General features: G+C 41.7%; 5 protein-coding genes across 11 annotated transcripts in view; all 5 read right to left on the bottom strand.

Moving 5' to 3' along the window:
- Positions 1–1,985, bottom strand: part of LOC142931633 (uncharacterized) — a 27,892-nt gene extending 25,907 nt beyond the window's left edge. For 3 of the 4 annotated variants that reach the window (XM_076075632.1, XM_076075636.1, XM_076075634.1), the window contains exon 1: positions 1,454–1,985. In XM_076075632.1, coding sequence (XP_075931747.1) covers positions 1,454–1,646 — 193 coding nt within the window. In that variant the 5' untranslated portion in view covers positions 1,647–1,985. Of the gene's footprint in view, positions 1–366; positions 633–1,453 lie in introns of all 4 variants that reach the window. The other variant, XM_076075633.1, reaches the window with a different exon arrangement.
- A 2,796-nt stretch (positions 1,986–4,781) lies between these two features.
- Positions 4,782–22,168, bottom strand: LOC142931639 (uncharacterized). 3 transcript variants are annotated; one of them, XM_076075655.1, is made up of 6 exons: positions 21,648–22,168; positions 15,333–15,831; positions 15,052–15,284; positions 14,770–14,799; positions 7,149–7,243; positions 4,782–7,085 (listed from the first exon to the last, which is right to left on the bottom strand). In XM_076075655.1, the coding sequence occupies exons 1-6, from the start codon at positions 21,838–21,840 to the stop codon at positions 5,832–5,834; spliced, it is 2,304 nt and encodes a 767-aa protein (XP_075931770.1). In that variant the 5' UTR covers positions 21,841–22,168; the 3' UTR covers positions 4,782–5,831. The 3 variants fall into 3 exon arrangements, with proteins under 3 accessions (XP_075931770.1, XP_075931769.1, XP_075931768.1); XM_076075654.1 differs by lacking the exon at positions 7,149–7,243 and having other exon boundaries at positions 4,782–6,691; positions 14,605–15,831; XM_076075653.1 differs by lacking the exons at positions 14,770–14,799; positions 15,052–15,284; positions 15,333–15,831; positions 21,648–22,168 and adding an exon at positions 11,118–11,625 and having other exon boundaries at positions 4,782–7,243.
- A 5,297-nt stretch (positions 22,169–27,465) lies between these two features.
- LOC142931622 (uncharacterized) lies at positions 27,466–38,020 on the bottom strand. Its single transcript, XM_076075619.1, has 4 exons — positions 37,904–38,020; positions 33,932–35,309; positions 31,213–31,424; positions 27,466–28,777 (listed from the first exon to the last, which is right to left on the bottom strand). The coding sequence occupies exons 1-4, from the start codon at positions 37,938–37,940 to the stop codon at positions 27,693–27,695; spliced, it is 2,712 nt and encodes a 903-aa protein (XP_075931734.1). The 5' UTR covers positions 37,941–38,020; the 3' UTR covers positions 27,466–27,692.
- A 1,300-nt stretch (positions 38,021–39,320) lies between these two features.
- LOC142931642 (uncharacterized) lies at positions 39,321–42,552 on the bottom strand. 2 transcript variants are annotated; one of them, XR_012947395.1, is made up of 3 exons: positions 42,260–42,399; positions 41,575–41,866; positions 40,749–40,886 (listed from the first exon to the last, which is right to left on the bottom strand). XR_012947395.1 is itself a non-coding variant. In XM_076075664.1 (2 exons), the coding sequence occupies exons 1-2, from the start codon at positions 42,435–42,437 to the stop codon at positions 39,964–39,966; spliced, it is 1,101 nt and encodes a 366-aa protein (XP_075931779.1). In that variant the 5' UTR covers positions 42,438–42,552; the 3' UTR covers positions 39,321–39,963. The 2 variants fall into 2 exon arrangements, 1 of the variants encoding a protein (XP_075931779.1); XM_076075664.1 differs by lacking the exon at positions 41,575–41,866 and having other exon boundaries at positions 39,321–40,886; positions 42,260–42,552.
- A 780-nt stretch (positions 42,553–43,332) lies between these two features.
- On the bottom strand, positions 43,333–66,476 carry LOC142931621 (uncharacterized). Its single transcript, XM_076075618.1, has 8 exons — positions 65,798–66,476; positions 56,933–58,127; positions 55,845–55,931; positions 55,609–55,760; positions 55,320–55,494; positions 49,913–49,996; positions 48,166–48,311; positions 43,333–44,495 (listed from the first exon to the last, which is right to left on the bottom strand). Exons 1-8 carry the CDS (start codon positions 66,042–66,044, stop codon positions 43,591–43,593), a joined length of 2,991 nt encoding a protein of 996 aa, XP_075931733.1. The 5' UTR covers positions 66,045–66,476; the 3' UTR covers positions 43,333–43,590.
- Between the last annotated feature and the right edge of the window lie 4,461 nt (positions 66,477–70,937).

The following is a 70,937-nucleotide window of genomic DNA, read 5'->3' as shown; positions in this document are numbered from 1 at the left end:
TAATGTGGGGAGACATGTTGCACATTTTGTTGAACATATTCAGACCTCATTCAAACTAAAACAAACTGACATGTGTTTTACCTGGCGGTGATACTAAGTTTCTCTTTGCGGGAGTTGTTCTTGTTTCTATAACATTAGAGTAGGAGTCAGGTACAGCATGGGCCATTTTGTACACCCTATTTGGTCACTTACGGTAATTGAGTCACATGGTGTTGGGGATAGAAATGGGGATATATGCTGTTCCCTGGTTTAGTTTGATGAATGGAAGGAGAGGGGGTGAGAGATGGAGTCTTCTTTTTTGCTGACCTCCATTATTGATATTAATGATATTATCATTGTTTGACGCTGTTGATCACTGTCGATTACCTTTGTACACCAATGAGAAAGTATCTTGAACGTTTTTGTCTCTCCCGGCTGTAAGACCTGTATGACTCCTCTTCAGCCTGAAGACGGTCATGACCTTTGACCCTCTTGTCTTGGCCTCGAGCCTCTGATGGAGGGCCTCTTGGAGAACCTGTACATAAACTGCAGCATCATGCCTCCCGGGGTAAGGTCTACTAGGCTGGCCGATGTGGAACACCTGATGGGTGAGGTTCACCTCCCCCTGTCAGGGCAGTAGAATCCAGCCCAACCTACCAATTTCAAAGCAGCCGGAAAAAACGAATAAAGAATCGTAGCGCTAGTTAAAGGTAGGCAGCTGTTTGTTTGTAGCTCTGAAACATAACAGCAGACATATTTTTTTTATATGCCAGGCTACATAAAGTATATTCATGCACAATGATCTAGTAAATGATGCAAATCATGTTGGGGTGTGTGGGTGTGTGTGTTTGAGAGTGAGAGAGACTGTCTGTACATTTGTTGAAAGCCAGCAGTGGTTGTTATGATTAGAAATATAATATAAAAAATAGCGGACAGAGAGCGCGCTTTGGAAAATATGTCGCGTCAACCACCTGAAATATAACAATAACTGACTATAACTAACAATATCTGCGTGGTGAAGATGGGAAAACTCGCTCTCCTGCTAAATACAAGAAAGAGCCCGAGTGCTGCACGCCCTGCCCCTGACAAGCAGTTAAAGTCCAGTCACCACCGGATGACCGGTTTTGTCATAAAAATAAATGTTCCGATGTTTAGTTCAATGTACAGTTCAAATAATTGTTCAGTTGTTATATTGACTGCTGTCATCAAATGAAACAAATTAACACCATAATTCCTTTAAGTGTTTGTGTCGGTAGGATTAAACCAACAGCACCCAGTGGTTACAACGAGGATAGAAGTTGGTCCGAATAGATGTAGATTTTATTGGAATGTTCGCTAAAAAAACTGTCCGGACCAGGAAACAATTCCGTTAACTCTCTTATGTGATGTGAACATATTTTAGATTTCAACACGCTGCACGTTCTCATCTCATCTACTTTGTGTGTTAAAGATGCTGAGTGTTTAATGAACCAACCTGCTCTGTGTAACCGAAGCTGAGGGATGAAAACAGCGTCCAGTAGTTTCCGTTGTCGCTCGTTCTCCTCTTTTGAACGAGAGAGTTCCTCCTCGTACTCTGCTATCGTTCTTTCAAACACACCAAATATCTCTTCAGCAGCCGCAGTTAGTCGCTGGTTGACTAAACATCTCAGCATTTGGACTTTAGACATGTTTTCACAACCACACAAACTGCGTCACAAACACCGTTTGCTCTCATTAAACTCTGACTAGCGCTGTGTGGATCACTTCCGTTCCCGTCGGTCTGTTTCCAGCTAGCATGCTAAGCTAACTTCAATAGCTTTGTAGGCTACCGGGAGATGAGTCAGAGGAGAAACATCCAGAAAAAAAGGTGAAGAGCTAAAAGTCCATTCAGACATGTTTATCCAGACACACAGAGACTCTGATGGATCAGTACTGATGGAGCTAACTGAGACTTTATCAGCACAACAAAGAGACGCTGCTGCTGCTAACAACGTTAGGCGCCATGTTGTTCTCAGAAGAACATCCGGGTCCGCTGACACGTGATATATTACCTTCGAAATAAAAGCACTTAAACTAATACAAAATCGTAAATTATTATTTCAATCTTCAATTACCTTCCTTCTTTTCCATCAGTGGTGGGCCGTCGGGGCTGCAAGGCCTTCTCTGCAATCGAAAGGGACCTCTTGCTGGAACTGAAACGCACGGATGTACTGTACAACCGCCTCATTGAACTCTTTGTGAACAAAGACAGAAGGATGGATTTTGTATTTAAATAGAACAGCATTTGGTAAGTGAAACTGCTTTTGTTTTCTTTACATCTGCAGTGTGTTAATTTTGCCTATCGTGTCGTTTATGGATAGTGTTCCCTGATGTAAATAATATTTGAATGGCCCTTGCTCTTTAGCGTGAGTGTTGCTGGATTGTTTTGTCATGCCTTGTTTTAAATAAATGTGATTCTTTCTTGCGAGTTCGCTCTTGTCATTGTGTTAATTACATCGATTTTGACCATATGCATTGTCCGTTAATTACGAAACATACCGTCCTGCGTGGGTTTAGGGTCCGGATAATTTAATCTGTTTGGGCTGTTTTCTTTTACAAATAAGAACGATGGTCTGGAGAAATGGGGATTGTGTGGCGATTGCTTAGCCCTGTTTGAATCAGTAGGGAACAGCTGCCTAAACGCTGCGGGGAGAATGTAGTTTGTGCGTGTTGTTTTCCAAGCTAGTTATATCCTCGCAGAACATTCGCGGCTCAGTTGTTTTGTTTTGCTTCCGGGGTCAGACCCTGACCCGGAAACTAAACAGACAGACAGACCGACGAATCCACCGAAAAAGTTATATTTACCACAATTTAAGCTTCTGCATTTTCCAAATGCACCAGTATTATTGTTTGGATCGTAAGCCTCGTACCGAACGGTTTAAAACGAATACGTGATGTTACACCCCTAGAAACAAATAACCGTAGCTGTGGCGCCATCATGAGGTTATTAGGTGGTAAGACGGCAGTGAAGGCCCAGGTATAAAATGCACGGCCCGCCACTGTTTTCCATATGTAACAGTTGTGGGTAGGGCATGGAAAGAGACGACTCAAGTGATTGTTTAACATTTATTTGTTCCTGTAGAGCAGGGATTCCCAAGGTGTGGTGCGCGCACCCCTGGGGGTGCCTCTAGAGCTGCCTCTAGGGGGTGCGCTAGAGGAAAAATGTAATGGTGGTCTAATGGTGCAGTCCTGTCTCCTAAAAATTACGTTCCCCCAAAACTAAAATGCATTCTCAATTACGTTTGACCATAAACGTATTTTCTCACGGATTATGTTTGTGTTTGACGTATTACAAATACGTTTCTCATCAACATATCTTTGCCATACTCTAGTCTTTATTATTTTTCTGTGATCTGCCTCGCCTCTACTCCCGCCACCCACAAGTTGTTGGTGGCCTGTTCCGAGGGCTGACAGACCTGACGATGGGGTGCCTCACGGCGGGGGCGGCTGGAGACCTCGCGTCCGGCGCCAACGGGTGAGCGCCCGCCACTCGGAACTATAAAACCAAGGGGGACATTCTGGAGGTATTGTGGCCGGGTGATGTGCCTCGTTGCTGGGGAGGTATGAGCCGAGAGTGGCGGGGTGTTATGTAGGTATATTTTATTTATTTGTATCCATCTAACCCTAACCATAACCACTAGGAAGCCACGTCCCCACCCAAACCTAACCCTTAAGAGAGTCACGGTTACTCCCGGATTTTACACGCGGGCCTTTGTGGAGGTATTGTAGCCGTGTAATGTTCCTCGTTGCTCGGCCTGGATGAGCGCGTTTCTGCTGGAGACAGGCGGCGTGTTTTGGTAGTATTCTGACCGCGTAATAGGGAGAAGGAGAGGCGGTGGTGGAGAGGGAAAAAAAGGTTAAAGTGTTAAAATGTTGATTAGAAACGTATTTGTAATAAGTCAATGTAATAAGTCAAACACAAACGTAATCAGGGAGAAAATACGTTTTTGGTCAAACGTAATTGAGAATGCATTTTAGTTTTGGGGGAACGTAATTTTTAGGAGACAGCTTGTTGGTGCAGTGAGGTTCTGGCTAACAGCTGTCTGAAGCCCTCTTATTTACGTCGCCACCTGAACACCAAGCATGCCAGTGCAAGTCAAAAGCCCCTTACATTTTTTATATCGAAATTGGAGGAGTTACAAAACAGCCCAAAACAACTGCAGTCGTAGTTGAGTCTACAAAAAACGCACTGCGGGCTTCATATCTGGTCACAGAATAGCAAGAAAGGGGCTACCTCACACAATCGCCGAAGACGTGTGCTCGCCATCTGCCAAAGAGATGGTGGAATGTATGATGGAGAGAGAGAAGCAAAAAAGTTGGACGTGATCCCGGTGTCCAACAACACTGTCGCGCCGCATCGATGCTTTGTCCGAAGACATCCTGGCTACATTAGTCGGTCGCGTGAAGAAGAGTGAGTTTTACTCTCTGCAAGTAGACGAGTCTACAGATGTGGCCAATCTTGCCAATCTTCTGCTGTACGTCCGTTACCTTTTCGAAGGCACAGTGCAGGAAGATTTTTGTGTTTTTTATCTTGTAAACAAACGTCACGCGCGAGCAAACTGTTCTCTCATTGGTCCGATTTTTATGCGGCTATAAATAGGCTCTGTTGCTTTTTTTAAGGTGTGGGGGATTGGGGGTGCGTGAACCCGGTCAGGATGTAGAAGGGGGTGCGTGGCCTAAAAAATGTTTGGGAACTGCTGCTGTAGAAGATAAAATATCACCAATTATTTGCCTTCTGATCATTTCCTGCACCTCTGCTCCCTCAGCAATGTAAAACAGAACTGTGTGATTTCATTCCTTTTATTCAAATACACAAAGAAACAACAAAAACTTGATTTACATTAAAGTATGTACTTGGTTCAGGATGCACATTATTAGTCAAGGGCTACAAAAATAATCAAGGAAAACATCTAACCTAAATCATAACACATTTTCTCAAAACCATGAAAAACAATATACAAGAGGAACAGGGACACCTGGTGGTTAAAGTAAAAAGTGTGTGAGAAATTATGACAGACGAGAAATTATAATATTTAACAAATGAAAACACACTTGCAGAAAAGAATGTATCAAACATTAATTGCTTTCTGGTATTTTTCTGCAATTCTGCCTCTAAAAATGCAAAATAGCAGAATTTACAAAAGGAGATGTTTATATGTGTGTATGTGTGGGTCAGTTTGAAAAGAAGAAGAAGAAAGCACTCAAAACGAGGCAGATCCTCACCGCAGCAGTAAAGTACAGTAACTGTAATTTTATCACACAGAAACCCGACTGGAGAATTCAGGTTCATCAGCCGTGGCACTGGACCTTTGACTAATAAAGTACAGTTTACCGACTTTACTCATGTTGGCGGATTTAAACACAACAAAGCTCAGCAGCGTAGAACACAATTACAGCAGCAACAAGCAAAACAGTTATGTTACACAGCATTGAACGGGACTCGGTGGTCCGCAAAATACACAATAACACAGTAAATATAACAGTTAAACTTAAAAACAAAACAAACAAGTTTAAAAACACACTATTACTTATCTCTGACCAGACAATAGCCTCTTACTTGAGATCACTTGGTTGTGGTTGGTGAGATTCTTTGGATTTGTTCGGCGGAATTTTTCCTGCTTAGGACCGTGACCACGCTTTGTCAGCCTAGTGGGAAGCAGTCAGGATGAGTTGGTACCGCCGAGTCTGAGGCCATGTTTCTCTGACATAAATCAGTGGATAGTTTCCTCCAACTTGGAAGTGAGTCACTGCCCCAAGTGAGGGAGTTCAAGTATCTCAGGGTCTTGTTTACAAGTAAGGGAGTGGAATTAATGTCAACTTTATCAAAACCAGAACTAAAGGGGGTTCTCTGCTGTGTGACGTATCATGTGTCTCCGTAAAGATCCACTCTGTGAAAAAGATTTACTACAGACTGAGCAGCTGAAAGGTTTCTCTCCTGTGTGGATTCTCATGTGTTTCTTCAGACTTTCACCAACAGTGAAACCTCTACCACATTCTGAACAGCTGAAAGATTTCTCTCCTGTGTGAGTTACCATGTGTCTCTGCATACTTCCGCTGTGTTTAAAAGTTTTCTTACAAACTAAGCAGCTGAAAAGTTTCTCTCCTGTGTGTAATCTCATATGTTCCTGTAAACCTCCACTACGTGAAAAAGATTTACTACAGACTGAGCAGCTGAAAGGTTTCTCTCCTGTGTGGATTCTCATGTGGGTCTTCAGACTTCCACCGTCAGTGAAACATTTATCACACTCTGAGCAGCTGTAAGGTTTTTCTCCTGTGTGGATTCTCATGTGTTTCTGAAAAGCATAACTCTGTGCAAAAGATTTCCTGCAAACTGAGCAGCTGTAAGGTTTTTCTCCTGTGTGGATTCTCATGTGTTTCTGTAAAGTTTGTTTCTCTGCAAAAGATTTCCTGCAAACTGAGCAGCTGTAAGGTTTCTCTCCTGTGTGGCTTCTCATGTGTTTATGTAAATTTGAACGCTGGCTGAAAGATTTCTTACAAACTGAGCAGCTGAAAGGTTTCTCTCCTGTGTGGATTCTCATGTGTGTATGTAATTTTGAACCATTTCTAAAAGATTTCTTACAAACTGAGCAGCTGTAAGGTTTCTCCCCTGTGTGGATTCTCATGTGTATCTTCAGATTTCGACTCTTGCCAAATGTTTTTTCACATTCAGCGCAGCTTAATAGTTTCTCACCAGCACTACATCTTGAATCACTGACTGAAACTTCATCATTATTCACAGAGTTTAAACCTGACTGAGGTTCTCTGGTCTCCTTCCAATCACCACTGTATTCAGTCTCAGGTTCAGGTCCAGAAGAGTCTCCAGTCTTCTCATCAGTTTCTGGTTCTGGATGTCTATCTGGATCTGAGTTCCTGTCTGGTTCTGGTCCTCCACAGTCCTCTCCATCAGCTTCTGTTTCCATCTGTTCAGTTTGTCTTTGATGAAGCTGTGAGGACTGAGCTTCCTCTTCATCATCTTCACTCTTCACAGGAGTGAATGTGAACTTGATATCAGCCTCCTCCAGACCTTGAAGCTGCTCTCCCTCCTGAGTGGTCCAGAGGTCCTCCTGTTCCTCTTTAATGTGTGGGGGCTCTGGGTCCTCCTGGTCCTCTTTAACGTGTGGGGGCTCTGGGTCCTCCTGGTCCTCTTCAACGTGTGGGGGCTCTGGGTCCTCCTGGTCCAGACTGGAGCTCCACTCCCGCTGCTCAGGGGGAATCTCTTCTTTAACCACCAACAGCTGCTGGACGTCTGCAGTAAAACAGAAAACACATACAGACTTTACAGAATTTTTTTTTCTAAAATAGCTAATTAATTAAAATGCTCATTACCATCGACTATATCCAGATATCTAGTTCATTCTTTTGTACCTTGACCGGAGCATTTAGGTGTGGATGGTTATCTCAAAGCATATTTGAACACTTGGACCCCGTTGCTCTGGGTGCAACGGATCACATGACTTGGTTCCGTTTGTGTCACGGTTTTGATTCAGCAGAATAAATAGGACAATAAATATAACTTTTACAGATGCCCCGATCACATTTTATTGTCATGGATACCGATAGCCAATTAGCCGTATTGGACAAAACAGATCGGTATTGTTGTAGTTTTGTGATCCAAGGTTACAAGTTACAAGGTTATTTTTGTTGTCATTGTACAACAGGGTTGCACAACAAAATGCAGATCGTAGTCCAATTTTACTACATAACAAAAACAAATTGCTGAAATCTACAAATAACTGTGTACCAGCTGGTTGGTCTAATATGTACATCACATATTGATGACTCAGCGGACAAATTGCATCAAAACTACTTCAAAAAGGTATTTGTGTTGCACACAGTCACTAAACAGAGAACTGAAATAAATTTGCCATAAAAAATGATATGGAAATAAAATGCATGTTGTATTCTCATTGTGTCACTGAACACTTATTTTTTACTAAAATCCACTCGCCACAACTTAATTTTAACATAAAATACTGTATTCGTTTCTTATTGTGTCTCTGACCACTCTTAACATGTAGATGCCATAAACATCATATGAAATATAGTGCATTAAGTAAAGTTGTCTGTCACTATGGCTGGGTCGTTCCCACTCATGTCCCATTCCCCCAGGTTCACTTTTCAGTACCTCTGTGATGTCACTGCCTGTACGGCTCTCGTGCTGTGGTGTCTTGATGTGGTGTGACGTAGTCGTAACATTGGACTCGGTGGTCTAGTGTTTAACATCGTACGTCAGAGCTACTCTCTTTTGCAGGGGGGGAGAAATGTTTCGACACGTTTCTTCACCTCTTCGTAAATCCTGGGCACTACACTGCTACATCCATCATGTGATGGCATGATTTGGGATCACATAGCGCCGCTCTAGAGAATATGGCCACTTGATTGTGAGACGCCGTGTTGTGATTTTGGCCGGATCACGCGACAGGCCCGGCGGAGGTCACTGGCCTGAGCTTGGAAGGCAAAAGTCAGCAGCATCTAACATTACAGGAGCGGAGGAAGAGATTGTTTGACACAAAGGGATTTGAGGCAATTTAAAATCCGTTTAAAACAGGATTTTTTTAAAAATGTAAAGATTGTAGTTGCGGAAATGTTGACACAATATTGCTTAAAAAATATTCCGATCATACGATACATTGATATTTTTGTACAGCCCTATTTGTGTCTGGGTAGGTTTTCTCTTTTAACATACAACCAAATGAAAAATACAAACAATACTATAGAATAACAAAAATATTAAACGATGAAATGTGCTGCTTTAATGACACAAATCTGTACTGTCCTGTACCTGAGCAAACGGAAATATATCTAAATCCTAAAACGTTTACATGAATACACAAGTAATAATAAGATAATGGTATAATATATATAGCCTAATACCACTGTACTTTTAATGCCTTAAGTAGTAAATTTTCCGAATTAAACTTACATATTTTTAACTTTAAAGAGCAGTGTGTAGGATGTATTGGCATCTTAGTGGTGAGGTTGAAGATTGCAACCAACTGAATACCTTTCAAGGTGTGTCGGAGAACTACGGTGGCCTTCAGGTAAAGTAAAACCGCGAAAGGCTCTCTGTAGAGCCAGTGTTTGGTTTGTCCGTTCTGGGCCACTGTAGACTGCGGTCAAGTGAGCCGTCATCCTCGGAATCTCGGTCAAGCCAGCCGGCGCTTGAAATGTAATGCTCTTCTATTCGTGGTGCTACGGTACGGGTGCTTGGATAGCCAAAAAAGCCCGGAGATGGACCTATATTTAGGCAATAGTTTGTCCAATTTGATATAACAAGTCAAAAATGTCATTTTTTTTTTTTTACATTATATGAAATACAATTATAATAAAATCTGAAGTTACACTGCTGTACTGTTTTTTATTGAAAAAGGAGGTTCGAAAATTACAATATTATCAAATAATAATTTTAATCTGCAAAAATGTCATTCAATAGTTAGCTAAAATTTCCACTGGAGTCCTGTTCATGAGGACCCTCATCAGACATTTGTACTGTACTAATTAAGAGATATTTCAAAGTAAAAGTCATACATTTGTACCGAGAAAATATCTAATAACTGAATATTTGAGGTGCTATAAAAATATTTTTCTCTATAATTCCAGACAATGACTGATGCATATATGTTCAGGACATCTGTTAAAAGCTCATAATGTAATAATCAGTACATAATGTAACAATAATTGTTGTCTTTGTCTCCAATTGTTGAACTAAAAGTATGTGCTGTTTTTTTTATTTTTTTTATTCTAATTTCTGAATTAGAAAATGTTTGATGTTCATAATTACATAACTTAAACGTTCTAAAACCTTTCATTTGTAAAATAAAAGTTTGATTTTTTACTATGGTTGGAGTCATAGATGTCCTGATTTACTTTTTTAATGTACAAATGTTAGACGTTTACTTTGAAAAATCTATTAATTGTTACAGTACAAATGTTTTTTGTAGGGTTGTAGTCAAATTTGTCTTGGACACATCAGTCATTGTGTGGAATTATTGAGAAAATACATAGTACGTCAAATATTAAAAAAAATAGCTTTTTAAACATTCAAAAGTAGGACTTTTAATTTGGAAAAATCTCCAAATTGGTAGAGTAAAATTGCTTGATTTTCTCTATGGGATGAGTCAGAGATGTCCTGAACACATATGCATCAGTCATTATTTGGAATTATTGAGAAAAGTATTTTTTAGCACCCTAAAATATTCAGAAATTAGCTTTTTGAATTTACAAATGTAAGACATTTACATTGTAAAATATGTAAATTGGTACAGTACAAATGTCTGACTTTCAGTATGGTTGTAGTGAGAGATGTCCTGAATACATATGCATCAGTCATTGTCTGGAATTATTGAGAAAATAATTTTTATAACACTTCAAATATTCAGTTATTAGATATTTTCTTGGTACAAATGTATGACTTTTACTTTGAAATATCTTTTGATTTGTACAGTGAAAAAGTTTTATTTTAGGATTGGTAGAGTCAAAGATCACCTGAACACATATGTATCAGTCATTGTATGGAAATGTTGGGAAAAATATTTTTATAGCACCTTAAGAATTTCAGAAATTAGCTATTTGAAGGTACAATTTCAGTTCACAGTTTTAACTTCATAAAATATCTTAATTGGTATATTTAAGATGTTTGATTTTTGTTTGGATGGGGTCATAAGTGTCCTGAACACATACATATTAGTGAGTCAGATATTACTAATCAAAGAATAAAGACACTTCATCCACAATTTAGTTGTATTTTCCCTTTAACTCACGAGATGCAGGTAACATGTTTTATACTTGATGTGAATATTATTCATTTAATCTTATTTACACATAATATTGTATATACGCTTAGTTGCCATCTTATTTTGAAAACCGGATGTTGTATCACGTTAATATTTCCATCTTAGTTGACATCTTATTTTGAAATCCGGATGTTGTCTCACGTTAATCTTTCCGCTAACTTTGCAAAGTCCTTCGCTCCCGATCTCTGTCATTTGAATGCGTTTACCGTGAATTTCAGTACATAGACGCTGCTGAGTTGACCGCAGGAGGAGACTGGGACCCTAAAGTTGACCCACATTGGACTGATGTCAGTGTGAACAGTGTTTGAAGAGTGAGAGAGAACCAACCTGCTCTGTGTAACCGAAGCTGAGGGATGAAATCACCGTCCAGTAGTTTCCGTTGTCGCTCGTTCTCCTCTTTTGAACGAGAGAGTTCCTCCTCGTACTCTGCTATCGTTCTTTCAAACACACCAAATATCTCTTCAGCAGCCGCAGTTAGTCGCTGGTTGACTAAACATCTCAGCATTTGGACTTTAGACATGTTCTCACATCCACACAAACTGCGTCACAAACACCGTTTACTCTCATTAAACTCTGACTAGCGCTGTGTGGATCACTTCCGTCCCCGTCGGTCTGTTTCCAGCTAGCATGCTAAGGTAACTTCAATAGCTTTGTAGGCTACCGGGAGATGAGTCAGAGGAAAAACATCCAGAAAAAAAGGTGAAGAGCTAAAAGTCCATTCAGACATGTTTATCCAGACACACAGAGACTCTGATGGATCAGTACTGATGGAGCTAACTGAGACTTTATCAGCACAACAAAGAGACGCTGCTGCTGCTAACAACGTTAGGCGCCATGTTGTTCTCAGAAGAACATCCGGGTTCGCTGACACGTGGTATGTTACCTTCAAAATAAAAGTATTTAAACTAATACAAAATCGTAAATTATTATTTCAATCTTCAGTTACCTTCCTTCTTTTCCATATGTAACAGTTGTGGGTAGGGCATGGAAAGAGACGACTCAAGAGATTGTTTTCTAACATTTATTTGTTTCTGTAGAGCAGAGGTCTTCAACGTTTTTCAGGCCAAGGACCCCCAAACTGATAGAGAGATGGAGCAGGGACCCCCGACTATATATATTGTATAAAATTGTGTTTTATATTAAACTGGGCCTAGTGCCGTGTATAAACATACCTCTTTATTGTGCATTTCATAGTAAGCTATTCAAATAATACACAGGTTCATATATTCATGTTTTTATTTTAAACATGTGCAAGGTACAGTGAGTAGGGAGGCCGTGACACTGCCATTTATAAACATACCTTGTCAACTGATACCAATGCCAATATCAACAGTCTGTCAACTGCATGGTAATCATGCATACAAGCTATTCACACTGATGTTTTAAACATACATGTGGAAACGAAAAATGAGTGATGACCTATTAGTGCCACTGCCATGCAGAAACATACCTGTTATCATGCATACAATACTGAACTATTAAAATAGACATATTCATGTTTAGAGAAAAAAAATATATATTATTATTTTTTTAATTGTCTAATCAACCAAAAATTTCACGGACCCCCTGTTGAAGACCTCTGCTCTAAATGCTAAGGAAAGTGTTTCAATGCTTCCTTTCTAAGCTCCTTTTGCAGAGGAAACACTGCACCTTCCTTTTCGAAAGGAAAGGAGGTAATGCCGCCCTACAATTCCTTGCGGCGGCAACATTTAAAGTGACACAGCATGAAAACAAACGATATGTTTATCTTCATCACAGGTTCAACAATTATACAGTCATAAAGTAATGAGATGCATGTTGATGAATATGAATAGACAGTGACAATCCTTTTGTTTCATATGTATTTATTTACTTCAAACATGTAACAAATACCTTTAAAAAAAACAAGAATATGAAGTAAAATGAACAGTAAATAAAGCGAACTGTCAATGAACAAATAGTCATTCTCAATAACAAGAAGCATCAGTAAACAACTAAAGAAGCTCGGCCTATGATAGATTATTAAACAGTTAAAAACAAAACACGAGTAAATATAATATATAATATACAACCACAACTGCTTTAAACAGCCTGTTAACGAAGGAGCTTTTATAAAACCTGCATTCATCAGTAGAATATATTTATTTTGGTCATGTTTTAGTTGTCCTTTTTGTAGTCCTTTGTTGTAGTTTCTCCATGGCAGACCTTCGTCAGTGACATCCGCAGTTGCATCATAAGTTACTTTCCATCTTTTCAATATGTAACAGATGTGGGCATGGAAAGAGACGAGTCAAGGGTTTGTTTTACAGATTTTATTTGCTCTTGCAGAAGACTATATATATATATACACACACACACACATATACGTACAGTATATATATATATATATATATATATATATATATATATATATATATACATATATATACATACACACACACATTTATTTTTTCACTGCACCTCTGCTCCCTAAACAATGCAAAACGACACAATGTGATTTAATTATTTTTCTTAAAATACATACAGATACATTAACTTGACATGACAGTATGTACTCAGCTGGGGATGCCTATTAGTAGTCAAGCGCTATTAAAATTGACAGCAAAACATCTAACCTAAATCATAACAACAAATCTCAAAACCATGAAAAACAATATACAGGAGAGACAGGGACACCTGGTGGGCAAAACAAAAAGGTGCGTGAGGATGGGCGACTAAACGGAGACACGGGAAATGTTTTCAATTACAAATGTCATTTTCTACATACAAGTATATACATGATTTTTGCCTTGTGTTTTTTACCCATCCTGAGCATTATTAGGCGCAGTGGGAAACTGAGAAGCGACCAGGAAGCAACCTGGGGTTCAGTGTCTCTCTCAAAAACCGGGGTTCGATCCGCCAACCTCGAAGCGTTATTATTCATAAGTGACATTTTAAAGTGGAATTACATTGGGCGCACACTTGTGACAACCAACTTGAAAGGCCGATGAGCTTCTGGTGGAAGCTCGGCTATAAGATCACAAATGTTCGGAGCCGGTTTGTAAACAATGCGAATGAGAATATTTCAAACCTGATTTAAGATCAGCATCATCTTTCAAAATACGCCAGTTTTGCGTGACAATATCCTGAAATTCATCCCCAAAAAATGTCCTTTTCTTGTGGGACATTCACTTTGGCTGAAATTCTAGAATCTCTCTACAGCATTTTGGATCCAGGCTTTCTCATACTGTCTATCTCTAAATATATCAAACATGTCACCACAAAGTGTAAAGTACAACTCATCTGAGCTACAAGTGCGGCGTACTCGAGACTGTTTTTTGAGAGCAGTAGGAAGAAAACTTCTGCCATGTAATGTGTTCGTGTCTGTTGGTTTCTTCCTCAGATTGTCTTCTTCTTTAATAATCTGAATGTCAAGAAAATTAATTTGTGACTGATCATTATTAACCATAAATTTAATAGCAGCACCTACTCGACCTCGTTGTGAAAATAAGACTCACAATCCACCAACCGCGGCGCTCTCCAAGAGGCTAATCCTGCTGCAGATAGCGACTAAAAGCTATCAGCGTTTTCTTTCTCTCCCGCCCACCGAAATAGGGAGACGTAAGCTAAATAAACAGTGAATTTGAACAAAATAGTAGCCTTATGTATGAAGGTATATACTGTCGTGTTAGGCTGCATTGTGTTAAAAAAGTCCACAGTTCCAGAATCTGCACTAAGCAACTTTCTAGTCATCACATTAGATTGTTTCTCCCGTGTGGATTGTCATGTGGTGTGTCAGATTGACCTTTAGTAGAGAACCTTCATCGCAAACAGAACTAAAGGGAGTTCCCGCTCATGTGAGTTATCATGTGTGCCTTCAGACTTGACTTGCGTACAAATCTTTTATCACAAACCGAGCATTTGAAAGGTTTTTCTCCTGTGTGGATTCTCATGTGTGCCTGTAAACACCCTTTCTGTGCAAAAGCATTGTTACAGACCGAGCATTTGAAAGGTTTTTCACCTGTATGAATCCTCATGTGTCTCTTCAGGTCTCCACTTTCAATGAAACCTTTGCTACACACCGAGCAGCTGAAAGGTTTTTCTCCTGTGTGGATTCTCATGTGTTTCTGTACACTTCTACTATGTGTGAAAGATTTCTTACAAACGGAGCAGCTGTATGGTTTCTCTCCTCCATGTGTTATCATGTGTCTTTTCAGATGTCCACTTTCAGTGAAATCTTTACCGCACACTAAGCAGCTGAAAGGTTTCTCTCCTGTGTGAGTTGTCATGTGTTTCTGTAAACTTCCATTCTGAGTAAAAGATTTCTTACAGACCGAGCAGCTGAAAGGTTTTTCTCCTGTATGAATCCTCATGTGTCTCTTCAGATCTCCACTTTCAATGAAACCTTTCTCACACACCGGGCAGCTGAACGGTCTCTCTCCTGTGTGGATTCTCATGTGTTTCTGTACACTTCTACTATGTGTAAAAGATTTCTTACAAACTGAACAGCTGAAAGGTTTTTCTCCCGTATGACTTCTCATGTGTATCTTCAGATTTCCCCTGAAGCCAAATAATTTCCCACACTCAGAGCATCTAAAAAGTTTCTCACCAGTACTACATGTAAATTCACTGACAGCGGCTTCATCATTATTCACAGAGTTTAAACCTGACTGAGGTTCTCTGGTCTCCGTCCAATCACCACTGTGTTCAGTCTCAGGTTCAGAAGAGTCTCCAGACTTGTCAACAGTATCTGGTTCTGGATGTCTATCTGGATCTGAGTTCCTGGCTGAATCTAGTCCTTCACAGTCCTCTCCATCAGCTTCTGTTTCCATCTGTTCAGTTTGTCTTCGATAAAACTTTGAGGAATGAGCTTCCTCTTCATCATCATCTTCACTCTTCACAGTGAATGAAGTGAATGGAAACTTGATATCAGCCTCCTCCAGACCTTGGAGCTGCTCTCCCTCCTGACTGGTCCAGAGTTCCTCCTGTTCCTCTTTAATGTGTGGGGGCTCTGGGTCCTCTTGGTCCAGACTGGAGCTCCACTCCTGCTGTTCTTCTTTAACCACCAACAGCTGCTGGACGTCTGCAGGAAAACATAAACATACAAACGTTATAGAGAATTGTTGTTCAGCTCAAAAACTGTTAATGAACTTCGAAAGAAACCTGATCAGGTCTCTGTACAATAGCTGTAAGTACTGTACCTGCAATATCACAATGCCGTAGTTCTGCATTGTAGCTTGTAGAAGATTTAATAATGAATAAATATCAAAATATGTAATGAAGGTTAATAAATCAAAATTGTGAATCATAAACCCATGAATTGGTGTAAAAGGTGAATGAGATTGATGACACTATCAGACACAATCAGTATAAATAACATTAGATCAAATTTAGGAGGCCACACAATTTTGAAATAATTTCTTGGCATGTGTACAGTGACTAATTATTTCATAACACACAAGTTACCTCAGTGGTTCTCAAACATTTTCTGTCACGCCCCACTTTGGAGGAAGAAAAATGTTCATGCCCCACCACCCCAACAAAATTGTAACAAAATGCTCCATGTTGAACTTTTATTGAAATAACAACATTTTGTGACTCCTCCGTCTGTGCTTTTTCAAATAATAGAATAAAGAAAATTGCAATCACTTTCAAGTAAACCAGATCGCTCCATCAGACAAAAACAAATAAAATGCAAATGCAACCTGTGAAAAACGAAACAAAATGAATGCAGATATGTGTGAGCCATATGATCACACACATCAGGAGCATTTTATTTTAAATATGAGCTTTAAAATGTAGCATTCATAAAAGTAAAATAGCTGATTTAACAGCACGTGGGACTGTTGGGACTGTTGGCCCACTGGCTGTGGTCATCACAGTGAACAGTGTGATGAGAGGACATGTGAGCCCTTGTTGCTGTAGTTCATCTCCTTGGAGCAGAGGCTGCATGTAGCATACCCTGCCTTATCAATGCATTTAAAACACTGACAGCAGGAAGCTGTACTCACGTCTGTTTAGACCTCCACCTTTATCCAGGCCCAGCTCCACTCACATCTCAGCCCTGCGTCAAGCTGCGCTACAGACAGCCTCCTCTCCCTGAAGCTCTTTGACCTCATCACTATCTGGGCCTTTCATTCTACTTTGAGTTAAAACAAACAACCTGCAACCAGATGCGACGGTGTTCCGGTCTAACGTTAATGAGTGACCGCGTGAACTGAACCGGAACACGGTAACGGGACATAACGTAACTTAAACTTTAACGGAGTGAAAGACGGTGTCGACATCTTAGCGCTGATTGGCCAAGACTCGACACGTCACATCAAAGATGTTTTATTGTGAAGATCACGACATCACCTTTTCTCCTCGTCTCAATTCAATCTGAGAAACGCTGGCTGGCCAGTTGACCCCCCTCAAAAAAAAACTCTACGGATCTACACGATTCACGTGGATGATATATTTTGATTCAAAATGGCGAATTTCGCCGAAAAGCGACAAGTTTGCAGGTATGAATAAAGTTCTTGAAATAAAAAAATTCTGCATTTCCCCCTGCGCCCCACCTGCAATACCGCCCCACAGTTTGAGAACCACTGAGTTACCTGATCAAGTTAATAATTTAAATATTTATTGATCGATCAATTCAAGGAAAGATGGTGCCGTGCCAGTGGCAGCAGCTCCCCGTGTGTTTTCATTTTTTGTCTTTTTTCCTCTCTTCGGTTTTGCTTTTTCTTTAGCGTTTTGTTTAAGTGACAGTCAGGCAATAGACCAGAACTTTTTTTTCAACTTTTCTAGTGGCTTTTCTGTTTTTTAAAAACTTTTTTCCCTCCTTGTAACAGAGAGCCACGCACAATGGACTGGGGGAATTGTTTACTCTTGCGACCAGCTGATTGCGCCGAGTGGACCGCTGCTGCTGCCGCCGCCGCCGCCGCCCGGCACAAGGCCTGAAATCCCGGAGGAACTGCGGAGAAGATGGCGGGGTTGCAGAGCTGGCGCTAAGTTGAAGGCAAAGAGGAGGAAATATAAACCATCGGTGCGGGCGATTTTAATGGCGAACGTGAGGTCCTTTGCCAATAAAACGGACGAGCTCGGCGCGCTGGTAAAGAATCAGAGAGAGTACCGAGAGTGTAGCATCATGTGCCCCAGGGTCCTGAAGACCTGCGCCATCCAGCTGTCTAATGTCCTTCAACACCTCTTCAACCTGAGCCTGAAGCAGGAGGAAGTCCCGGTGCTGTGGAAGACGTCGTGCCTGGTTCCTGTACCAAAGAACACATCTGGCCTCAACGACTACCGACCAGTTGCCCTCACATCACATGTGATGAAGGTGCTGGTCTTGGCCCACCTCCGACCGCAGGTAAAATCCTCACTGGACCCTCTGCAATTTGCATACCAGCCTCATGTGGGAGTAGACGACGCCATCATCTACCTGCTGCAACGAGCTCAGTCGCACCTGGATGGAACCGGTAGCTCTGTGAGAAACACTTTCTTTGATTTCTCCAGTGCATTCAACACCATCCAACCAGTGCTGCTGAATGAGAAGCTGCAGGTGGTGGGGGTAGACACGTCCACCGTCTCCTGGACCACTGACTACCTCACAGGCAGACCACAGTTTGTCCGACTGGGCCGTGTGCCGTCTGATACGGTGGTCAGTGATACTGGAGCCCCACAGGGAACTGTTCTGTCTCCCTTCCTGTTCACCTTGTACACCACTGACTTCCAGTACAACTCGGGGTCATGCCATCTGCAGAAGTTCTCTGATGACTCTGCAGTGGTCGGGTGTATAGGGGATTTTTTTTGTTTTTCTTTCTTTTTTACAGTGTAATCATCATAGTGTGTAATAAAGTTCTACTGCTGCTGTTCCTTTTCAAGTAACAAGTCCCCGAATATCAATGCAGAGTGTCAGTGAACAGATATAAAGCAGTAGTGTGTTCACGTGAACGGAGCAGGTTAGAAGCATTTAATGATGAAAGTCATGGCGAGCGGAGGAACTTGAGAAGCCCCCGGCGTCATTTAAGTCGCACGTTTAAGAGCATTTTGTTTTCCCTGTAACTTATAATGACGGATGAGGGTGGTGGACAAACCGTTACGATATGTAGGCGTTATTTAAAGAGAAAGACACGATAATGGCAAAACATCGGCATGTCCACACGTATGAAGAGCCACCATCCCATCTGTCAGTGACGGGGGACACTCCGGTGTGGAAAACAAAGGATTTCAAAATCTGGTTAAAATGCTTGAGCCACGCTACGAAATCCACTCACGCACCCACTTCAGTGTGAAGCTGTTCCAGACCTCTATGAGAAGGAAGAGACTGACTGCTTTCACCACAGCGGAGTGGATTCATAGTCCGGTGCTGCAGACACGCCCCCTCTGTGACAGTCACACCGACACACACCTGGGGCAGGTGCTGACAGAAGCAGTAGAGTGGAAGCTAGACACGCCCAATAGTAATATCCCAGTCACCACAGAAAGGTCTACCCTCTCCCCAGGCAATGGAGATATTCTCATCTTTTTGAAAATAATGGTAAACATTGTGTATTTGAATGACATAACCTAACAGGAAGTAAACATAGACCCAAGTTGTTGACGAGCAGTTCAGTTCAGTGTAAACAGTGGAAGCTAGCTGACTGGCTGTTTCTTTCTTTCAGTATTGATCAAAGGACGAGGATATCAACATACCTCATGTTGCACTTAAACTTAACAGAATTGAGTATATTTGAATGTTTTATTTATTTCATTTTGTTTCAAATTGGACATCTTCAATATTGTTTGTTGTTATGTAAGACTATAGCCCAAAGTTATTTTCTTTAAGTGTTCTTGAAGTTCTTTAATTAATAAATGGAAAGCAAAGTTATATTTGACTCCTCCCCTTTTCTTTGTTGATCCGAAAAGTGATCCAAACCGTGACCCGAACCGTGAGGTTTGTGATCTGTTGCACCCCTAATACAAATGAATGGAATGAGTGAAGGATGTGAATAATAAAGTACATTGAACAACGATGAACCAGGTGTGAATGTGTCCAGTTAGAATCAGTGAGTCGTATCATTGAACTTCATTTCTTGTTTGAGTTTCATAAATTATATTTAGTTCAAAAGATGAATGTGCTGTTCAGCACTTGAGAGTTTAAGAAGCGTCATGGAAGATTGTGAAGCAGGTTCATATTATTTCTAATTTAAGAGAGATCCTACTAGTCTCAAGCTTATTGATTAACGTTTAGCAATTTCCCATTTGGTCGAGCATCTAGTATCTGATGTTAACTAACCTTACTTTAGAAACAAACTTTACTTATTAACTGACATGTATTTAGGCCGATGACATCGAACTCGTTCACATCACAAAGTTAATTTCCTCCTGCTGCTTCTGATGAGCAGATGAAGCTGTACGGTGTGCAGTCGCTCCTCGAGCATCTCAGCATTTTTTTTAAAATCTTGATGGATATTAATTTAATTAATCTATGTGCAATATAACTTTCTACAAATTTTTCAATATCGTGCTCAATATTACTTTTCTACTTCAGCTTCCATTAGGCACCGGTGGTAGTATCACGTCTTATACACTTTTGTATTGCACCTTGTGGTGTAACGGATCGTTGTCAATCCCCCCTAATCGCACCATTAAACGTTAACCATCACTGTGTGAAATAAAGTTTTACTGACCATCGTTATCCGCCAATATTCAGTAAAATATGCCATCAGGACATGATTTATGCTTTTCGAGCCGCCGATCTCTGTTAAAGTTCAACTGTAAACGACCGATCCGTGTTAAAACTGCCAGGACGGTGGAATCACGTACGGAGGTTCTGTTCAGTTACATTATGATGCCTTCAGGCTCTGCTCAGTGAAAATGAGTACAGGTCAGGTAGCAAGGCAGAGATCTAGCGTGCTGCGTTCAAAATGATTTAGTCTCAGTTAGGACGTCGGCGATTAGTCGGCATAATTCACGATGTTGACACTGAAAATGCATCGACCAAATCACCAAAAACATGCACTTTTCAACATGTTATTTTTTAAATGTACTTTAAATCGTAGTGCCACTCATCAGGTACTACGCTGTGAATAAACAGTCAACGCGTTGCTGACTTGTGTGGCTTTTTGTTTTGGGTTTGGAGCTAATTAATTTGGTGCTTTTGTATGTTACACTAATGACACTCACACAGAGAGCACATGTAAACATGTGTAGCTAAGACGAAGCTAACACCAGCATTGACGCGTTCCATCACAGTACTGTCACGTTATTTAGTTTAGTTTACAGCTTAAGAAACACGTTTAAGTGTGTAGTTACACATGTAATACATTTATGAAGTAAATATTTGTGTTTGACACATTATTTTTAAGCCAAGTTGTTCAAAAAACATCTTCGCAGTCACTGTAACATCACTGAATTCATCATTTACTATTCACCTGTTCATTATGTTGCATATGAACCAGTGTGATCGTTGCCTATCTAAACACGAGGTTCACCTCTCTGATGTCATGTTTGGTTCAGGAGGAGAAATACAAAACTTGGTTTTGGCAGGAAAAGTCAAATGGCCGCAAAGAGGCGTTTTTGTGATGGATTATTCTGAGTTATCAAAGTTTTCTGATGCTATGAAATGTTTATTCACATTATGCATGCAATTAAACAATATATTTTGTATGATCTATTTTGCTCATCAAAGGAAAACCTACAGACGTATTCTACACTGTAGTTATTTTGTGTAACATTTATATGTAATTCACACATATTTTAGGTTTCAACAAGCAACAGGTTCTCATCTTGGGGACGTTATTGGTCAAGAACCAGCAAACATCTGAGCTGCAAACCCCCGTGCTGGTGCTAACAAAGAGAACAAACGTCTTTACGTTGAAATACTTCCGGTCTTACAGATGCTGAGAGAACTCAAGAAGAAGAAAATGAACAAACCTGCTCTGTGTAACCGAAGCTGAGGGATGAAATCACCATCCAGTAGTTTCCGTTGTCGCTCGTTCTCCTCTTTTGAACGAGAGAGTTCCTCCTCGTACTCTGCTATCGTTCTTTCAAACACACCAAATATCTCTTCAGCAGCCGCAGTTAGTCGCTGGTTGACTAAACATCTCAGCATTTGGACTTTAGACATGTTCTCACAACCACACAAACTGCGTCACAAACACCGTTTGCTCTCATTAAACTCTGACTAGCGCTGTGTGGATCACTTCCGTCCCCGTCGGTCTGTTTCCAGCTAGCATGCTAAGCTAACTTCAATAGCTTTGTAGGCTACCGGGAGATGAGTCAGAGGAGAAACATCCAGAAAAAAAGGTGAAGAGCTAAAAGTCCATTCAGACATGTTTATCCAGACACACAGAGACTCTGATGGATCAGTACTGATGGAGCTAACTGAGATTTTATCAACGTAACAACTCCTTCACGAGTTATACGAGTTTAGACGCCATTTTGTTCACAGTCAGCCACAGTGAAGAACACTTCCGGGTCCTCTTCCCCGTCAAAATAAAACATCCAGGTTTTTATTGACACGTATTTTTACATGTCGAACACAATATATTCATGATGTTTTAAATAAATAACACAAAACTAAACACATTTAACCAATATCCAACTGTCATGCTGCTGAGCTACAATAAAAGAGTTCACATTACAGATTTGATATACAGACTTCACTGAAGCAGCACAAACATTTAACCAGTGGCAGCTGGTGGAACATGTTCTCTGTAGGGCTGAGCCACATCCAATCAATTTCAGCAAACATCCCAGAATGATTTAATGCAAAAAAATGAAGGTATCAAACACGCATTACTACTTTGCAGTTAAATATTTAACCTTTATTCCAACATGAAGAAAAGCAGTAAATAACACTTTGATAAACACGTCAGGACATCTTATTTTAGTCTCAGTATAATATAATAATATATATATCATATAATAATATTCACTATAATATAATAATGTATATCATATAATAATGTATATATCATATAACAATATTCACTATAATATAAAACACACACATATATATATATAATTATTTATTTATAACTATATATCCATTTCTCAGACAGGTGCTTCATGTCTCTCACTCCCTAACTGTCAAAGTTCTCCTCTCAAACGGGTCTTGGGGATCGAGGATCGCTTCCAGTTTCAACTTCCAGTTTAGGCGAGGATCGCTTCCGGTTGAAACTGGTTCAACCCGAATCGAGGAAGGGTACATCCCAAGTCCCTTAATTCTCATTTCCTCGCTCCTCGATCCTCGCTTGAACCGGAAGTTGTTCTGCGCCGCAATATTGACGGCCGTCCCAAAGCTCTTATTTAGAAGAAAGAAAGAAAGAAACTATTTTTATTGTCATATACATATACACGAAATTTGACCTCTGCATTTGACCCACCCCTGTATATAGGGAGCAGTGGGCTGCCAATGATAGGCGCCCGGGGAGCCGGGGGTTCAGTGTCTTGCTCAGGGACACTTCGACACGTGACACGTCCCAGTCGAGGATCGAACCGTTGGATCGAACCGTTGGATCGAACCGTTGACCCTGCAGTTACCAGACAACCCTCTTAACCCAGTGAGCCACGGTCACCCCCTCTGAGGATTGAGGATGGAGGAGGGATCTCTGAGGAGCCATGAGCGAGGACCCACGAGAACAGACTTACAGGAAGTCTTTTAACGGCCGACACGCCCCCTCATTGTTCATCAGTCATGTGATTGGACGCTGCAGCCGATCGGACTGATGAGATTTTGTTCAACATGTAAACACTGAAGACGGATCACAGATTAAACTCAAGCTTTATATTTGATTCGTTTTCTGATTCAACATCTGGTTTAAATAAATGTTCATTGTAGACTGAACAACAAAAGGACCACAAACAACTTTCTTAATTTATTCGAAAGCCGCAGGGGTAAAATCCGATGTTACAAAATTTTGCCGATCCTGTAGTGTTTGCCAACTAACGGGGAAACCAAACCAGGTTATTCCTCCGGCCCCTTCACATCCCATCCCGGTAATTGGTGAACCCTTTGAGCATATCATCATAGACTGTGTAGGTCCCTTACCAAAAACCAAGGCTGGTCATCAGTATCTGCTTACTATGATGTGCGCCGCTACACATTTTCCCGAGGCAGTGCCGTTGCGCACCTTAAAGGCGAAAGCAGTGGTGAAAGCATTAGTTAAGTTCTTTTCCACCTTTGGATTGCCAAAACGCATTCAAACTGATCAAGGGTCTAACTTTATGTCCGAGGTTTTTGCCCAGGTTATGTCAGAGTTGTCTGTTAAGCATCAGGTCTCCAGTGCGTATCATCCAGAGAGTCAGGGCGCACTGGAGAGATTTCATCAGACGTTAAAATCTATGCTTCGTAAGTATTGTGTTGAGTCCAACAAGGAATGGGATGAGGGCCTGCCATTGCTATTGTTCGCCATTCGGGAAACTATACAAGAGTCTCTTGGGTTTAGCCCGGCCGAGTTGGTTTTTGGGCACACGGTGCGCGGCCTGCTGCGACTGCTGCAAGAGAAGTTGCTTGCGGACGGGCCAGACACCACACACAGCATTTTGGACTATGTGAGTTCCTTTAGGGAGAGGTTGCACACTGCTTGCGAGATAGCTCGCATCTCCCTTTCCTTCGCACAGTCTGAAATGAAAATAAAATATGACAGGAAAGCTCTCAGTCGCAGTTTCCTTCCAGGAGACCGGGTGTTGGTCTTGTTACCGGTGGTTGGCTCTTGTCTACAGGAAAAGTTCTGTGGTCCTTACGAGGTTGAGCGAAAGTTAAGTGACACAGATTATGTAATTAGAACGCTGGATAGGAGGAAAAAGTCCCGTGTGTGTCATGTCAACATGCTAAAATCCTATGTCATCTGTGACGACTCCAACATACCATCTGCATGGTTGCCAATCCTATGTCATCTGCAGTTCCTGTGCCATGTGTATCCCCAGTGGCGACTGTGGTGTCACCACCATCCCGTCCCGAGGAGAACGGGTTGCGTGAGCCCCTTGTGTTGGTGCCGTGTCCGCGTCTGGAGAACTCTCAAATTTTGGGTAAAATAGGAGCATTTGTCTTATTTGTCAGACCCAGCAAAAGGTGATATTTGTGGCCTCATTCGTGGCTATGCATCGATATTTGGTGACAAACCAACTCAAACCACAGTATTACAGCATGATGTAGATGTTGGTGAAAACAAGCCCATTAAGCAGCACGTGTACCGTGTTAATCCAGTGAAGCGGGCTATCATTCAGAAAGAGGTTGAGTACCTCCTGGAAAATGGATTGGCTGTGCCCAGCTCCAGTCCATGGAGCTCACCTTCGCTTCTGGTTCCCAAATCTGACCAAACACCTCGTTTTTGTAACGATTACAAAGTGAACGCAGTTACCACGCCAGACTCGTTTCCCCTCCCACGCATGGATGATTGTGTGGATCGAGTGGGATCCGCTAAATTTGTCACTAAACTGGACCTATTGAAGGGATACTGGCAGGTGCCCCATTCACAGCGTGCACCCGAGGTCTCCGCTTTTGTAACCCCTGATCATTTCCTTCAGTACACCGTCATGCCCTTCGGGTTAAGAAATGCTCCTGCCACTTTTCAGAGGTTGATGAATACGGTTCTTTTGGGGGTTAAGAACTGTGAGGCGTACCTAGATGATATTGTGTGCTATTCTTCGACCTGGTCGGAGCATCTAGATACCTTACGGGAGATATTCAGTCGTTTGGAGGGTGCTTCCTTGACGTTAAATCTGGCTAAATGTGAATTTGGTAAGGCGGTGGTCACCTATCTGGGAAAACAGGTGGGGCAGGGGCAGGTGCGCCCTCTATCCGCCAAAGTTCAGGCGATCCTGGATTTCACAGTGCCGGAGACACGGCGACAACTCCGCCGGTTCCTGGGAATGTGCGAGTATTACCGTGGGTTCTGTAAGAACTTTGCCAGTGTGGTTGCGCCCCTCACTAGTTTGTTGAGCCCCTCCAACCAATTCGTCTGGGCTGCTGCATGTCAGACATCATTCGATTTGGCCAAAGCGCTGCTTTGCAGCGTGCCTGTGTTGTCCGCGCCTGATTTTATGCGTCCCTTCAAAATGGAGATAGATGCCAGTACTCATGGGGCGGGTGCTGTTCTTTTGCAGGAAGATGATCATGGCATTGATCACCCTGTCTGTTATTTCTCTAAGAAATTTAATAAACATCAAGTGAATTACAGCACAATCGAAAAGGAAGCGTTGGCGTTGCTTTTGGCGATGCAGCATTTCGAAGTTTATGTTGGTTCAAGCTCGACACCGGTTGTAGTGTACACTGATCATAACCCTCTTGTGTTCTTGTCCCGTATGCGCAACAACAATCAGCGTCTCATGCGCTGGTCACTGCTGCTCCAAGATTTTAACATCGATATTCATCACATCAAAGGAGTGGATAATGTTGTAGCGGATGCGTTGTCCCGTGTAGGGTGTTGAGAAAACATTTCTTGGAGGGAATAAATGTTTGATCTTAAGTGGGGGGGTGTTATGACTTTGAGTCATAATATATGATCATACATGCTGTGTGCCTCCCTGCCTCAGGGTGGTGCTGTGTGTGTGACAGTTTTCTTTGTATCCTGTAAATGACAGCTGATTGGACTGGGGACTGATGAGGCGAGACATAAGAAGGCACCTGTGGAGGCCTGCAGGGCTCTCTCTCTTCTCCCCGGCTCCCAACCTGACCGTGCTGCACAGCAACACGGATCGCTGAGCACATACTTTAACTAACAGTCCATGTAGTGGTAGGGGTGAGCCTCTCTTTTGTTTACTCCTGTTTTGGGGAGGGAGTTAGGTAAGCTGCCTGTCTTTTGTTTTGTTCAGTTTGGGAGTAGTTTAGGTAGTTGATTAATAAAGATTGTTTTGTTTATTGTTTTGGGCCAGGCTCACCCTAACTTATATGACTACAAATGATATGAATAATAAATATGGACTGTATTACAGCATAAATGATTGTTCTTGGGAGTGGGAGAGAGGGGGGAGACTTTATATTATGCTGCGTACAGGTTCCCCTAGACCGGGCGTAACAATGGAAACAATTAAAGTCAGAGGGAGCTGGAGAGACTAAACCCTTATATATATATATATATATAGCACCAGTCTTAAACTGTTGTGTGGCAGAACTTGGGGGGCGATTGAACACCAGACGAGCTGCAGCTTTCTGGACAAGCTCCAGAGGTCTGATGGCCGACGCCGGGGCTCTGGCAAGTAGTGAGTTGCAGTAGTCCAGGCGGGAGATGACAAGAGCCTGGATGAGCACCAGCGCCGTCTCATCAGTGAGGAAGGGGCGAATCCTCCTGATGTTGTAGAGCAGGAATCTGCAGGAGCGTGTAACTGATGAAATGTTTGCAATGGAACTTTTACATGATATGACACAATAATAATCGAATGATATATGTTGTGGAAATTTATCGTATGGTTCTTTTAGTTATAACTTGTATCGCTTAAACCTGCATATACCACCCTAACCCTCTTCCCACGAAAAGGCTGGGAACCTGGCCTTGGTGGGTGCAGCGGCCGACAACATCTGCGAGGGGGAGGGTGAAGGGAGACGAGACGAGATAACGCGCATATATACTCTGTTTTGTCTTTTTCATTGTTGTTACACCTCCGAACCATTCGTGGGGAAAGAGCTCTATCCATTCAGCTGAATTTTGATTGAAGTGTCTGTTCATTAAATATGTTTTTAATACTTTAAGAAGTTCCATCGTGATTATTTCTCACTGGGAGGTTAAAAAGATTTTTTTCCACCACAATATATAAAAGTCACACAGGACATTTTAATACATACATAATTATATACTTACATACTTTGACTGAAGGAACATTTCCAATGCAGGACTTTTACCTGTAATTAATGCTAATTGCTAACTGACAAACTCTTTACCTCAATCTGAAAGTGAGCGACAGAATTGTTTCTCCCTTTTATGGATTTTCCTGTAAATTTCTAGTAAATTGAAGACAAAATTTAACAACACGGCGACATCACCAGAACTGTCCAATGAATGAGTTATATGTCAATCCGTGTGACCCAAGACTATCTGGATCCGAGTTCCTGGCTGGTCCTGGTCCTCCACAGTCCTCTCCGTGTCTTCGATGAAGCTGCGAGGACTGAGGCCACTGCTCATCATCTTCACTCCTCGCAGGGGCAGGAGGGAATGGGAACTTGGCGGTATGAAACTCCTCCAGGCCTTGAAGCTGCTCTCCCCCCTGACCGGTCCAGAGTTCATGAAACTGTGAGGATTCACCACCACACTTGTGGCTTTTGAACTGACCAAGCCATGTGAATCTTTTGCCACAAACGTTGCAGCTGAATGGTTTCTCCCCCGTGTGGGTCCTCATGTGTAACTGTAAATGTTCACTGCGTGCAAAACATTTATTACAAAACGAACAGCTGTACGGTTTTTCTCCCGTATGACACTTCAAATGGTTCTGCAGATGTGCCTTCTGACCGAATCGTTTACCACAAACTGAGCAACTGAAAGGTTTTTCTCCCGTGTGAGTTCTCATGTGCGTTTTAAGATTTGAGTTTTGGTTGAATCGTTTACCGCACTCACAGCAGCTAAATTGTTTCTCAGGAGAATTACATTCGTTATTTTTCATAAAGTTTAAACCCGACTGAGGTTCACTGGTCTCATTCCAATCATCACAGACTTCAGTTTCTTGTTTGTAACATTGCGAAGACTTTTCACTACTAGATAGTTGTAAATGTCTATCTGGATCTGAGTTCCTGCCTGCTTCTGGTCCTCCACAGTCCTCTCCATCAGCTTCCGTTTCCATCTGTTCAGTTTGTCTTTGATGAAGCTGTGATGACTGAGCTTCCTCTTCATCATCTTCACTCTTCACAGGAGTGAATGAGAACTTGATATCAGCCTCCTCCAGACCTTGAAGCTGCTCTCCCTCCTGATTGGTCCAGAGTTCTTCCTGTTCCTCTTTAATGTGTGGGGGCTCTGGGTCCTCCTGGTCCTCTTTAATGTGTGGGGGCTCTGGGTCATCCTGGTCCAGACTGGAGCTCCACTCCTGCTGCTCAGGGGGAACCTCTTCTTTAACCACCAACAGCTGCTGGACGTCTGCAGGACAGAAGTACAGACACGTTACTGAACATCAGTAAACTTAAACCAATAATAATGCGTGCAACCAATCAGATGTAGTTTGTATCCGCATAAACAGAGAAGAAGAAATATAATCATTAGTGATCTGATGGACATTTTTCTGAAGTTCAGCGGATGAACAACGGAAATGTAACCAAAATACTTTTGCAGGTAAATGTAAGATTGTGGTTTTGAGTTTATTTAAATTCTTCTTCGTCTGAACTTCCTGTTGAATTAATGACGTCTGTCTGAAGTTAACTTAAGGGACAAGATCGCTCAATAAATATGGATTAAGTTCTGTTGTATTCAGTGAAAGTGTAAATCTATACATTGGACTGAGGTTACAGATTCGTTCAAATATGTAATAATAATGGAGAACGTTCCTCCGGCCGGCTGCACAAACTAGATCGCTCTGCTAGCATTAGCGAAGCTAGACGCGCCGGAGAGGAGGAGCGTCTGATCTCCGTGTAGACAATGTGTCATCAATCACGGCTGAAATTACCAATATTGCTGCAAGTACATGTTAAAGCCCCAGAGACTTTGAGCAACCCAACGCTGTCATAATATCATCCAGTGCCGCTCTGTGACTTCCAAACTGATTTTAAAAAAAGATGCCGAAATAACTACAGAATAATGGTGATTTATATGAGGTCTGACATCATACTTTCTCAGGTCTGTTTATAAGACGACAAACAAAAAACATTTTAAATGCTTTTTTTTTTTCATGGAGTTTGGCTCGATTGGTGACAAAAGTTCCAAAATCGTAAAAATACATTTGCAGCTAAATCCCATTGGTCACAAAAAAAAGCTTTCAGTTGTAAGGCTCTATAAATGTTACTGAATGATGAATCAATCCATTTCCAGCAAATATTAAAATAATAAAGGGTGTCAATGAAAAACATGCAGAGTCACATGACTAGTCTACACGTCACATGACCGGAGCGGTTTACTTCTCTGCTGCATTATGACGAGAGGCTGCATCAAAGCTCCCAAACAAGAGGATACTAAAGTACCTTAACATGAAGACGTTTGCAGACGTCGTCTTTAAGGTTTCTAGTATTGGTGCTGAACTCTGTTCAGTGTTGTCATAGAATGAGTAAACATGTTCGTAACAGAAGTGACCGGCGGGATAACACAGTGCATTTTGGTGTACAAATACTTAAACACATATAGTTCTTGTTCTACCCGACTATCTACTCCGTTCTTTCTTTGACTTTGACTCACGTTCTGGAGGAACCAAAGGCCTCTGTCTGTCTCTCTCTCTCTCTCTCAGACCACTTTATTAGGTACACCTGTTCCAAGAAAATGATCGACATGTTAGACCTTGAAGCAGATGGGCTACAGCCGCCATTCTGGAGGCCAACAACAGGAAGCTACGGCTTGGATAAATGTTGCTCTTTGTAGATGATGTGGTTCTGTTGGCTCCATTACACCGGGACCGTCAGCATGCGCTGGGGCGGTTTGCAGCCCAGTGTGAATCGGCCGGGATGAGAGTCAGTACCTCCAAGTCTGAGGTTCTCTGCCCGGAAACCGGTGGATTGTGCCCTGCTTTTTGGGAGTGAGTCACTGCCCCAAGCGAGGGAGTTGAGGATATGTCCAACTGGTAAGACGCGGGTTAAGACCCAGAACACGAGAGATTATATAACTTGTCTAGCTCCTCGCTGGGCCCCCCATCGAGGGCCGGACAATGTTGCTCGGGAGCGGACGCCTGGAGTATTCTGCTGAGCCGGCCCCGGATAAGCAGGAGACAAAGGATGGATGGATGAAAGAATGTAAACAACGTGAGAGCATGAATCCATCCTGATCGTATCAACGGTTCAGGCTGCTGCCGGCGATGGTGTCACGGCGTGTGGGGGGGTGATCTGTTGGCACATTTTGGGTCCCTTAGTACAAATTGAGCATTGTTTGAATGCCACAGCCTACTTGAGTATTGTTGCCGGCCATGTCCATCTTCTATTGGCTACTGTCTCAGTCCAATAGAGCAGCTTTTGGGATGTGGTGTGAAGGTGCAAATCTGTGTTAATCAGTCATTAACACTGGTTTACCAGATGTTTTAATGGGCTCATAGTATCATTTCTAGTCAAGAGAATGGAGAGCGCCGGCTTGTGCTGGGATTTTAAAGCTACACGGCAGTTATTGAAAAGTGAACACGATAGATTGTGTGGGGAGAGGTGAGGAGGGAGGTCTGAGGAGAAATGTAACACCAGCAGTGATGTGTTTCATCAAAGTAGAGTTATAATATTTAGTTTACAGATAAAATAAACACACATTTAAGTGTTCAATTACTCTTTAACATCATATAATTAGAATCCAAGTTACATCCTGGACCAGAAGTTTATAATATAAATAAATAATCTGAGGGGTTCTGGAGCTGTTAACGTCTTCAGATCAGAGAAGAAGCGAAGAGAACCAACCTGCTCTGTGTAACCGAAGCTGAGGGATGAAAACAGCGTCCAGTAGTTTCCGTTGTCGCTCGTTCTCCTCTTTTGAACGAGAGAGTTCCTCCTCATACTCTGCTATCGTTCTTTCAAACACACCAAATATCTCTTCAGCAGCCGCAGTTAGTCGCTGGTTGACTAAACATCTCAGCATTTGGACTTTAGACATGTTTTCACAACCACACAAACTGCGTCACAAACACCGTTTGCTCTCATTAAACTCTGACTAGCGCTGTGTGGATCACTTCCGTCCCCGTCGGTCTGTTTCCAGCTAGCATGCTAAGGTAACTTCAATAGCTTTGTAGGCTACCGGGAGATGAGTCAGAGGAGAAACATCCAGAAAAAAAGGTGAAGAGCTAAAAGTCCATTCAGACATGTTTATCCAGACACACAGAGACTCTGATGGATCAGTACTGATGGAGCTAACTGAGACTTTATCAGCACAACAAAGAGACGCTGCTGCTGCTAACAACGTTAGGCGCCATGTTGTGTAAACTGTGTGACGTCGGCCACAGTAAAGGATAGAGCTTCCGGGGAAGATTCGTTGCTGAGCTTCAAAATAAAGGTCCAGAGGCGTTACCTAAATAACGAGTTTAGACACAAGTAGGGAGATAAATGGCACAAATACATCTTTTTAAGAATTCATTTTAAAAGCCTCAATACTTTTGTCAACAAGTTCTAATTAATACGTTTGTTTTCTTCAGGGAATCTATGGCTCAGTTCTTATGGAGTTGCATTAAATTAAATGTTAAATTAGATTTATTTTTTCAACCTTTATTTAATCGGAAGATAAACGTAATAAAGATTTGGTCTCAGGGTATAATAATAAAAATAATACTAATCATAATAGTAATATATATTATTATTATTTCATACTTTTCGAAAAACTCATGCAGAATTTCCCATCTCAACATCGCAGTATATTTAAATGTTATAGTGAAACCCGGAGGAATCCCTGAAGAGTTTAAAGCAAGAAATCAGGTAAAAGTTGGGCCTCAAATCCATATTTTTGGGGGATAACACCAAACAAAACAAAAAATTGTTTGGATTAATTTAGGAGAAGCTACAGGAAGTGGAATGTCACAGCAAAATAGACCAGCATTACATTGCTAGCTGAAATAAACACTTTAATTATTCAACCAACTCAGTTTGAAGACAGAAACATATTTTATTAGATTTTCAGAGCTCTGAGAAAACAACAAACCAAATTCTATAGATTATCGTATTTTTTTTCACCCCTTTCCTTTCAGTTTCAAACGAAAGAAAGAGAGGTGGAGTTAATGTTCGTTTTTTTATTAGACAGTCTAACCTGTGGAGATCTGTACACAGAGAGGGCTCTGCATCTCTCACCACATTTCAATAAACAGTCACGAATATATAAAAATGAGAAAATAAAAAAGGGGCAGTGTAGTTGAAGATATTCCTTTTTTCTGTGCTGTAAATATGCCCCAAAACAGATCAATAAACGGAATATTTAAAGCACATCACAACATACGAAATCAGATCAATCAGTCAAAACGTAAACTTATCACCACATAAAACTACAGCAAGTTAAATGTATCACTTTAAGGGGCCGTGATGACGATAAATGGACTGAGTCTTTTATAGCGTCGCTCTAGTCGTTGTGCTTACAGGATTGACATCTTAACCTGCCAAATCCATGAATGTGTAAACGTGCTTGGCAACAAACCGTTTCCTGATTCTGGTATTCCTCTTGATCATTAGACAAACCGCTTTTTCGAAAAATATCTTTTGAAGCTCAAATATGGTTTTATATAGAAAATGATTAAATCTGACCAGAATGCATCAGTAACACATTACACAAGAAATAGTATTGATTGAACTGCAGCCTCTGACAGAAATTAACCATCTAAAAGTGAAACATAAAACCATAGTTTAGGCCTATATTTGAATAAAACTCTGCCTGCCTCATTGATTACAATGATCCTAAAAATATTTCCCTCCTCAGTTCATTTTTGTGAGTCGCGGCAAGCTGAAAGCGGTTGGAGCTGTGGTAACACTTCAAAACTCGATGCAGACAACACTCAGTGATTTGTAATGCAAAGCTGGCCAAGGCAACACGTCTCCTATGTATTTCCTCCAAGCAAACACAACAGGGATCTCAGTTTCGTCCTGATCCTATATATGACTAGAGACCAGTCCACCGTGGACAGACCCAGATCCGGAGCTCCGGAGGGAGGAGGAGAGGTCAGCTCCCGGCAGCAGCAGCAGTGTTTCCTCCTCCTCCTCCTCCTCCTCCTCCTTCAGGAGCAGAGCTTCTCCTCTCTGGGAGCCAACACTGACACCACGCTGCTGGAGACCCAGGACGTATTGCTGGACCCGCTGGAGGGAAGGGAGGCACAGGAGAACCAGGAATGAGAGGGGCAGACTGTCGGACCCTGCTGCAGTAACATGAGAGGTTTTCTAAAGAGAGTCTGGCGCTCAGATACACTACCACTTTAGTCCACAGGGGGCGCCAGAATCAACACTTGATGAAAGTTCCTTGTTCTAAATAAATAACGTTGAAAATGAGAAGGTTGGACTCATTTTTACAACGGAAAAAACATTTTTTGTTAATACGGAGAAAGTAAAGCATACCGATAAAAGGTACTATCGAGTACAAGTATCAGTTCAAGCGTGAACGTACCCAACTATCCATATTCCTCTCCATCAGCTGCAGCTGAATGGTTTCTACTCTGTGTGGGTTACCATGTGACGAACTATGTGGTCCTTGCGCTGGAAGTTTTTACCGCAAACGGAGCAACTAAATGGTTTCTCTCCTGTGTGAGTCCTCATGTGTTTCTTCAGATTTGCCTTGCGGCTAAAACCTTTACCGCACGCAGAGCAGCTGAATGGTTTCTCTCCCGTGTGATTCCTCATGTGAACCTGTAAACTCCCTCTCCACCCAAAAGACTTCTCACACACTGAGCAGCTGAAAGGTTTTTCTCCCGTGTGAGACCTCATGTGTCTCTTCAGAGAACCCTTGAGGCCAAATCCTTTCCCACACTCAGAGCAGCGAAATGGTTTCTCACTTGCGCTACATTGCGAATCGCTGACGGTGGCTTCGTCATTTTTTAAAGAGTTTAAACCTGACTGAGGTTCTCTGGTCTCCTTCAAATCATCATCACTGACTCCGGTCTCAGGTTCAGAGGTGTCAGAGTCAGTGTCATTAAATCCCACATCAGCAGGAACAGTTGAGCTGCTGGCTAGATGCTCCGTCTCTCTGCTCTCCTCAGTTTGGTTTTGTTGAATCTGTGAGGACCCACCGACGCAATCGTGTTTTTTGAGCTGATAATGCCAAGTAAACCTTTTGTCACAAACCCCACATTTTACCCGTTTCTCCCCCGTGTGCATGGTCATGTGGTATAACAGATACCCCTTTTGTGCATATCTTTTGCTGCACACAGAGCAACTAAATGACTTCTCACCTGAATGATATATCATGTGTTTCGATAAGTGTGTTTTTTGAGAAAAACCTCTACCACAAACTGAACAACTGAATGGTTTCTCTCCCGAATGACATGTCATGTGCGTCTTTACGTAATAACGCTGGGAAAAACTTTTACCACAAACCGAGCAACCAAATGGTTTCTTTCCTGTGTGAGTTTTCTTATGAGTCATCAGATTTGCCTCACGGCCACCTGACTGAGGTTCTCTGGTCGCCTTCCAATCATCACTGTCATCAGTCTCAGGTCCAGAAGAGTCTCCAGTCTTCTCATCAGTATCTGGTTCTGGATGTCTATCTGGATGTCTATCCTCTCCATCAGCTTCTGTTTTCATCTGTTCGGTTTGTCTTTGATGTAGCTGTGAGGACTGAGCTTTCTCTTCATCATCGTCTTCACTCTTCACAGCAGTGAATGTGAACTTGATATCAGCCTCCTCCAGACCTTGAAGCTGCTCTCCCTCCTGACTGGTCCAGAGTTCCTCCTGTTCCTCTTTAATGTGTGGGGGCTCTGGGTCCTCCTGTTCCTCTTTAATGTGTGGGGGCTCTGGGTCCTCCTGGTCCAGACTGGAGCTCCACTCCTGCTGCTCCTCTTTAATAACAATCCATTTTTGGATATCTGAAGTAAAAGCTGAAAGAAAAACAAACATCCATTAACTCTGAGTGTCTAAGTTATCTTATGCAAACAATCACAGGACTTTCGTCCAGTAGACGGTTGTTTGTGTCCAGCGCGGAAATATAAGTAAACATTGACATTTTGTCACGTGACTTTTCTTCAACCTTACTAAGCGGTTTCGTTGCCTAAACCCAACTTACTAAGACGGAAGTTTATTTTGAAAAGACACTATGCCTATGAGTGGAAACTAACACCCCGTCCCTGACATGTCTGAGACCGACGTCTTAAAGCAAAATTCCAACTCAAGGCTTCAAACCGCAGTCCACAAACCAATGGGTGATGTCACGGTGACTACATCCACTTCATATATATGGACTTGGTTTGGCTACCGGAGGGTAGCGGGTTCAAATCCCAGACTGACCAGGTACGGAGTGTGGACTGGCAGCTGCCGAGGCACCCTTGAGCAAGGCACCGAACCCCTATCTGCTTAGGTCATGCTGAACTGGGACGTCATTCGATGCATGTGCATACGTGTGTAAATCAAGAAAAATAACAACAGAATAACCAAATGACGTAATCGTTGTTTCTCAGAAGACTTTGTGGATGTCTTTATTGGCCTACTCTGGTCTATATAAATGGGCTTGACAAAATATTGAAAACACACTCCTGTTGAAAAGTTATTCAGCTGCTTTTTTTGGCGTTATAGACGTCCTGGACACAAACAGCGGCCTCCTGGGTGAAAGTCTTGTGTTTGTTTGACCTGGAGCACCACGAGTGACCATCGCCGCCAAAAGACGACCACTGTGATAAAGACAAACGGCGGGCTGAATACAAATGAGAGCAATGAGTTGTTTATCATGTTCCGTCTCCTGTTCTGGGCTTCGAGCAGCCACTCGACCTCCGTGCCAGAGACGTGAACACAAAGCTATCTAGCCATTTGCAGCAGAAAGGGACACTTTCAACCATTATCCCGTATTTAAGCGGCTCAGTAAATGGAACGTCAACCTCGGTCCGATATCCAATTTGTGTAATACAACTTATCGGAACCCGATATCGATATATAATGTATGTATTATTAACATGATATATTACATTTCAATAATTCATCTTTAAATATCAATACTAATATATTGCAACACCCCTAAGGGGCACGAATAAACATATTATTTTCTTATCATGGAAATATATTTATAACAAAAACAACAATTAAATTGTGAATGTTTCCAAAGTTTTACAAATTAAAAGTCCTACGCAAGTAAAAAGATCAAAGGCAGGGAGAGGCCAAATACCTCACCCTCTTCAGCATAAAAGTCAATTAATTGATGTATTTATTTGGCTTAAATTTTATTTTAAATCAATGAGAGGACACAGTAATCATTAAAATTACATATTTCATTATTGTTATAATGTATTGCTGCCTTCCTGCCTCACAGTTTAGAGCTTTAAAACATGACCCGCCCTACTCTGCCTCTGATTGGCTTACCCTGATATCCTTAACCAATCGCACTCCTCGTGCCTAAATCTAACCAATGCGACCAACGGAGGCAACGCCTACAAGCCAATCAGAGGCAGAGTAGGGCGGGTCATGCGTCGATGGATTAGAGCAATAGGAACAGGTGCATACAGAAAAAAATAAAAATGTAGGACTGAGGCTTTGCTTGTAAATCAGATTATTATATTATGCTTAAAAGGTTTCACTGCATTCTTATATTTCATGATTTATGGTTTTAAAAATAAGAAAGAAATTCGTTATATGAAATACACTAAGACAAGGTTTCACTTTCATATGCTTTTATTTTTGTAAAATAAAATGTCCCATGAATAAGAGAATCATAAAGCAGGATGACATATCAAGTCTGTTATAAAATACATATGTTTAGGATGAAGAACCTTTGAGCAAAGCCAGTCACGTACATCGAGTCACAGAGCTTCAGAAAACTCACAATGGAAAAATAATAATAAATGACTTAGTTATTGGTAAAATATATTACCAATAACTAAGTCATAATTATTTGTCGTAAAAATTCACAGGATGAATGCACTCCATATAGAACGGATGTATTCTGCTTTGGGAGTCATGGAGTATTTAAAAAATTTTGTTCATAACATGATTTGTTTTTGTGTGGGGGGTATTGATGTCATTAAAGTCACATTCTCCACTACAACGTAATCATTTAATTTAATTCCCTTTGATTAAGCATTTTATTTTATTCAAATAGCCCAATATCTATAAATATCACAAATTTAATTCAGCCGGCTTCATAATCCGAACACATCTTCTGACCTCTGTGGCTTTGGTTAAATATTAATCTAATTAAAGTTAGATTTAAATGGGATTTGACTGCTAATTAAATGATAATTTTACATGATGAAGACACGAATGTCAAACACGTGATGTTAATACTTGTCTCCTTGTTGTACAGTTTGTTTTCACTGTAATATCACCGGTCTGTTATTTCATATTTGTCTGTCTGGAGGGAAACAGGAAAACAGTGGTCGTATACAAGAGCTAGCTAACAGGCTAACGGGTGGTTTAGCTAACGTTAGCTTAGCACAAAACTCCCCGAAACGTGACCGCGTTTCCAGAGGGAGGAGAAATGAAAACCAACCTGCGGGGTTTAAAACGATATCCAGCCGTCCATCCATCGCTCCTGTGTTCCGATCAGATCGATAAATACCGAACCCGACTGGGTCAGCCAGCGGCGCGCCTCTCTGCTTCCTTTACTTCCGGGTGGGGACAAGTTTCAAAATAAAAGTATTTAAACGGTTCTCATGGTAGAAACACTGTAACTAGTAAATCTTTTTTTTTTTCAGAAAAGATGAATCATTTTCAGTTGCAGTTCCCTAAAAATGTAAAAAAGCGGAAGTCGGTTACCAAGGTTTTGTTTCACTTCTGTTTCTTCCCTCTCAGTTTTATTTTCTCATGATTTAACGGATGTTGGATATTATTCTGTTACTCAGCGGGTTGTTTTTTTTGCCCTCAGATTTAAATATTACACAGCCTCTAATCACCTGAAGCTCATAATAGACACCATCACGTGTAAATTGTAAAAAACAATGTAGGATCAATGAATCATTATTATAATTATCACTCACTATGTGATTATTTTAAATAGACTGCCCGTAGTCTGAACGTGTTTAAATTTACTTTGTGTTCAAATTTACTACATTTGTTTAATTAGCTCAAATAAAGTCACTGAACAAACTAAATATAAGACTAAAATTCACTGTATTCTAACATTTAAATCATCCAACACATAATTACTGGAGCAGATTGTGAGTTTAAAACCATATCTTTGTCTTTGATATATAGAGATATATTTTTGTTAAATCTTCAACTATATTTTTCATGTGTTTTTTCCCATCGTATTAAATCTTAAATAATCATATTAAATATTAAATAACCCACTGGGCTTGTTTAAGTAATGTGAATAAATGTGAGGACATTTTCAGAATTAGTCAAACCATTTGGCTAAAAGCAGATTTTCTTATCTAATGTTTGTGGGTCATACCCTATTTCATTCTAAAATATAAAGGACTATATTTAGTATTTAATGGAGTATACTTTGGTAGGTATATTGACAACAAGAGGACTTATAAACAGTTTCCAGAACAGATGTTTTCACCATCCAATCACTGAAAAATACAATTCTTACAGAAATCTCCAACTGTCGAAAGTTTTGGGTACAAAATCAAAGCTTGGCTATTTTAAGTGGTATTATTGAGTTTAAAAAAATCAATTATAGAATCAAAAAGTTACATTTAGCACCAAATCTTTGCAACAATATATATGAATATGATAGAATAGGATATGAATTAATCAGCAGTGACATCTGGTGGATATTAAAATGTACTGCAGCTCTTCTTCAGTCCTGTGTATTTTAACATTTATTGTTAATAATACTTGTAATTATCATAAAGGCATCTTGTTCAGAAGTGTACAAATTAATATGCAATGCTTTGGGAATTAATAAATAAAAATGGATCGTCCAATAAGCATATTGTGAACAAGAAAAACAGTAAAAATACATTTAAAATAGAGTTTATAAGACCTCTTAATAGAAATAACAAGTGGAAACTCTTCTTTCGGTGTATGAGCTCAAGTTTCTCCTGAAAGTTAACAGCAGCTTCACAAGTGCTGAAAAAAAGTAAACATCTGTTGTTTCAACACATTCAATAAAAAGGTAACATGACAACTCGACTCATCCACGAGTAAAGATTGAAAGTACAAATAAATTAGAAACAACTGCAGTAATGTGGAGGGTCCACATCACTGAAACAGAGACGCAGTCGTCATAATCTCAGGCTCCATAAAACAATTCTTATTAAATATGTTTTCAAAAAGAAAAAGATCCCGCAAGTAAACACAAAACCATAAAATATTAAATAAAATAAATTAGACAGTAATTGCAAATTGAATTACCTAAATGTAAACAGGAATGTTTGAAGTGTATATGTGAAGTGTTTGACATTTCACAGGCACCAAACTGTACATTTGGTTTGTTAGACATCCAACTCACCACATTTAAAGAAGAACTACTGCTCACAGTATTAAATGGCAGTTTTGACTTCACGTCAGCTAATAAACCAAAGAGCCACGAAGTAAAACACATGTTTTAGTTTTTCATTAAAGGCCCGATCGGTGCGTCTGTGTGTTTAAGTCCAGAACTCAGGAAGTAGCCGGAGTCTCTCCTGTGTGACTTCCCATGTGTCTCTTAACATCTCCACTGGACCCAAAACGTTCATCACAAACCAAACAGTGGTACGTTTTTTCCGGTACGTGACGTTTCATGTGACGCATTAATTTTCTCTGCTGAGGAAATCTTTTACTGCAAAGCTTGCACCAGAACGGTTTGAGTCCCGTGTGGATTAACTTGTGCACCTTCAGATTCGTGCTGTTGGCGAATCTTTTCCCGCACTCGGTGCAGATGCATAAGTGCTTGTCAGCATAACATCTCTCATCAAGCACCTTTTTCCGAGAGTTTGAACCCAATTGTTGGTCTCTGTTCTGTTTGCAGTCATCAGAAGAGGGTTCAGAAGAGGGTTCAGAAGACTGAGCTTCCTCTTCATCATTAAGCACCTTTTTCCGAGACTTTGAACCTGATTGGTGGTCTCGGTTCGGTTTCCAGTCATCACTGTCATCAGTCTCGGATTCAGAAGAGTCTTCAGTCTCTGTATCTGGATCTGAGTTCCTGTCTGGTTCTGGTCCTCCACAATCCTCTCCATCACCTTCTGTTTCCATCTGTTCAGTTTGTCTTTGATGAAGCTGTGAGGACTGAGCTTCCTCTTCATCATCTTCACTCTTCACAGGAGTGAATGTGAACTTGATATCAGCCTCCTCCAGACCTTGAAGCTGCTCTCCCTCCTGACTGGTCCAGAGTTCCTCCTGTTCCTCTTTAATGTGTGGGGGCTCTGGGTCCTCCTGTTCCTCTTTAATGTGTGGGGGCTCTGGGTCCTCCTGGTCCTCTTTAATGTGTGGGGGCTCTGGGTCCTCCTGGTCCTCTTTAATGTGTGGGGGCTCTGGGTCCTCCTGGTCCAGGCTGGAGCTCCACTCCTGCTGCTCTTCTTTAACCACCAACAGCTGCTGGACGTCTGTGGAAAACAGGAAACGCACATTGAGACGTAACTGAACTTCTACAGAGCATCAAACAGCTCCACCGTGTTCAATCGGACGCCTCAGGTCTCTGAACAACATCTGTAAGTAACAGAAATATCACAATTCTGCATTTAGATCTTTTGGTAAAAGCGTTGAACAAATGAACCCTCAGAGACCAAAGAAAAACCTGATTTTCTTTACAGGTGAATTCATCTTTATTTGTGTTTCCGTGTTGAAAAGAGAAATGCTTTGTTACAACTGCATAACTTCACTGATTACTTATTTATAGTTTCCTGTGTCAAGTTTAAAGACAGTCTTTAGTTTGGCAGCTGATTTGATGTTTACATTAACGAAACATTTACAGTTACTGAAAGCATCACTTCTTTAATTATAGAAGGAAGAACAACACTCATACTTCAATACATAATCCAAAAAATAAATCACGCTCTACTACTATTTTATACCCATAAACGTTTATTTATCTTAATTCTCTTACTGTGTTTGTTGATATGCACCAATAAACCAAAGAGCCTTTATTTGAGACCTACATGGAAACATTTCTACATCATCATTCAGGACAAAATGTATTTATTGGTGAGAAGTTTATAATTAGACTATAATAAATAGTGTGGGCGACAGGCCAGACTTTGAATCTCTGTGGAGTTTGTTTTGTTATAGATTTACCTGCAACTTGCAAACGCTAGAATTTCGATGCAAACGAGCCGACATGGTCCAAACTTTTAAAATACTGACAGGAATCGACAGCGTACAGTCTGACATTTGTTGTGAAGTATGTGGCAACAGTATGTTCAAAAAATCCCTCAGCACCACCACGAGAGGCCACGATCTGAAACTACAGCTCCAACACCAGCCTGGTCCACGGAAACCTTTTTTCTCAAGTAGAACACCACCAGTATGGAACAGCCTGAGTCAAGTCACAGTTAGTGCCTCCTCAGTCAACGCATTCAAGACCAGCCTAGGGAGAGAATGGCAACACCATCAAAGCCTACACCAACACATATTGTCCTACTAGTTCACCGTCCAGTCCCACGTTCTGCATTAACACATCTAACAAACCTTGAGACTCAACTATTTACGGATGAGGATCAAGCCAACACCTTGGTTTAGGGTCTCGATACTCTTAAAGGGTACCTAATGACCTTTACTAAAGATACATTATACATGACGACTAAACGGTATATCTCTGAGTCATCAACGTTGTAAAAACACACAATATAATATATAGTTATATTATATATAATATATATAGTCAGCTAGTCTTTAGCTCGCTCGCTAACAGGACGGTTTTGGCTAACGTTAGCTTAGCATTCTTTCTTTGTCTTGGAGGAAGTAAGAGAGAGGAACGAACCTGCTTCTGTCCGCAGCTTTGCTTCAGGTGTTGAAACCATATCGATCAGTTCAAGATGGCGGCGGTTCATCTCTTCTTCGTACTCGGACATCGTTCTCTCAAAATATCCAAATATCTCCTCGACCGCCGCGGTCATCCGCTGGTTCATGAACACCTTCAGACTCTGAAGTCTCGACATCGTTCTGTCACACACACGGAGGAGAAGAAGAAGAAATAAGCTAAACACGATCTTTCTTTGTTTGAACGCACAGCCTCGCGCGATGTAAACACGAACGAACACTTCCTGGCTATGATTCTTCTTCGGTGGTGTTAATACTAACCAGGTGGAGCGTTATCGCCGCCTAGTGTTGCATTAAGGAGTTCTCAGTTCATTGTCGTTGAGAAAAGTAAAGATGCTTTTAAGAACATAACTGTTTGTTATGAAGATTTATTAAATACATGTTCATGATCCTTTTTTGTTCCACTAAAGTCTTTAATATGCGTCTCTCTCCTGCGTCCTTCTTCTACCTATATTTTCTTCTTCTTCTTCAGGGGTTATTGGCGACTGGCAAACAACACATTGGTGCATTACCGTTACCAACGGGTATAGACTATGATCAATAAATAAGCAACCCACTTATATTTTCTCAATAATAAAAAAAATATAAAATTAAAAGTTGTTCCTTTGAAACTTTTGACTTTTACCACAAATACAAAGTAAGCAGCCTATGAAGCCAAACAGTGGAAAAAGATACCAGCGTATAACAAGTAAAAGTACCACATTCAAAATCTTACATAAGCAAATTACAGAAGTATTATTAACAAAATATATGTTAAAGTCTCAGTGGAACGAATTCTGCACTGTAACTTAGTCTCCAGTGAAACTGAATATTTGACCTGTGCACAATATGACCAGAAATATGATCTAAGGGTTCAAATATATTTTTTAATCTAATCTCAACTTCAAGTTTTAAAAAGAAAAAAGGCTCACATAAAGTTGTATATTATGTAGTGCTGAGCAACGATTACAATTTTTTATCGCAATTAATCACATGATTTTCTGTTATGACAAAGTTCAATAATGAATTTAAAAGTAGTGTATTGCGCACTTTTATTTTGAAAGTACTGCTATATGAACAAAAGGTCAATAACATTTGGTTTAAACACTTTAAACACATCAGGTTCTTGTTAGCAGCAGTGTTCCCTTTACACAGCAGCAGTTACATCTCTTCACCATCATCACCTCTGAGTTACAGCATCATAGTGATGAACAGTAGAGCTGCATTCACATGCTCTGACTGTCATGAAGACACAAGACACACATGTAGATGAAACGTGCTGAAACATGTTGTTCATGTTGCACAGCAGTGGAACGTTTCACATGAAGTCACACACTGATAGTGAAAAACAGTTTCCCTCGTATGGACAGACATGTGAGACTTCATGTTTGACTTTCGTGCAAATGTTTTACGACAAACTGAACAAATAAATGGTTTCTCCCCTGTGTGGACAATCATGTGATTTGTCAGGGTTCCCTTTCGTGAAAATGTTTTGCCACAAAATAAACATTGAAATGGTTTCACTCCTGTGTGACATATCATGTGTTTCTTCAGAATTCCATTTCGAATGAAACTTTTACCACACTCAGAGCAGCTAAATAGTTTCTCACCAGCACTACATCTTGAATCACTGACAGAAACTTCATCATCTTCACTCTTCACAGGAGTGAATGTAAACTTGATATCAGCCTCCTCCAGACCTTGAAGCTGCTCTCCCTCCTGACTGGTCCAGAGTTCCTCCTGTTCCTCTTTAATGTGTGGGGGCTCTGGGTCCTCCTGTTCCTCTTTAATGTGTGGGGGCTCTGGGTCCTCCTGTTCCTCTTTAATGTGTGGGGGCTCTGGGTCCTCCTGTTCCTCTTTAATGTGTGGGGGCTCTGGGTCCTCCTGGTCCTCTTTAATGTGTGGGGGCTCTGGGTCCTCCTGGTCCTCTTTAATGTGTGGGGGCTCTGGGTCCTCCTGTTCCTCTTTAATGTGTGGGGGCTCTGGGTCCTCCTGGTCCTCTTTAATGTGTGGGGGCTCTGGGTCCTCCTGGTCCTCTTTAATGTGTGGGGGCTCTGGGTCCTCCTGTTCCTCTTTAATGTGTGGGGGCTCTGGGTCCTCCTGGTCCTCTTTAATGTGTGGGGGCTCTGGGTCCTCCTGGTCCAGACTGGAGCTCCACTCCTGCTGCTCTTCTTTAACCACCAACAGCTGCTGGACGTCTGTGGAAAATAATGAAATATTTTCAGTCGTTTCAGTAATCTCATATTAATTTCTCGATTATTGTCATAAAAATGGCATACACGCACTTCTTAAATAATTATTATATAATAGTCCAAATGACCTCAATCAACATAAACAGTCAAATCCTGCTCTTTTTTTTTTTAACCGTTTCCTTTTTTCTGCGCTTTTCAGGTTTTTATTTGTGGCGCATGTAAGGAGGTGAACAACGTAGGTCATAGTCTTAACTTCGCTGGACGAACAACAGACTGTCTTGTTTTTTTGGATCCCGAAGGAGAGCGGATAACTTCTTCGCCCTGTTATCTCCCTGTTAACGTCGACATTTTGCCAGTCGTAAGGAAGAACAATCCTCTTAATTTCTGAGGAAATCTCTCTGCCACACAGAGAGTTTATCGCCACACAGCTTGGAGCTCAGCAGCCAAGTTTTAACCAAGAAACTCTAAGGACCACGTCGACCAATAAGGAGTCATGTCACAGTAAGAAGCTTTGTGTCTGGGCAGGCAGAGTTAGGTCATAGTGTGTTTATTACCTTGTTTTGTTTGTTCTAAGTTTACCGTTTTGTTATAACATGTTCTTGTGTATGTTCATGGACCGCTGAATTCTGTTAGTGCTGTGAAGAAACTACTGTTGTGTTCCATACTGCTGCAATAGTGTTGTGTTAGATCATCACCACGAGTGAAGTTGGTAATTGTGACTTTATCAGTTTAAAAGACCAAAACCACAGCTGGCTGAATCCAAGACCGCCAGTCGTGGTTCTGTGTGATAGAGAAGCAGTTTCTGTATTTTACTGCGGCGGTGAGGATCTTCCTTGTTTTGAGTGTTTTCCTTTTTTCACCGATACTTTAAAGAGCAGCATTCTGTGATTACGTTGTGCATGTGTATTGTGATAATAGCTGATATCAAACCTTCACCGTTGACTCTGAATGTGTAATAGTACTTTAACTATGGAGATTGTGATTGAATACTAGTTATGAGACTTCATTTATACTTTCTTGGTCCCTGATCTTAGGGTGGTGGTCCGTATTTATTAATAATTGTTAATAATCATATTGACATTAATTCTATTGATGTTAATAATTTAGTTTTTCATATTTGCTGATCACCAAACACGCTCCTGCCAGATCCCAACAAGCTATTAAAGTAAAAGAACAAGTATATATATATATTTGTTCTTTTATTTTAAAACAAAGTAATGTAATAAAGCCTTGGATTGCAGAAAAGGATGAACCCGTCATCCCTTCAGTGACACTCCAGTTAAGCAAATGTACCCTGAAGCTGGAGCACAGAAAATCTGAGTACATGTAAACAGTTTGAGCACAAATCCAAGAGCAGGCAAAGGCTTTGTGAGTGTGAGGACAGTTTAGAACAGGCATGGGCAAACTACGGCCCGCGGGCCATATACGGCCCGTTGGGCTTTTTAATCCGGCCTGTCAAATATTGGTACAATATTGTCCAAATTATAGCAAAGACCGCATTCATTTTGCCTTTTTCCTGCAATACCCGACGTTTCAGTTGATCCCACTAGATGGCGCACTCCAGACACAATTGACCTTTGCTGGGGTCTGGTCTATTCTCTCTAGATGACGCCCACACCCGTGTTCCCTACTTGATTGGTTCTTAGCAGTCATGACGTGTTATCGTCTCGTGACACCCCTATCACGTGACCCTTACCCGGAAGCTCACAAACAACAACATTGATTACCGATCGACTACCAGATTAATTCAACATGAACAACTGATTACAGGCATTACTGACCTTGTTGTCTTTACTAGCAACTGTTGTTCAGTTAAAGTCTGCATTATTACGGAGGAAGCAGCTGTTAATGGAGCGATTAGCGAGCAGCGTGTCCAGCGCTACTGAGCGGACGTCTGAAGTCAGGGTTAGCGGCTTTAGGGAGGGTGATGGACACAAAACGGAGGACTTTCCTTTTCTTATTAATGCTTATTTTGTTCTGCACAACTACTGTGAAGTCCGCAGATAAAATGTAAAGGAACAAAACATTAAATGCTCTGCAGTAGGACAGATAGTTAGTTCAACCACCAGCAGAGCTACGAGTGAGAACAACGAAACTGAACGAGTACGTGTTGACCATATTTATGGACCCATAAACTAGTAAACTTTTATGTGTAAGTGTTCCTTTTAAAGTTAATTGTATGTGAGAGAGAGCGAAAGACCTGCAGCGCTGTAACTAACGTTAAGTCTGAAAAATAAAACTTCCAAAACTTTCCACTAACTGTGTCTGTTTGAGTTCATAGAGGAAGATTTTAGAGAAGATCCTAAGTATCAAACAACCTTTCATTATTATAGACTACTTTATTACTCTGTCGTATTTTTTTAAACTAAGCAACCAATCTACTTCCTGTTTACACCGACACCCACATGCCCAGTGTACGTGAATAGTCACGTGATATTCGTTTTCAGGCGTTTTACTCTGGACGGAAATCATTTCGAAAACGATGCTGAAACGCCGTGTGGACGGAGATCGTTTTTGTTTTAAAACGAAGTTCAACTCCCTTAAACTGGACGAGTTTTTATGCTTCACAAAGCAAAGTTAAGTTTCCAAACATTAGGAGGATGGCACAGAGGATGCTGGTGTTTGGCTCTACCTACGTGTGTGAGCAGACGTTCAGCGTGATGAACATCAACAAATAACGTCACAGATCCCAGTTAACTGATGAACACCTCAGATCTGTCCTGAGAATTGCCACAAGCAAACTGACACCAAACGTTGATGCACTGGTTTAAAGGGTGACCAACAACACTGTCCCCACTGAAATTAAATGTAAGTTTTATTTACTTTTTAGGTCATGGCTTTTACTTGTAATTTATATTAGTTCACACAAACTCTCCATCCATCTGCTACTGGCCCGGCCCGTCTGTCAAATTTTAAAACTCAATGCGGCCCCCGAGCCAAAAAGTTTGCCCACCCCTGGTTCAGAGGGAGAGCCTTAAAAAATCTGAAGTGAAATCAATAAGTCATGATTTCAAATGACAAGAACACGTTCTGGAATAAATATCGGGAAAAAAAACCTCCATACTTGAAAGGGAGAGTACGAGAAACTGTCATCTGAAAAGTACAATATGTACCTCTGAGATGTAGTGGAGGGGAAGAATAAAGCTGCAGAGTTTTGCAAAGTACCTATAACTTTACCTCAGTGCACGATGTGAATACTTCAGTGCACGATGTGAATACTTCAGTGCACGATGTGAATACTTCAGTGCACGATGTGAATACTTCAGTGCACGATGTGAATACTTCAGTGCACGATGTGAATACTTCAGTGCACGATGTGAATACTTCAGTGCACGATGTGAATACTTCAGTGCACGATGTGAATACTTCAGTGCACGATGTGAATACTTCAGTGCACGATGTGAATACTTCAGTGCACGATGTGAATACTTCAGTGCACGATGTGAATACTTCAGTACACGATGTGAATACTTCAGTGCACGATGTGAATACTTCAGTGCACGATGTGAATACTTCAGTGCACGATGTGAATACTTCAGTACACGATGTGAATACTTCAGTGCACGATGTGAATACTTCAGTGCACGATGTGAATACTTCAGTGCACGATGTGAATACTTCTTTCCTCTCTGGTTTGTCAGCAGTTTAACGTGATAATAAAACAAAGAGAACCAACCTGCTCTGTGTAACCGAAGCTGAGGGTTGAAAACAGCGTCCAATGGTTTCCGTTGTCGCTCGTTCTCCTCTTTTGAACGAGAAAGTTCACACCTCGAGTACGCCTCAGTCATCTGGTCGCCCAAACATAAGCGGGACAAAGATGCCCTGGAACAAGTACAGAGACGCGCCACAAGACTAGTTCACATTAACGAGCCGACATGGTTCAAAGATTTAAGACACTGAAAGGAATCAACAGCGTACAGTCTGACAGATGTTGTAATGTATGTGGAAACAGTATGTTCAAGAAATCCCTCAGCACCACCACGAGAGGCCACGACCTGAGACTACAGGTACAGCACCAGCCTGGTCCACGGAAACCTTTCTTTGCGAGCAGAACAACACCAGTACGGAACAGCCCAAGTCAAGAATCAGCACCTCCTCAGTTAACGCATTCAAGACCAGCCTAGGGAGAGAATGGCAACATCATCCCAACCTGCATCAATAAATATTCTCCTATAGTTCACCATCCAGTCTCACGCATCGCGTTACTGCAACCAACAAACCTTGAGACTCAACGAATTTCGGATGAGGATCAAGCCATCACCTTGGTAAAGGGTCTCAATACTCTAACGCAGTGGTCCCCAACCACCGGGCCGCGGATCATTTGGTACCGGGCCGCACAGAAAGAATAAATATTATATTATTTCCGTTTTATTGATTATCAGAGTCTGAAAGAAGTTTTATTTTGAAAAATGACCGGATTCTCTTGCAATTTCATCCGCCTGTGCCTCTTGACACATGTCAAGACGCTTGTCTCGGTCACGTGACCTCAAAAATTAAGCCCGCAAACTAGCGAAAATGAGTAAATAACTTTTGGAGAGCTTCTTTGCAAAGGGGAAAGGCCACTAATGAGACAGAAGTTTGTACCATTGTTTGTACCATATAGTTTACACACACATGTATACACATAGTTTGGTCCGGTCTCTATTGATATGAGGTATCGTAGAGCTCTGGGTGAACACGGACGGCTACAGGATTTATTTCCTGATTCAACAACGGCAGGAAGTCAGTGATGACGGGGGGAGCAACTCAACGCTGATAGGCTATCGCGCTGGGGCGTAACGCGAATATTTCGCCGAAGTTGAAAAATTTCAACTCACGCGTTTGGCGCGATCAAATTCGCGTCTATCGCGCCGCGCATAGACTTTGTATGTAATCTACTCGCGCGAATAATTCGCGCCGCGTTTGGTGTGAACGCAGCATAACGGGTACCTGATGACCTTTACTAAAGGTACAGTTCCTCCTCGTACTCTGCTATCGTTCTTCAGCATTTGGACTTTACACATTTTCACTAAATCACATAAACTTGTTCTCCAAACAAATGCTCACTCTGACCTGCGCTGTGTTGCTCGGGTCCGTCTACTTCCTGCTAGCATGCTAACGTCATTAGCTCCGTAGGACACCAGGGGACAATCCGGACGTTTTAAATGAAGCGAGACAACACAGAGTCCACTCAGACAGGTTCATGTGGACTTTGTGGGTCGATGAAAAACAGTTTAGTTTCTATCGAACAGAGACTCCGACTAGCGCTGTGTAGGTCCGTCTATTTCCTGCTAGCTTCGTTTAGCATTGGTGGCTAACAGAGATGAGTCTGAGGTAAAACTTTGTACAAAGTCCACTTAAACAGACACATGCGGGCTCTGGTGGTTCACTCCGGTTGTTTGTTTGTATCTGATCAACTGTGAGACTAAAAGTGTAGAACTCACGAGGGAAACCGGTTTACAACAAGGAGGAACAAACTCTGGATAGCTTTAGTGAATCTTCTTCTTCTTCTTCTTCTCCTTCTTCTTCTGAGTTTATTGGCGGACTACAAACCAACGTTTAAGGTTCATGCTGCCACCTACTGTACGGGAGTGTTTAACAACATGACTTTATTACATTTGTCATTAAACACAATCATTTTATTATTATTAATTTAAAATAAACTTCATATCGAAGTTATATTCTGGATATGAAACCTGTTCCATTCATAAATGTAGATAAAGCCCTTTTAACTGAACTTGTTTGTCCCCTGTCTCTAACAGTCCTTTGATGCTCCACTCTCTTCCTGTATCTATCACTCTGTTCTTCAGTCTCTCTCTCTCCACACTGAACTTCCTCCTTCTATCAGCACATGTTCAACACTTTCTTTACTTTTGCATATCTCACATTTATCCCACTCTTGTCTTTTTCATGGTGTTTATAACGTGTCATTGAGTCCTGTATGTCCTAACCTTAATCTATAAAAAGTAACATCTTTTTACATTTACTTCCATCACTTCTCACTCAGACTGATGTCGTCTGCCATCCTGCCATAACTAAATCTAGATGTGGTCCGAGCCATGTTTCTTGAATTTATACAATGTCTGGTTTATCATTTAAATCCTTTATGACCTTCTTAAATTCCTGTTCATTTGCTATCAAGCTTCTGGCATTCCACTGATAGATGTTGTTGGAGCCATAATGTGGTTTTGTTGTTTTCTTTTTTCTTTGAGGGAAACATGGGGTGGGTTTCGATGTGCAGTTCTGACATTGAACACTGGGTGGCACATTGACATAAAAGTGCATATAGGTAAGTGCCTGGTAACGAGAATCAGGTGTGTGTGGACGGGAAGCTAACAGTTTTTGACCGTGTCAAGGTGTACTATCCTGTCATGTAGTATCCTGTGGTGTTCTGTTATCGTGTCAATGTGCAAACGGAATAAATGGATCAACAGATCGACATTGGACAGTGAAATGTTTGTGGCATAGAACACACGTCCGAACAAGTTCTCCTGTTCGCCCCCCAGTGGCTTTAAGATAAAAATGGATATTTGTTAAAGTCACTACAGATGTTAAGTACCATTACTAGTTTAATCACAAGACAAATCATAAGTGAAAGGGTTCATCATTTATTGTATTCTGTGCTTGAAACACTAAGGTACTCTTTTGCTGCTTCCACTGTTGTTTTGATTCTCTCATTCCTATCATTTTGCTCTAACCCAATGTAAGCCACTTTACATATGAATGCAACAAAGTTTACTTTATCCACTAGCATGGTTCCCTCCTTTACTCTGCACTAATAGAAGGTCTATTGTATCTGATGAGTCTGACTGCTTCCTGAACTAGGAGGATTGCTATTGATTCCCAAGTTATTCCTTACAGAACTGTCTTCCTTTGCAACTTGTTCACTGTTAACTGCTTATGAAATGTTTAGTACTTTCAATTTATTTATCTCTCTTGCATGCTTTTGTACTTCACATCCCTCAAAAGCTGTGATCTCCACAGTTACAACATTTAACCAGCACATCTTTCCCACACTTCCCAAAAGCATGATCAGCTCCACATCTAGCACATCGTTCTTTACCTTTACACTGGCTGGCAGTATGGTCCATTCTCTGGCATTTAAAGCATCTTTGTGCTGGAGGAATGAACTCTCTTACCGAGTAGCTAAAGAAACCTGGTAGAACTTTCCTTACTCATTCATTACTGATAGCGTCTGTGTTCTTTCTCCACATACTTCAGAAGTAATACGTTTTGCATCAATCACATTCCCTCCTTTCAGTTCTGTTTTAATATCCTCCACTGTGACAGATAGCTCTACTCACCGCGTATACAAGTATTTGCTTGTTAGTACTTTGCATACTTCACTTTACCTCATTTTTCTCTAGAGCTTTAGCCACCGTTAAGAGATGGAAATGCTCATCAAACACAATTATGACTTTCCAACCATTATTTTGGATTTCAGCCCTCGGCATTTGACTAGCACTCGCTCTCTTGACCGTTTCATCAGACTCTGCTCCTGAACTGCTTGAATTACTACAATGGCCAGTCGCCTATAGGTGGAACTCTATGACAGCCAATGAAATTGGAGCATTATTAACGCTGTCAAAGGTGTGGTATTCCCTCGTACATGGGCTTCACTGTCTCAGACTGCACCATCACCTATGAAAGGATCATCCAGTTCTCATTCATGACCGCATACGATGACATGGTGCCGGATGAAAAGGTGACCTTCCTTGCAGTTCTAGAGGGAGGGGGCATCGATGGAATTGGCCCTGTCCCCCCAGGTCCGATGCGTGGCCAGAGTAGGGGGGGTAAGGAGGTTGGCGGCAGAGGATCTGAGGTTGCGGGTGGGAGTGTGTCGATGCAGGAGGTCCGAAAGGTTTGAAGGGGCGAGGCTATGAAGGGCTTTGTATGTGTTGAGAAGAATCTTGAACTGTATGGGGAGCCAGTGGAGGTTCTGAAGGGCTGGGCTGATGTGGTCTCTGGTGGAGTGGGAGAGCAGACGGGCAGCAGAGTTCTGGATGTATTGTAGTTTGGTGATGATTTTGGTGGGTGAGCCGTACAGGATGATGTTGCAGTAATCCAGTCCAGAGGTGATGAAGGCGAGGATGAGTGTTTTAGCGCCTGAGGAGGAGAGGGAGGGGCGAAGACGGGCGATGTTTTTGAAATGAAAGAAGGCGTTTTTTGTGATGTGATTGACGGTGCGTTCAAAGGAGAGGGTTTGATCAAAGATGATTCCAAGGTTACGGACATGTGTGGAAGCAGGAACAGTGGAGCCATACAGATTGAAATGGTTCATGCAGTTGGTTCGAGTCCAGGTGAGTTTTGAGTTGGTGGTCAACAGTGCGTTCTGTTGGAGAATTTTATCATACCTTCTCTTTGTTATAACTTGTATCGCTTAAAACCTGCATATATGCAGACGAGGCCAACCAGACTTATTTAAAAGCTAATGATAAACGATCTCATATCGAAGGTATTTTAGCATTTCCTTCTTGCTGTAGTGTCATCCTGATCTCACCACCTAACCCTCTTCCCACAACAAGGCTAGGAACCTGGCCTTGGTGGGTGCATTGGCAGACAGAGGAGGACATTACATTACAGTCATTTAGCAGACGCTTTTATCCAAAGCGACTTACAATAAGTGTATTCAACATCGGTTTTCGAGAGAACAAGTAGTCACCAGAAGTCACAAGTGCATCTCCTTTCTTCAAACAAGCATCTAAGAGCATAAACCAGAGCCAAAGTACAGTGCAGAAACAAACGAATGCAATAAGTGTCACAAACTAATATGAATACAATAAGTGCAATAAGCTAGTATGAATACAATAGATGTGCTAAGTGGTAGGCTAAGGGTAGGCCTTCTTGAAGACGTGAGTTTTCAGCCTGCGCCGAAAGATGGGCAGCAACTCCGCTGTCCTGACGTCGGTGGGGAGTTCATTCCACCACTGTGGGGCCAGGACAGAAAACAGCCGTGACCGGGTCGATCTGTCCCAGGGACCTCTGAGCGACGGGGCAACCAATCGCCCCGAGGCAGCAGAGCGAAGAGGTCGGGCGGGGGTGTAGGGCTTGACCATGGCCTGGAGATAGGAAGGAGCTGTTCCCTTCACTGCCCTGTAGGCTAGCACCAGAGTCTTAAACTGGATGCAAGCTCTTACAGGTAGCCAGTGTAGAGAACGGAGAAGGGAAGTTGTGTGGGAGAACTTGGGGCGATTGAACACCAGGCGAGCTGCAGCTTTCTGGACAAGCTCCAGAGGTCTGATGGCCGACGCCGGGGCTCCGGCAAGTAGTGAGTTGCAGTAGTCCAGGTGGGAGATGACAAGAGCCTGGATGAGCACCTGCGCCGTCTCATCAGTGAGGAAGGGGCGAATCCTCCTGATGTTGTAGAGCAGGAATCTGCAGAAGCGTGTAACCGATGCAATGTTTGCTGAGAACGACAGTTGGTCATCCAGGGTCACACCCAGGTTTCTCGCAGTCCGAGTTGGAGTGACCACGGTATCGTCAATGGTGATGGACAGGTCTCGGTGCGGGCAACCCTTCAGGTTGAACAGTAGCTCGGTTTTGTCCAGGTTGAGCTTGAGGTGGTGTGTCGTCATCCACTTCGAGATGTCAGTCAAGCACGCAGCGTGACTCCACTTGAGTGCCACCGGGGGGATATGACAAGACCAGGACGACATCTGCGAAGGGGGGGGGGGGGGGGGGGGGGTGAGATAATGTGCATATATACTCTGTTTTAACTATTCATTGTTGTTAGACCTCCAAACCAACTGTGGGGAAAGAGCTCTATCCATTCAGATGAATTATTATTACAAGTGTCTGTTCATTAAATATGATTTTAATACTTTAAGAAGTTTCTCATCTCGGTTATTTCTCACAGGGAGCTTAAAAAGATAATTTTCCACAACATGTTCCAGTATTTTGGACAGAAGAGGGAGGTTGGAGATGGGTCTGAAGTTGTTGTGGATGTCAAGGTGAAGGCCAGGCTTTTTGAGGATTAGTGTGACTGAGGCGAGTTTGAGGGCTGGATGGACAGAGCCAGTAGACAGGGAGGAGTTGATGACAGAGAGGAGGTGTGGGCGGAGGGCCGGGAGACAAGTCATGACTAAAGTGGAAGGGAAAGGGTCCAGGTCACAGGTCAGAGTCTTCATGCCAGAATGTGATTTATTGAGATCTGAGGGGGAGATCAGGGAGAATCACCGGTCAGTTAGTGGAGGATTTACAGATACAGGGTTGGGGTGGCGGGGCTGGAAGAGACCAGTTAGTTGTAGATTGTCTCAATTTTTGCTTTGTAGAATGCCAGGAAGGAGTTGCATTTATCTGCTGTGGAGGAGTGGGAGAGATTGTCCATAGGTTTGAGGAGTTTGTTTATTGTGGAGAAGAGGACCTTGGGGTTAACGGAACCGGAGTGGATGATGCCAGAGTAGTAGGTGGAGCGTGCGATATAGAGAGCCAGTTTGTATTGCTGTATGTGTTCCTTGTAAGCCAGAGTGTGAACTATGAAGCCGGTTTTGGTGGATAATTTGTCAGTGAGACAGGATGACAGGGATGAGGGGCAGACGGACTTGATATTACAGACAGTGATGGTGCACGGGTGTTTGTCTGTGATATCAAGGTTGTGGTCTGGAATGAATTCATTGATGATTGGGCTTTTGTTGCTTAGTGACCGGGTGTTGAACAGAGCAAGTTTCATGGAGTGTTTTGTGATTGGTTGTGAGGATTAGGGGAGGGTTATCAGGTTGGCTGGATTCATATGCTGTTTGTTATGATGATGTAATAAGGGAGTGGGCATGTGGTTAAAACTGAATAAAAATGTCAATTTGTGGAAAAAAGGTGAGCAGAGAAGCACACACACAACGCGAACACGTGCAATACCTCTGAAATGTGATGGCACTCCCCTGGTGTTGATACTCGTGCAGCAGACAGTCAGTCAGGTAGTGAGCAGATACAGAGATCCCGTTCCAGCCATCTGGATCACCGTACTCTCCGAAGGGAGCTGGCTTGGTTTCCTGTCTGATAAACTGAGTGATGGTTCTTTGGTCGTACTTTCCTGCCTCAGCATCCATGATGTTTTGGCAACTGAGGAGTTAGGCCAGGTGAGCAGGTTCAAATTTCAGGTGCATCATCTCCATGATCTGCTTTGCCATGTCGGTGGGTGAGTTACCTGTCGGCCTGAGCTCGTCCATATCCGATTTACATATGGCCTTATTGTAGATCATTATTGCTGGCAACAGGTTTATGAACCTCTTTGGGAGTTTGTCCAGCCACAGTGGGTTGTCAGCGTACCACCTCTTCCTGCACACTTTACAGCACAGCCTGGATGACAACAGCTAGTACTGTCAGATGATGCTGTCAATTCATTCTCGCTGGGGAGGGAAACCCCACCATGACAAATGCCACCATGACACCATCTTCATGGGGTTGCGCAGAGGAATGGAGCCTGGCGAGAGACCCATCGACACCAGCTCTGTCTTCATCCAGATCCTCCTGCGAGTGGTATTTTGTTCTAAATCTGGATCTGAGTTCCAAATACGTTTTCATTTTATTTAAGTTAATAGTAAAAATCTGTATAGAAAACAAGTGTTCCGAAGTAGCATACTAGTGGCCATTTGTCAGAAAAATCTAACAGTAACATGAATCAAAGGGCCACTGAAGCACCATGAGTATGTGGTATACGCAGGATAAAGAGTCCATTGTCCATTAAAAGTTTCAGTTTCTTAGGATTTATTTCTGAAAAACAGGCAAACGAAAGAACAAATTGAACTGCAGTTATGATGGTGAAGACATTGGCGGAACTTTTCAACTGTTTGTGAGCCATCACGAAAACAATTAGAACAGATTACTTGAAGAGTTGTTACAATAGTTCTTCTACTAAATCAAAGAGAGAAAAGTCTGGAAACAAAAGATTAAATATTCACGTCCTAAACCAAAGTTCCAGCTCATCAACACAAGGAACTATAACTGAAATCTTTGCTGAATATGCAAGATTCTCCTTCCATCGGACAGAATCACTATATCTCAAAGAGATGAGGTCAGTAGAGGGTGATGTTGAATAAAAAAGAAGGATGGAGACAACTAACCACTTATTTCTTTCATCAGTTATGGAACAAAATTGCAGTTTGTAGAGTGAAACAAAATCACGGAAGTAATGAATTTAAACGAGAGAAAACGTTGCTGAAGAGAAAGAAGGTTAAATATTTGCCTCAGTTTCATCACCGATGATAATTCAGCTCAAACGATAGTGCTGTATAGGGGACAAGAAACACAATATTAAATACATGACAACATGAGAACATATAGAGACAAATACCAACAGGATTTAAATTGATGTGTAGCTTCATCTTAGCTGAATAAACAGATTTTGGAGTCTGACAGTTTTGAAGTGTTTAAACATGTCTCATGTATTTCTGACACTGTCACCAATACAATTAAGATTCATGAAATTACAGAGACAAGAGAATCTTTTATTTTAAACTGATCAACTAAACAGTTTCCCCCGTGTGTGGATAGACATGTGTTGTGTCAGGTTTCCCTTATGTGCAAATGCTTTACCACAAACTGAACAACTAAATGGTTTCTCCCCTGCGTGGATAGTCATGTGTCGTTTCAGGGATCCCTTTTGTGCAAATGTTTTACCACAAACGGAACAACTAAATGGTTTCTCCCCTGCGTGGATATACATGTGTTGTGTCAGGTTTCCCTTATGTGCAAATGCTCTACCACAAACTGAACAACTAAATGGTTTCTTCCCTGTGTGGAAAGTCATGTGTCGTTTCAGGGATCCCTTTCGCGCAAACGTTTTACCACAAACTGAACAACTAAATGGTTTCTCCCCTGTGTGGACAGTCAAGTGATTTTTAAAAACACTATGGAATACAAATCTTTTGCCACAAACTGAACATTGAAATAGTTTCACTCCTGTTTTGGACTTAGTGTGTTTCTTCAGGTTTCTCTTGTTGTTAAAGCTTCCAGCACATTCAGAGGAGCTGATTGATGTTTTTCCAGTATTACTGTCCATATCACTTACAGGTACTTCATTGTTTTGCAGATGGTTTAAATCTGACTGAGATTCCTGAGTCTCCTCCCAATCTCTACCGTCATCAGTCTCACATTCAGAGGAGTGTGAAGTCTCATCAGCAGCTGGTTGTAAAGGACTATCTGGATCTGATCTGGCTTCCTCTCCATCAGTTTCTGTTTTCAAATGCTCTTCCTCTCTGTTCTCCTGAGTTTGTATTTGATGAAGCTGTGAGGACTGAGCTTCCTCATCATCATCAAGCACATTTTTCATAGAGTTTGAACCTGATTGTTGGTCTCTGTTCTGTTTCCAGTCATCACTGTCATCAGTCTCGGGTTCAGGAGAGTCTTCAGTCTCGTTATCAGTATCTGAGTTCCTGTCTGGTTCTGGTCCTCCACAGTCCTCTCCATCAGCTTCTGTTCCTATCTGTTCAGTTTGTCTTTGATAAAGCTGTGAGTACTGAGTTTCCTCTTCATCATCTTCACTCTTCACAGGAGTGAATGAGAATTTGATGTCAGCCTCCTCCAGACCATGAAGCTGCTCTCCCTCCTGACTGGTCCGGAGTTCCTCCTGTTCCTCTTTAATGTGTGGGGGCTCTGGGTCCTGCTGGTCCAGACTGGAGCTCCACTCCTGCTGCTCTTCTTTAACCACCAACAGCTGCTGGACGTCTGTGGAGAATAATAAAATACATTCATATGTCTTAGGAATCTCATAACAACAAAGCTTTTTGGAGCTACATCAACAGCAGGAGAGCCATCAGGGTCAATATTGCAGACCTCCGCAATACGGACGGACAATTCATTAGCGACGACATGGGCAATGCCGAAATCCTGAATCAGCAGCATGCAAATACATTCACATTCGAGGATGTGACCGCCATTCCTCAACCTGACCCGAAACTACTACACTCCGAGCTTAATCTTTCCATCACACAGGAATTGGTTCTGAAGAAGCTGCGCTCACTTCGAACTGACAAATCAGCAGGCCCAGACCAGATCCATCCCCGGGTCCTGAACGAGTTGGCAGATACCAGAGCTCTTCCACTCAGCATTATATGTAGTACTAGCCTATCAAGCGGCGAGGTACCACAACAATGGAAATCAGCCACAGTGACACCAATCTACAAGAAGGGCGACAAATCCAACCCAGCCAACTATAGACCCGTCTCGGTGACATCGGTGATATGCAAGGTCCTGGAGCGTATTATGTCATACGCAATAGTAGAACACCTGAAAAACAACAACCTCCAATGAGACCAACAACATGGATTTACGTCGGGGAAATCAACAGTGACTCATCTCCGAGAGGCACTTGACATGTGGACGGAGGCACTAAGCCACAGTTTACCAGTAGATGTCGTATTCCTGGACTATGCCAAGGCCTTCGACACAGTCCCGCACAAACGCCTACTTGCACAGCTTTCCTCCTTCGGCATCCGAGATAATATTCCGCTATGGATCAGGAACTTTCTGACAAAGAGAAGACAGCAAGTAACAGTTAACGGGAAGCTCTCAAACTGGACTGAAGTAACTAGTGGTGTCCCACAGGGTTCCGTCCTGGGCCCGCTAGTGTTCACCCTCTTCGTCAGCGACATTCCTAGTCTCCTCAGCAACTTCATATCCATGTTTGCCGACGATACAAAAATCTACCAAGCCATATTGGACGCCCACAAAACACAAAATCTTCAAACTGATCTAGATCAACTCCAGGCCTGGTCAGTTCTGATGCAAATGCTCTTCCACCCCGAGAAATGCAAAGTCTTGCACCTCGGACACAACAACCCCATTCTGACCTACACAATGATCAGTGCAGATGGAGTTACACATAGCCTTGAATCAACAGGAGCAGAGAAAGATCTTGGTGTAGTGATCGACCATAAACTGAGCTTCCAAAAACACATTCAAACTCAAGTGAGCAAGGCCAACCGCACACTGGGTGCCATCAAACTAACCTTCAAAGCGATGGACAAGACATCATTTTTACACAAAGGACTCGTCCGCCCTCATCTGGAGTACGCTTCAGCCATATGGTCACCTAAATTCAAACGGGAAAAGGATGCAATTGAACAAGTCCAGCGCCGGGCCACGAGACTAGTACAAGGCACTTCCGATAAATCCTACCCAGAGCGATTAGTACACCTAGGCCTACCCACACTGGAATACCGCCGACAACGAACAGACATAATCCAGTGCTTTAAAATCCTACGGGGCTATGACAGCGTTAAATGCAACAGACCCTGCTCCACTTGCGGAAATTCCATGCTATGGCCATCACTATCAACCACAACCCGAGGCCACAGTCAGAAACTACAAATCATCAAACTGGCATCGGGACAATTTTTTTCACAGCCAGAATCAGCATGGCATGGAATACCTTAAGGCAAGACACAGTCGACAGCCCTTCCTTAAATATATTTAAGTCGCGCCTAGCAGCAGATTGGAAGCAGCATCCTCACTTACACTATTACACCTTCTCCTACTAAACGCCGAATCCCCGACTCCCACGTATCGTCTAACAGATATTCAATCGTGACTCATCTTGAAGAGGATCGATTTAAAAACTTAGGACCGGTATCATTATTCAAGAGGTTTATCATTGAAAAGGCTGTGAATTAGTTCCACTCTAGCACACCAACAGAAGCTGTGTAGCATAATTGTTCTTATATTTTAAAAGAAAGCAATATAATAAAGTCTTGGATTGCAGACAGCGAGATCCTCCTTGTGGCACTGGCACCTCAGTGACTAGTCAGTGGCACTTCAGCGGCAAGCGGCAGTTAGGCGGCACAACTGTGGCAGCGAGAGGCACTCATTCGGCACTCGTCAAGAAGCTGCCGAGCTGAGCGGGCGGAGCCACATTTCCTGAGAACATCCATTGTTGTTACGATTGGTCAGCTGCCATAAATCAGTTTTATCATCATAGTATGGATTTTAGTTGAGTCACCTGAGCCACCAGTACATCCTGAGAGTAACCACGTTGTACTTTGTTGTGTCTCATTCATTTTATTCAAGTATGGTTTTGCTGGTTTTGCAATAAAAGGGAACATAATACACACTTTCCAAATTATTACTTTTATAGTAATTTACAATCGGCTAAAATAATGAAAATAAATCATCCGTTTTATTATCATTTAAAAGTATATATATGAAAACGTTTTAAAATAAAAACCCATATACAAAATACAAGTCTGAAAATATCTTCACTCTTCCTCTGCTTATATGTATATGTATGTCATTAGGTGCCACAAGCTGCCAGTGCCAACAGTTGTCACAGGAGTGCCGCCAGCAGTCAGAGGAGTGTGCCCCCCTGGTCCGTGTACGTTTTGATAGTTTGTTTTATGGTTTATATGTTTTTTCTTTTGAAGAGCGACGCAAAGTAAAACGGGTAGTCCGGAAGTAAGAAAATGTCAAAATAAAAGTGAAGGCAATAGAATGACCGTATGCAAGAAAAGTGTTGGTCTATGATGCAAGCGCATACCAGGGTAACATTAGAAGAAAAATAAATTAATAAACGTGGGCCAATGGGAGTATGTTAGCAACAATAGTTGACTACATGCGATTTAATATTCATTTATCCATGTACACAGCAAGAATCAAGTTTTCGATTAATCTGTAGATTGTTTGATGCAATACAGTTTGTAATATAGTTTAATCAAAGTAATTGTTGTGTGCAGAGTTGTTGCTGTTTATTCTTCCACCGTACTGCGTTTAAGAGTGTTTACCATTTCTACCACTAGATGGCAGTATGCGTGTATTTAAACCATAGATTTGTTATATTTACCTGTCTTTGTTAATTGTCTAGGTCAGGGGTCTTCAACGTTTTTCTGGCCAAGGACCCCCAAACTGATAGAGATGGAGCAGGGACCCCGACTATATATATTGTATAAAATTGTGTTTTATATTAAACTGGGCCTAGTGCCGTGTATAAACATACCTCTTTATTGTGCATTCAATACGAAGCTATTCAATAATACACAGGTTCATATATTCATGTTTTTATTTTAAACATGTGCAAGGTACAGTGAGTAGGGAGGCCGTGCCACTGCCATTTATAAACATACCTTGTCAACTGATACCAATGCCAATATCAACATTGTCTGTCAACTGCATGGTAATCATGCATACAAGCTATTCACACTGATGTTTTCATTTTAAACATAAATGTGGAAACGAAAATGAGTGATGGCCTATTAGTGCCACTGCCATGCAGAAACATACCTGTTATCTTGCATACAATACTGAATTATTAAAACCGTATGCACACGGCACCCCCAGATTTCGGGGCTCTCGGGCTTAGGCAGGGTTGAAATTATTGTCCGGAAAATGCCTAGTGATCGCCAATATTTCGGATTTGTACATTTCATATACCGGATTAAACAGCAACGTATGGGCAACACTATCATATAAGTCACTTTTTACACACTCCAAACACAACTATAGACTACTAATATAAGCACCTAGAAAATGTGGCATTAAAGCATGAATTTCTGGCCAAAAATCGCCGTCATAGTTATTGCACATCGATTTTGGAAGACGAAGCTAACGGCTACCGAGCTAACCATTACATTTTTTAGCTTTAGCATTCGACGCCGAATGCATAAATACCTTTGGTTTTTCTCTCCGTGAAACCACTACAAAGCTGTGAGCCAACAACGGCAACATAACAGTTGCCTTCACCAGAAAAAATCGTTGGTTTTTGCTCACCTTTATGAAGAAAACACAAACATAACGTCGAAAATGATCCTGTTGAAAGCTAGAAACATTGTTGGCAACTGCATCCTGTCTGGTTTTCATCGGTTTTCACCGCCTTCCTGAGACTCTGACGCGTCGAAGGCGGGCTCATTGACTGAAATCGACCGATGATAGGCTGAGCTACAGCCCCATACACACACAGGAACTGAGAAAATCCTATGGATGACAGCCAGAAACATACTCTGAGAGGACCCTGGCTCTCAAAATGATTTCAAACAGCTGTATTTGGATGTATTGAATAATATGAGTGATAAAAAAAAGTGAAATATATAGTTATATAGTATATAAAAGTACAATATAAGAGCTGCAACAGCTGGTTCAAAAATGACGACCTCGCGTGACCTCTCTGTACTAAAGCCTTTTATTCTTCACTTTATCCCAGCCAACCTTTACTCAACAACTACTGATCGGTTGTGCTATGATTTGGGAGAGTTTTTAGACAGCCAGCTGCATTATTTCAAAAACATAATATCAATAAAAGTGCTTTTTTTTCCAGGCGAACCTGAATATTTTCAATTTGAGCTGTGTAATATCTTCATGTACTATATTAACCAGCAACATATACACAATATTTACCCATCTGAACAATCTCAAAGTGTTATCTGATTATAGCATCAAAAATTATTAAAATATACCTTGTAGTTACAGAACTCTGGTCACTTTAGTATGGGTATGCCATTTTCGAGCAGAGGCCTACAAATAGGGCTAGAGTTTAAAAGGTTTTAAAATAATAGACATAAAAATCAACAAAAAAGTTCGGACCCCCTGCAGTACCTCCGCGGACCCCCTAGGGGTCGCGGACCCCCTGTTGAAGACCTCTGGTCTAGGTTATTGATACAGGTGTATTGAATGCTGGTTATTTCATCTGATATTTGATGTTGATGGTTAGTTTGTAACCTAGTTGTATACAGCATGTATTTACTTGTTATTTGTATGCAATAGAAGAGTGAGCATGTGTAGTTCATGAAGCAATAAATAATGACAATTGAAAAATAACGCCTGACTGACGCTGAAGTGCCACAGACTAGTCACTGAGGTGCCAGTGGCACAAGGAGGATCTCGGCCTTGCACCCCTGAAGCTGGAGCACAAAAAATCTGAGCAAGCAAAACTAAATCTGAGTACATGTAAACAGTCTGAGCACAAATCCAAGAGCAGGCAGAGGCTTTGTGAGTGTGAGGACAGTTCAGAGGGAGAGCCTTAAAAAATCTGAAGTGAAATCAATAAGTCATGATTTCAAATGACAAGAACACGTTCTGGAATAAATATCGGGAAAGAAAACTCCATACTTAAAAGGAAGAGGATGAGAAACTGTCATCTGACAAGTACAATATGTACCTCTGGGATGTAGTACAGTAAAAAGTACAATATGTACCTCTGAGATGTAGTGCAGTAATAAAAGTACTATATGTACCTGTGAGATGTAGTGCAGTAATAAAAGTACAATATGTACCTCTGAGATGTAGTACAGTAATAAAAGTACTATATGTACCTGTGAGATGTAGTGCAGTAATAAAAGTACAATATGTACCTCTGAGATGTAGTACAGTAATAAAAGTACTATATGTACCTGTGAGATGTAGTGCAGTAATAAAAGTACAATATGTACCTCTGAGATGTAGTACAGTAATAAAAGTACTATATGTACCTGTGAGATGTAGTACAGTAATAAAAGTACAATATGTACCTCTGAGATGTAGTACAGTAATAAAAGTACTATATGTACCTCTGAGATGTAGTGCAGTAATAAAAGTACAATATGTACCTCTGAGATGTAGTACAGTAATAAAAGCACAATATGTACCTCTGAGATGTAGTGCAGTAATAAAAGTACAATATGTACCTGTGAGATGTAGTGCAGTAATAAAAGTACAATATGTACCTCTGAGATGTAGTACAGTAATAAAAGTACTATATGTACCTGTGAGATGTAGTACAGTAATAAAAGTACAATATGTACCTCTGAGATGTAGTACAGTAATAAAAGTACTATATGTACCTCTGAGATGTAGTGCAGTAATAAAAGTACAATATGTACCTCTGTGATGTAGTACAGTAATAAAAGTACTATATGTACCTCTGAGATGTAGTGCAGTAATAAAAGTACAATATGTACCTCTGAGATGTAGTACAGTAATAAAAGTACTATATGTACCTCTGAGATGTAGTGCAGTAATAAAAGTACAATATGTACCTCTGAGATGTAGTACAGTAATAAAAGCACAATATGTACCTCTGAGATGTAGTACAGTAATAAAAGTACAATATGTACCTCTGAGATGTAGTACAGTAATAAAAGTACTATATGTACCTCTGAGATGTAGTGCAGTAATAAAAGTACTATATGTACCTCTGAGATGTAGTACAGTAATAAAAGTACTATATGTACCTGTGAGATGTAGTGCAGTAATAAAAGTACAATATGTACCTCTGAGATGTAGTACAGTAATAAAAGTACTATATGTACCTGTGAGATGTAGTACAGTAATAAAAGTACAATATGTACCTCTGAGATGTAGTACAGTAATAAAAGTACTATATGTACCTGTGAGATGTAGTGCAGTAATAAAAGTACAATATGTACCTCTGAGATGTAGTGCAGTAATAAAAGTACAATATGTACCTGTGAGATGTAGTACAGTAATAAAAGTACAATATGTACCTCTGAGATGTAGTAGAGTAAAAAGTACAATATGTACCTCTGAGATGTAGTACAGTAATAAAAGTACAATATGTACCTCTGAGATGTAGTACAGTAATAAAAGTACAATATGTACCTCTGAGATGTAGTACAGTAATAAAAGTACAATATGTACCTCTGAGATGTAGTACAGTAATAAAAGTACAATATGTACCTCTGAGATGTAGTACAGTAATAAAAGTACAATATGTACCTCTGAGATGTAGTACAGTAATAAAAGTACAATATGTACCTCTGAGATGTAGTACAGTAATAAAAGTACAATATGTACCTCTGAGATGTAGTACAGTAATAAAAGTACAATATGTACCTCTGAGATGTAGTACAGTAATAAAAGTACAATATCTACCTCTGAGATGTAGTACAGTAAAAAGTACAATATGTACCTCTGAGATGTAGTACAGTAAAAAGTACAATATCTACCTCTGAGATGTAGTACAGTAAAAAGTACAATATCTACCTCTGAGATGTAGTACAGTAATAAAAGTACAATATGTACCTCTCCGATGTAGTACAGTATAAAGTACAATATGTACCTCTGAGATGTGGTACAGTAATAAAAGTACAATATGTACCTCTGAGATGTAGTACAGTAATAAAAGTACAATATGTACCTCTGAGATGTAGTACAGTAATAAAAGTACAATATGTACCTCTGAGATGTGGTACAGTAATAAAAGTACAATATGTACCTCTGAGATGTAGTAGAGTAAAAAGTACAATATGTACCTCTGAGATGTAGTACAGTAATAAAAGTACAATATGTACCTCTGAGATGTAGTAGAGGTGAAGAATAAAGCTGCAGAGTTTTGAAATACTTAAGCACAGTACCTATAATTTTACTTCAGTACATGATGTGAATACTTCAGTGCACGATGTGAATGAACCAACCTGCTCTGTGTAACCGAAGCTGAGGGATGAAAACAGCGTCCAGTAGTTTCCGTTGTCGCTCGTTCTCCTCTTTTGAACGAGAGAGTTCCTCCTCGTACTCTGCTATCGTTCTTTCAAACACACCAAATATCTCTTCAGCAGCCGCAGTTAGTCGCTGGTTGACTAAACATCTCAGCATTTGGACTTTAGACATGTTCTCACTCTGACCTGCGCTTGTTGCTCGGGTCCGTCTACTTCCTGCTAGCATGCTAACCTCATTAGCTCCGTAGGACACCAGGAGACAATCCGGACGTTTTAAATGAAGCGAGACAACACAGAGTCCACTCAGATAGGTTCATGTGGACTTTGTGGGTCGATGAAAAACACAGTTTAGTTTCTATCGAACAGAGACTCCGACTAGCGCTGTGTAGGTCCGTCTCCGTCTATTTCCTGCTAGCACGCTACGCTAGCTTCGTTTAGCATTGGTGGCTAACAGATGAGTCTGAGGTAAAACTTTGTACAAAGTCCACTTAAACAGACACATGCGGGCTCTGGTGGTTCACTCCGGTTGTTTGTTTGTATCTGATCAACTGTGAGACTAAAAGTGTAGAACTCACGAGGGAAACCGGTTTACAACAAGGAGGAACAAACTCTTCAACCAGACTCTGGCCCAATCCCAATGTCCCCCCTAAACCCTCAAACCCTGAACCCTCAAGGACTTACTGACGTCACCTGGTGAGTGTGAGAGGCTGTGAGGGCTTGAGATGGTGTGAATATGAACGGGACAGCACTTTGCTGCAACATATCACGTTACCATGAAAACAACAAAAAATATGATGTATAATTGTGTGTATTTATTGTATACTTTGTACTCCCTGATTTAAAAGTTTTCAGGCTCTTTCCTCACTAGATGAGGTAACTCATATAATCTATTTACTCGTTTTGTCAAAACAGCTTCAATGACAAAATCTAATATTTGATGAATAAATAAATAACTATCTTCTGATTTCATGTTTATTTGTTGTTCCATCTTTAACCCTTAATGTTTCTGAGTAAATGTATTATGACAGGCTGAACACACGTGAGCCGTCCTCTTTGTTTACGTCTCCATGCGTCCACTGGCTACCCCGTGTTTAACGTCACATTGCAATGATTTGTGGGTAATTCCCTTCGGCTAAGTCAGCATACCATGCTGACTTAGAGTTCCTCCTGTTCCTCTTTAATGTGGGGGGGCTCTGGGTCCTCCTGGTCCAGACTGGAGCTCCACTCCTGCTGCTCGGGGGGAACCACCTCTCTTCTCATCAACAGTTGCTGGACATCTGTGGAGACAAAATGAAAAACATACAGACGCTTTAGAAAAACTGTAGTTTAATGTTAACGCTTATTCATTAGAAGATCAAAATGAGCTCCACCAACAACTGTCAAATTCTTATTTCGCATTAATGCACGAGTAATAGTAATCTCACGACCTAATGGTTAATAGTACAACAGTCAGAGAGCAAAGACCGGTAGCAGAGTCACGTCCTTTGGCCAGGAGCAAAGCTTAGTCCACTGCTCCGCCGGCCCCTCCTGGGAACCAACAGCAGGCTGTCGGTGGTCCAGGGCCTGCTGGAGGGAAGAGAGGCACGGGAAAACCAACACCTGGGATGGCAGGGAGCAGACTGTCGGACCCTGCTCCAGTAAAGATGTTTTCTAAAGGGGGTCTGGGGCTTGAAAACACCCCTTCCTCTACCCATGCTTCTCCAGCCCACAATAACCCTCCTTCTCACGAGCATGATCGTTTTCGCCTCTCCCTTCCTGGAAGTTGTCTTGATCAGATATGCTGACCCTGTAGCTAAATCCTTTCGAACTTCAGCACTGAGTCGTCCCTTATATCTATCCATCTATCTATCTACATGCTGCCTCTTCAATCTCCTTTGTTGCAACCCGTGCTGCGACTAGATCAGCTAAACAACCTCCTGTGGTTAAGACCTTCAGCTTCCTTACCTCAGGGCTTCATATCCTTCAGCTCCAACTAAACCAGCTACTGCTGCTGTCCTTCCCTTACCTCACTTCCAAGCCACTGGTGCGGCGCCATTTTGACAACACACTCAAGCTCCCGCTGGTGTTCTCCCTCAAGCTGTCACTCGGGTCCATCCTCTCCCTCCACTATATGCTGCTCGTGCTGTTCCACAGCATTCACCGTCCTAAGCTGCTGCTCCTTTGCAGCCTTGTCTTCAACAACAACCAGTGGTGTCACTCGCCACATTGCCCTTTTACCACTCTGCTGCTTTCAGGTGGCGCTACCAAGGCCCTGCATTCACTCACATCATCCATGATGACCTGATCATCAACTAAACCCTACCGTCCTGTAGCTACATTACACAGCGGAAGCAGCACACAAGACACCTTTCAGGGTTCATACACATTTTGACCAATGGATTTCCATGACTTTAAACCAAATTTCCATGACCAAACATTTTGTGAAATCTCGGTGTATACATGAAAAAGTGAGAAAATGTATTTAAACTAACAATGAGAATTCCAAAGCATACAGTAAACCTTAAATGACACAAACGATTGAGAGACAATAGTTTGATTAAGAATAAACATTTATAAATATACTCTGGTTGACAGGCATTCATAACACTGACACATCAATAAGAGCTTTAGTAGGTAGCAGCATCCAGCTAGTGCACATGTTGCTTTCCCTTTGGTAGTGCACATTATTCATTGAACCCTGTTACTGTATGTCTTCATATTAACTTCCACTGTTACTGTACAGCTGGTAGAATTGTATTTGCAATTAATATGCATTCAATCCAGTTCAATTATTTAAATGAAAATGACAATCTACTCTGGCTAAAGTAACTTATCAAGAGTAAAATAATAGCTGTGATCTATACACACTAGGGCTGCACGATTATGGCCAAAATCATAATCGCGATTATTTTGATCAATATTGCGATCCCGATTATTTATCACGATTATTCATTAATTTTAGGGACAACATCTTTTTATTGCACTTTCACCTTTAAATGAACAAGAACACTGCTTCCACTTCCATTGTTGTGCTACATTCTGGCTAATGTACAAATCTTTGCATCAGACTGGTCCTTATCACAGTGCATCTAGTAGAAGGAGAATATAAATAAAATAGTATCAACACTTTTTACCCAAAATTAAATCAACAGAGCACTGCTTTCACTTCCATGTTGTGCTACATTCCAGCTAATGTACACGTCTTTACATCAATATAAAACTTATACGGTTCTTATTCACCTGAAGCAAAATATAAATAACATTTTTACCCAAAATAAAGGGCAAACTAAAAATAAATATGTGTTACTCACAGTATTTATTGGACACGTCTTTGGCCAAATGAAATGCGATTGCATCCGTTATTTCAGCGTGTCTTTGGGAGGTGGATGATACGCTGTCGCGCTGTGCAGGGTCGCTGTTATGGTTTTCTGGGTTGACGTTGGACATGGACGGAGATTCAGTGAGGTAACGTTAGCTTTGGCCTTAATGCATTCATCGTACTGTGGTTTGTGGTGATTTTTCAGGTGGCTGAACAAGTTAGTTGTATTGCTATGCGGCGCAGACACAACTCTGACGCACTCTGTCATATGATTTGTTCTTGGTTAACATCACTTGGCCTAAATCCAAAAAACCTCCAGACAACAGATGATGATCCTTCGAGGGGCTAGCTCCTCCCCTTCTGCTCCTGACATTAGATTTAGCTTTCACACGACACCCGTGAGCGTCTGCTCTCTGTCTGTTGTCTGTCTCTCTACTCTTCTACTAATACCCGAGTCTGCAGGGTGCGCGCATGACACCTCCCATCTCGTTCGCCCCCTGGTGGTCGGCTGACTGTTAGTTGAGGAAGCGCTTGATTTGATATGTAGCGGAGCACGCATTTTAAACGTCAATATCGCTGATGATCATGCTCATTTAATCGTGGCAGCCAAAATCGTGATCGCGATTAAAATTCGATTAATTGTGCAGCCCTAATACACACCTCTGCATTAGCAACCTGCTGAAATGAAGGTACAGGTTCCTTAACCCTCTCATTACTTCAGGGTTCTTGAGAGCAACGTGGGACTGTTGGTCCACTGGCTGTGGTCATCACAGTGAACAGTGTGATGAGAGGACATGTGAGCCCTTGTTGCTGTAGTTCATCTCCTTGGAGCAGAGGCTGCATGTAGCATAGCCTGCCTTATCAATGTATTTAAAACACTGACAGCAGGAAGCTGTACTCACGTCTGTTTAGACCTCCACCTTTATCCAGGCCCAGCTCCACCTTTATCCAGGCCCAGCTCCACCTTTATCCAGGCCCAGCTCCACCTTTATCCAGGCCCAGCTCCACCTTTATCCAGGCCCACCTCCACCTTTATCCAGGCCCACCTCCACCTTTATCCAGGCCCAGCTCCACCTTTATCCAGGCCCAGCTCCACCTTTATCCAGGCCCACCTCCACCTTTATCCAGGCCCACCTCCACCTTTATCCAGGCCCAGCTCCACCTTTATCCAGGCCCAGCTCCACCTTTATCCAGGCCCAGCTCCACCTTTATCCAGGCCCAGCTCCACTCACATCTCAGCCCTGCGTCAAGCTGCGCTACACAACCAGCCTCCTCTCCCTGAAGCTCTCTGACCTCATCATCTCATTAGTATCTGGGCCTCATGTTTCGTGGTGATGAAAGTTATTCTGACCACGAAATCATCCTCATTCTACTTTGAGTTAAAACAAACAACCTGCAACCAGATGCGCCGGTGTTCGGGTTTAACGTTAACGAGTGACCGCGTGAACTGAACCGGAACACGGGGGGCTGCATGTTTCATCACGTTACGTTTTTTCCTTCTAAATCGCGATAATAGACGAACGTTAACAGTCGACAAAGTTCCGCATGCAGTGGACGTTAACTTAACCCAGCAAGTCTGAACGGTAACGGAACATAACGGAACTTAAACTTTAACGGAGGGAAATGAAGACGCTGTAGACATCTGAACGCTGATTGGCCAAGACTCAACACATTAAAGATGTTCTATTGTGAAGATCACAACATCACCTTTTCTCGTCTTCTTACTAGAATATGAGAAACGCTGGCTGGCAACTCGGCGTAAATGAACGACATGAAAATATGAATATAACACATTTCCATGACTTTTCCAAAACTTTTGGG

This window comes from Anarhichas minor, unplaced genomic scaffold, assembly GCF_050575085.1.
Source record: "Anarhichas minor isolate MPS153535 unplaced genomic scaffold, ASM5057508v1 ptg000053l, whole genome shotgun sequence".
Lineage (NCBI taxonomy): Eukaryota > Metazoa > Chordata > Actinopteri > Perciformes > Anarhichadidae > Anarhichas > Anarhichas minor.
Note: the sequence above shows the minus strand (reverse complement) of the source record. Positions and strands in the feature narration are given on the sequence as shown.

Bases quoted from the DNA above. Each gene is read 5' to 3' on its own strand.
- LOC142931622 (XM_076075619.1), bottom strand. From the start codon at position 37,940: ATGGATGGACGGCTGGATATCGTTTTAAACCCCGCAG. The intron at 35,310-37,903 runs GTTGGTTTTCAT...TTTTTCTTTCAG, and splicing joins TATCGTTTTAAACCCCGCAG to CTTTTACTTCAGATATCCAA. The intron at 28,778-31,212 runs GTTGGTTCTCTT...TCTGTCCTGCAG, and splicing joins GCTTCGGTTACACAGAGCAG to ACGTCCAGCAGCTGTTGGTG.
- LOC142931639 (XM_076075655.1), bottom strand. From the start codon at position 21,840: ATGTCTAAAGTCCAAATGCTGAGATGTTTAGTCAACCAGCGACTAACT. The intron at 14,800-15,051 runs GTTTACAGAAAC...TTGAAAGTGGAG, and splicing joins ATCTTTTACTCAGAATGGAA to ACCTGAAGAGACACATGAGG. The intron at 7,244-14,769 runs GTGAAAAACCTT...GTTTTACTGCAG, and splicing joins ACACATGAGGATTCATACAG to ACGTCCAGCAGCTGTTGGTG.
- LOC142931642 (XM_076075664.1), bottom strand. From the start codon at position 42,437: ATGTCGAGACTTCAGAGTCTGAAGGTGTTCATGAACCAGCGGATGACC. The intron at 40,887-42,259 runs GTTCGTTCCTCT...TGTTTTCCACAG, and splicing joins AAAGCTGCGGACAGAAGCAG to ACGTCCAGCAGCTGTTGGTG.
- LOC142931621 (XM_076075618.1), bottom strand. From the start codon at position 66,044: ATGCTAGCAGGAAGTAGACGGACCCGAGCAACAAGCGCAGGTCAGAGT. The intron at 55,761-55,844 runs GTGGCATTTGTC...GTTGTCATCCAG, and splicing joins CCCATGAAGATGGTGTCATG to GCTGTGCTGTAAAGTGTGCA. The intron at 49,997-55,319 runs GTATTGCACGTG...CAATAAACTCAG, and splicing joins AGTGCCATCACATTTCAGAG to AAGAAGAAGGAGAAGAAGAA.